This window comes from Thamnophis elegans, chromosome 11 (genome assembly GCF_009769535.1).
Source record: "Thamnophis elegans isolate rThaEle1 chromosome 11, rThaEle1.pri, whole genome shotgun sequence".
NCBI classification, from domain to species: domain Eukaryota; kingdom Metazoa; phylum Chordata; class Lepidosauria; order Squamata; family Colubridae; genus Thamnophis; species Thamnophis elegans.
This window is the reverse complement of record NC_045551.1, coordinates 34,098,855-34,159,802: the sequence shown is the minus strand read 5'-3', so window position 1 is coordinate 34,159,802 and position 60,948 is coordinate 34,098,855. Positions and strand designations below refer to the sequence as shown.

Here is a 60,948-nt window from a genome sequence, read left to right as displayed (position 1 = left end):
GATACATCTTGTTCTTAGTCTCCCGGGAAATACCCTCTATCAAAGTATCTTACTTTGTTGTTTTCTACAGCCTTCCACTGAAGGTACAGCCTTTTGTTTTGTTTTTTTTAATGCCAGTGGGGGTTATATAGGGCTCAGAAGATTATTTGATGAGATGTTTTGAAAAAAATAAAAAGTTGTTGAAGAAAGTAATGCTCAGACCAGCATTCTTTTCACACTTAGGACTTTCTCAGTTGCCTTTTCAATAAAGAGAATGTGCAACCACTCCAATAATAGATGGTGGAAGGTAGACTCAGTAAGAAAACATTAAACGAAATCCCAGTATATCATGGCCAGTACAATTATGTTGCCTTGGGTGCAGTGGAAACCATTCTCATAACTAAGTACAAAATAGGTTGTCCTTGACTTACGATCACAATTGAGCCTAAAATTTCTGTTGATAAGTGAGACATTTTATGACCTTTGTTGCCACAGTTATTAAGTGAATCACTGCCCTTGATAAATTAGTAACCCAGTTGTTAAGTGAATCTGGCTTCCCCATTGACTTTGTTTGTCAGAAGGTTGTAAAAAGTAATTACATGACCTTGGGAAACAGCAATCAATAGATTGCATCAGATTGTCAAATTGTCCATCATATGGTCAATCATATGATCGTCAAATCAAATATATCATATGGCCCTCTGCAGCCTCCTCACATTCACTGTCGAACTGCTGGTTAGGTAGGGGCTCACTTACCTAAGCGTCTTAAGTATGATTCACTGAACTGTAGAAGGGATTAGCCACAAAACGACTTAAATATTAAAATGTCAAAAATCCGGTTTTGAGTACAGATGTCTATGATGCTGTATTAAATTGTATTGTCAAACAAATAAACCTTCCCTTCTCAAAATAAAACCATGAATGGAAGATATAAGAAAGAATATCTAAAATGGAATTTCACTGGCCTGGAATGGTCAAGTGCATGCATTATAGTTCAAAGTCCCTGGTTCAAAGTTTACTTTAGCCAATAATATATATTACCTAGCTTTTGATAAGCCAAACATCACATTTTAGTATACACCATAACACAAAATTAATACCATTCTAGATTTTGATGCTGCAGTATAGCTATTTCAATAAAATAAATAAAGAGCTTTCATTATTCCATTTTATGCTCTTTTCTTCCAAATCAGTTTACCAGATTAAATCTATGCTTCCACCTTTTAGTTTAAAACTACAGTATTTTATTATTTGGATTCACCACTAGATGTCCCTAACAAACAATTCTTATTAAAACAGAATTTTCAATATCTTCTAACCAATTTGGCAGTTGTCTATTAAACTAATTATTATACAAAATTAAAGGCATACAGGATGATTTTGTAGTAGGGATGATATATGAAAAAATCTCATCCCAGAGATGTTTTGCCAGGTATCTTCATGGTCCAAAGTTGTGAATAAATGGCTGGAAATGACTGTATTTCCATTGATTAACTGTTAACGTGAAACACATAAATATATTTTTTGTCTATCTTAGAAAGTCCAGAGAATTTTTTTTATCACGTTTTGAGAACTGTACTGCGAAATGTATCTAAAGCTCAATTTTATTAGTTTCACAATGAAATTCTTTATGTGACTTGGTGAAAATGTTTTAAGTGGATAAATGATAAAATACACTGTCTATTTTTTAAAAATCTGAAGATTACTTTTCAATACAAATCAACATTCTAGATAAGAAAGTGCTTTGTATTTAAAACAAAGATGACGGAAATTGTGATTGCATCTATGCAGGAAATTTTGCCAATATTACAGAAGCAATTTGTCTTTTACCAGGATTTTTTTTCAATTTCTCACTATTTAGTCTAACTATTTAATCTTTTCTGGTGGTTCCATTACAGTAGGGTTTCCCAGACCATGGCGACTTTAAAACTTGGGGGCTTTAACTTCCAGAATTCCCATGCTGGCTGTGGAATTTTCTAAGTTGAACTTCAGGTGTCTTAAAAAGTTTCCAAGATTGGAAAACCCTGCATTACAACATTTAAGAAGTGTGCAAATGGAGAGTCAAAAAACAAACAAAACAAACCCTCTTCCAGTTTAACCTAGTTAAAATGTGTTTCTCAATGGGATCACAATTTCTGACAATTATAACAGATTCATGCAAACTATAAGCAGACTTACAATGCTCAAATTCTGTCAGTACAATGGAAGGACTCAAATTAATATGTATAATCATAAAAACATTTCCCTGAAGCTGATGAAGTTTTCTGTCTGGCATAGAGGTAAGCATGCTTAGGTCCTCTGGCTATTTTACATTACCACTTCCATTATCCCAGATTATTAACCATGCTTGCCAAATGTATCAAGTTTTGACTCTCCCAGCCTAGTCAATTCAAATTGTAAGAAAATACGTTAAAAAGTGGGGGAAAGGTTAACCTTGATAACCTTGGATCCTGATCAATGTAAATGTCATGTCTAATTTTGGAAGCTACTATTCAACACTAATGTTTATAATAAAATATAATCGTTTTGATACTGAGGGGAGAGAATAGGTTCTTGCATAAGAAAGGAATGATAGAATACCCATGTAGTCTTTGTGAATATAATGCAAGCCGTTCTCATGAAAAGGTTAAAATAAAAGGTTAGGCATAGGTTAATAAATTTGAGTAAGCTTGAATCTTGACTTTAGTGCAATTTTTAAACTCAGTGTATTTTGCATGGTATGATTTATGATTCAGCAAACCCGGCCACAGTTGTGTATTTAACACATTATGCAAGCTCTTATAAATTGTCATCTTTTGTTCATTTCCTGCTAAAAAGTAATCTAGACTAGATTAAAAGTAATCCAGCATATGTTGAATTATTCGTCGAGGATCTCATTTTCATTACGTTCAATTTTTTATGAAAACTGAATGGGTCCCGCTCCCATAAATGGATTGCAAGAACTCCGCTGTGCCTGATAACGCTGCTGAGAAAGTTGCTTTCGCTTCCCTCGGACGTTGCAAAGGAAGGCGGAACAAATTCGCCGAATACCTTTGTTTTCTCAAAAAAAAAAAAAAAGCAAGCTACGTAAAACGTGTCTATCAAAATACGCCAGATTTACACCCAATGGTTGAGAAGGAAGTTATAAAAGCGCTGGGTAACTGAGACCGCCCCGTGGAGCTCTTTCGAAATCGATGTCACCTACCCAACTCGGCGAAAGAGCACAGTGAGCGGGCGAAAGAAGAAGAAGGCCGGCCAGAAGGGAGCCATTTAATTACCTGCGCTTCCCTTCCAGGAAGCCTCCGGACGGCGGGCCGACCTCTCTCCGGCCACGCACGTGCGCTGCGGCTGGCGGAGGGCATGTGCGCCCTGCTCACCAGGCTGGAGACTGGGCGGGCTCAGTAGGGCGGTGCTGCCCTCCGTCGGGGAGGATGAGTTATACAACGGCTCGGAGTTGCATAAGCGCCCGAGCCCAGAAATAGTCGCGGTCGCCTGCTCGAGTGGCTCCAGGGAGGGAGCGCGCGCCGTCCGATTCCTCCTCCCCCTGACCCCCGTCTCCACCGCCGGGGACCGCCCGAAGCAGGGCTGGCGGCGCTCCTGAGTGGCCCAGCCCTCTAGCGCGAGGGTCCGAGGCCGGGCTGGGCCGTGGACGGAGGCGATGGAAGGCTACGCTGGGACGATTCCCCGCGCCGCCTGCCTTCGCGGAGCCTGACTTCGACCATGGAGCCATAGCAGCCGCAGCCCCCCGCTGCTGCTGCCGCCGCCGCCGCCACACCCACTTGGCTTCCTGGCAGCGACAATGGAGCTGGGGCCGGCCGCGCAACAGTATCCCCACCATCCCCAGGCCCTGTCGGGTGGAGGTCCCTGCCCGGAGATGCTGCAAGTGGCCGAGGAAGCTTTCCGAGGCGGGCAATTCGCGCTGGCGGCCGAAATCCTGAGCTCGCAGCTGGCCGATCTGCCGCAGCCTGAGCGGGGCCTGTGCCTCCGCCAAGGGGACGCGCTGGCCCGCGCGGGGCGCATGGCCGAAGCCTTGGACTCGTACAGCGTCGCCGCTAGATTGGCCCGCTTGCGTCCCGAGGAGTTACGCGAGCTAACCGAGAGTTTCGCCCTCCTCGTCCGCGACAAGGAGCTGCGGCTGCCTCCCTGGCAGGGCCCTGGGAACGGCGGGGGAGCCTCGGAGGCGGCTGACCCGCTGGGGGACCCCGCTTGCTGCCGCCCTCCGGAGCCGCTCTGCTGCCCTTCGTGCCTGCGTCTCCTCCACGAGCCGGTGACTCTGCACTGCGGGCACACCCACTGCAAGCGCTGCGCCCGGAGCGGCGGCGAGCAGTGTGTCCGCTGCGCCGTCCGGCGTCCCGTCTCCGCCTGTGCCTCTTCCGCGGCCCCCAGCGCGGCCGGACCAACCCCCGCCGACCTCCGCGTCAATGTGGTGCTGGGCAGTTTGCTGGAAAAATGGTTCCCGGCCGAGAACAGAGCTCGCCGGCTGTGTGCCGAAGGGGATGCCTTGCGGGAGAAGCAGGATCTGGCGGCCGCTTTGGAGAAGTACAACCAGGCCCTTGAACTCGGTGAGTGTCCGTTCGCCTCGCCCCCCATTTACATCGTACTTGCCTTGCTGAGTTCCCTCGGTCGCCGGTATCAAGCCAATTTTAGAAGAGACTACGTGACATTTAAACCTCAGTGCTGTAACAGTCATAAGACGACTTTTTTGACTCACAAAGAACGGAGGAGGGGGTGCTGAAAAAATAGGCCAACTTCTATTATTGCATGTTTGCTCTTAGCTAGGAAGCAGGTTAGTGGGGGAGGAAGCACTGTGTACTGTAATCAGTCTCCCAGAGTGAGGTAGTATATCTTCTTAGACAATAACCATACCTTGGATAGGTAAAAGGCAGACTTGCAAAGGGTTAACAAAGTTGTTCTGTTACTCTGCTTCAAGAGTCTGCATTTTGGTGTTGTGTTTCAGATATAACCATTTCTTACAACTATTCTATACTGTTCTGTGAACCTCTGTACACTGTTGACTATTCTGTGCTCCTCTGTGTTAATTGCTGTAATTTAAAAGAAAATCCAAAGTTAGTTTAGATCACTTTTCCTGCAACATAGGCTTGTATGATGAATTGTATTACAAAAGGGAATGCATCAGATAAATAAGGTTTCTAGTGCAATCCTGCTTAGAACTGTGACACAGATCTGAAAATGTGACATGAGAAGTTGATTCATTCCATCATATTTCACAATTCAATGACATTGGTAATGTTTTTAAAAATTTGAAGTGGGGAAGAGGTAAATGTGATCTTTTAAATTACGTTTACTGAATATCATAGGAGCCAGCATAAACTGATTTGCATTCTTCCACATACTACATCATAGAAACAGCCAAAGATTTTCCTAGTTATGCAAACAACTCTCTTTAGTCTGACGGTTGCAATTGTAGAATGGTTCCTTGTTAAATATAGTGTAAGGAATGTGCTGCTCCAAAACAGTCATGAACTTGTGTGATATTTAAGCTGAAATCTTAAATCTTGTGTGAGTTGTTACATTTCTTGGTGTAGGTGATAGTAAGCTATTCTGGGTCTGATGTGTGAATTAAATGTGAATTAGTAAAAAAAAAATTCTATTTGTATATTTGTCTGTTATATAAAACATAATTTTAGTACTGTTGTGAGAATTTTAGTGAAACAACACTGTGGAAAAGTTAGTATATTGGAAACTTGGGAATGATTTAGTAACCCAAAACAGTATGCATATTACTCTGGACAGCTTTTTACCTAACATCTTTTTCCTGCCAACTAATAATGGCCAATCTGATTTTCATTATCTGTGTTTCCGCTAGTCATAGAAGTAGCTGGAAATGAATGCCACAAGTATGGGTATCAGGGAGGGGGAGGAATTATGAAACATGCACAATGACATCAACACATAAGTGCCACAACTTACATACATGCATCAGATATTGAGTGCAAGGATGGCAAATGCTTTATGATATCATTATAGTGTGCTGTGTTAATTATTTTACTTGCTGCAAATGGTGTTTGGTCTCCTTCCTTTGGGGCAGAATTCCTAGAACAGCGTTTTGTCAACAGATATTCTCCAGATACATTATAAACAACCACTTTCATCCCTAGATGAACGATCATGCTAGTGAAGATCATGGGAATTACAATCAAAAATATATAGGGACCAGTAGGTGGGAAATACCTGCTTTAAAATATGTGTGTCGCTGTATTAAGACATAACTTCATTGCCAGTCCTATTAATTCAGACCAAAAGATCTAAGAATTTCCTCAATATTTCTTAAAATTTGGTTGCAATAATATTTGTCATTATTTTTATTATATAGAACAGATCAGTATATTTAATTACAAATTCAGTTCCAATAACTCAAGAGTTGAAACAAGAAGTACAGAATTGCAGCTGACAAAAATCAAATAATTTGCACCATCATCATTGCAACACAGTAGGAAAGAGAAGAAAAGAAGTTTAATATAGTTTAAAGTGCAAAATACAAGCATTTTGAATGTTTTGGTCTTGAATGCTGCTTATGAGTTTTGATGTATGCTACAATTATCCAGTCACTACTCCAAATTTTACATGTCAATCTACCCCTTGAAGTGCAAGTACAGAAAACATTTATAACAAAGTTAGATTTTTTCAGTTTTGTAATTTGATCAGAAATATATGGATAAAGTTGGGAGGGGGGAAACTTAGTTAAAATGCTAAAACCTATGAAATTATCTCATTCTTTTTTCCAAATACACACTGAAGGGTGCCCCTTTTTTGATGAATGATTCATATATTCATCATGAAAACCATATACTCAAGCTAGGGTGATTTTGTGACTATTAGGTCATTCTTAAAATTCTGAAAGACACAATCACTTGTTTTCAGTAGTTTTATATCTTACTTGCAAAAAATATGGATTTTGAACAATTTTAGTGATTAGATGCTTGTGATACAAGAAAGATAAAGTTGCTAAAAAGTTGTTTCCAAAATGTTAGAGCCAAGTTGCAGCTGTACTCAGCCAGCTGTGAAGCCAGACCTCATTCTTTGCTTTGTTTTTCTGATCCTACCCTGTTTTCCCCAAAATAAGACCTCCCCGGATAATAAGCACAATGGAACTTTTGAGCGCATATGCTAAAATAAGCCCTCCCCCAAAATATTTAACACAGCAGCAACCATGAGGTGACCACGCTCGTCACCTCCAACTCAAAAATAAGACCTCCCCAAAAATAAGGTCAAGTGCTTATTTCGGGGGGGGGGGGGGAATAAGATTCTATCTTATTTTGGGGGAAACACGGTAGTATTCCTAACATATATTACCAGAAATGACTAGACAGGATTATACAATTTGTACCAAACATGGCTGTCCCAGAAACGTCATAAGTTCTTCTAAATACACACATGTTTCCTGTGCCAGGAGAGTGCTGCAATTTGGTCACTGATTGTATTGAGGTAGCTGTCATCTGACTTTTTTTTTTTTTACCATATTTTGCAAACACCCCAGTCTACAATCCCACAGTACTGTAGAATTGGGTGATAGGAATTTATCTTTGTCATTGCTTTTCAGTGCAATTTATGTTTCAGATAATCTCCTTTCTTGCAATCATGTCAAGGTGGCCACTGATGCCCTCCAGTTGCTTCTTTACAAGGCCTTGCTAACATGGTTGCTGCAGCCAAGATATAAGTTGCTGTTGTTGCTTAGGATATAGCCATAGCATATTTTCTTAGTTGGGATTATAATGTGTTGGTTGGATTTGTCCCCCTTCTTATAGTTGTCCTTATGTTTAGATTTGTGGGGCTGTACTTCTGGGTAGATAACTCATGACAACTGTTCAGAATCAGATCCTTCAGTGGGAATTTTCTTTTTACTTATATATGTGGGACAGAGAAAGTTTAAAATTGGACCCCCATACTTCATTTTGAATTAAAGAAAAGCACAGATACAGCTGCCTGCTTCATAGTGAAGCAGTGACTTGTAGATTCTCCCTATCTCAATTTTAGGCTACCAGGTATCTGATATAAACTCACAATCTTCTTTGAAAAAGGCGGCTGCTTATTAGATGAACAAAAGTTGAATTATCTCAGAATTGCAAATGGAATTGATTGTCAATGGCAGGGATTTCTTTTAAAATACGAAATAAGCTAGAAATAAACATTTGCGCAGAAGAGATCGTGCAGAGCAGTTTCTCATTTGATTACTCAGGGTTGAAAGAATATAGTTTTAGTTAGATGTCGAAGTGATTTAAACTTAAGTTTAAAGAGCAAACCTAACTGTCTCATACAAAAATTTAGGCCAGTCAGTTGATAATGTATTTGACCTACCGTATTTATAGTGTTTGATGTTAAACATGCCACAGATCTGGGTTTTAAAAAAAAAACATAATGTGTCAGAGAAAGTCAATAAATCTTACCACACAACATTACCTAACTTTTATTTAAATGTGATTAGAGCTACCTTGTGTACATAAGATAGAGGATATGTGGAAATGCACATAATTTACGACAGGTTTTATCTACATTCTAGAGGAGTCTGTACTTTTAACATTGGAAGGCATTAGGTCTAGTAAATGGGATCCAATGGAAAACAAAGCCTGAATTAATCACTCTGTATCAAGTTATCAACAGTGAAATGCTTTACTGCCTTGCAGTTTATGACTCATCCTGCAGCATTTCTAGAAAAGCCTTTTCCGGTTTATGATGAAAACAGTCATATGTAAAATGTGTTGGTAATGCTGCTTTGAGACAAAATAGACAGATTCATTGCAGGACCATTACCTTTGTCCTCTGCTGGTGAAACATCCAGAGTGATTTATTTATTAATGATTTTATCCAAAGTTGTTAACCTTTGCAGGCTTATGTAACAAGTATACAGAGCAAGAGCCAGCTAAAGTCAGATAACAATTACACTTGGAATTTTTATTTATTCAGAAGGTAAAAAAAACCCTTTGTCCAGACTGTGTAAGAAGTATAGTTTCATATGCATTATGCAGAAGCAAAGCTAGAATTACTTCTGAGAATGGGGTTAGCAGGGCTTTATAGTTAAACAATATCCTAAGGTAAGTAATAATTCCTGAATGTTGGCATAGCTGTATTGTTATAGCTGTATAGGTACTATATTTATCAAGAAGAATAAGGAGGTCAGATAGCTGCAAATAAAGTTGGATGCCTTTGAAGATCAGTTTTTGCTGTTATAGGAGAAAAGCATTCATTCATTCAATTTGTATAGCCATCCATCTCAAACCAGTAACATTGGGCAAGATATAATCATAAAGACAATTTAGACAATAGAAAAGAATAATTAAATTCAATTAGCAGCCAAGAGATACTATAATCCATCAGTGTCAACATAAATCAGGAAAGGGGGCCCTTCACACTCTTGGGACCTCAGGCCTGGGTGCATGGCCAAGTCTTGAAGTACTTTCAAAAGGCCATCAGGGTTGGGACCATCCTAGTCTCTAGAGGGAGACTGTTCCAGAGTGCAAGCGCTATGACAGAAGGCATTTATCTTGTCAGCCAATATTCCCTGGCCAATAGGACCTGAGGAATGCCCATCTTGCCAGATCAAATTGGACAGATAGAAATAACTGGAGAAGAGTAACCTGGCTCAAGACATGAAAGACTTTAAAGACTGATAAAGAGCACATTGAATTGCTCCCAGAAACACATTGGCAACCAATACAGCCCCTGAAGCAGTGCTATATAGCCAACACCATTTACAACCTAGGCAGATGCATTTTGTACCAGCAGAAGCTTCCAAACGATCAAAGGCAGCCCATGTGGAGCATATTGCAATAGTCCAAATGGGAAATAACAAGTACAGTGAGCAGAGTTTGCTGGTGCTAGAATGGGCTCTTCCAGCAGGAGCCGTGAATCCAAGAGGACCCTCAGATTGTGCACCAAGCAGGACCAGAGGTGAAAAAACTTTGATACCAGAAGACCCAACATTCAAGGCCACTTTGCTGATTGACTTTCCTGTACAGCCTTGAGAAAGATTGCCCCTCTAGCCTTGAGGATGGTTGTTTTTTGCTAGCTTTCTAACTGAGCTTTGCATCAGTTGGGCACACCTGTCAGCAGGGAAAGGCAAATGGTCTTGGCAAGATGAGGCAAAAAGAAGGCCAGGCCTCTTGGTAATATGGGAAGGGAGAGAAGGGAGGGAGAAGGTCTGTATGTTACTGGGCCTAGTCAACTGAGGTCTCCCATCTGCAGTGGGGAGGAGAAGGGTTTTGGAAATGGAAGTGGGAAGCCCACATGCTGTTGGGCCTAGCCAAGCGACGCTTTCTGACCCACATTACCATATACCAGTAAAACTTGTCAGCAAAGTCCTCTTGGCCGGACTGGGGATTGCAACACTCCTGTGGTTTGTAAGGGTGGGCACATTGCCAATCACCCAAACTTGATCACATGACCGCAGGGGTGTTGCAATGATTAAAACTTTAGGGAGGGGTTGTAAGTCCCTACAGCACGGTTGTAATTTCAAATAGTTGTTTAATGAATGGTTGTAAGTTATCTGTACAATACGAGAAGCCCAGTTCCACTAGGATATTCCTGCTATTGTAACTGGCATGCCTTTCAGAAATTGTGTGAATGGACGGGATTGTCTGATAGTACTAAAGAACTTGCTGAGTACTTTTTAAGGATGTTTTTCTACCCATATTGCTATAAATAGGACCCCTGCTAGCTATTGAATTCCTAGACAGCTTTGTGTAATTTGGACCTTGATTGTGTCTCCCAGCAGGCATTCCTGTTGCAAATACCAGTAACACTCTTCTCACAGGTTTTCTGCTCTTCAACCAGTTTGCTTCAAGAAACTCAATGTCTGAGCTACTTAGGAATTGATACAGCTTTCCTTTATGTTACTTGCATTGAACTAAAAACAATACTAGAGTATCAAAATGGTTAAGGGCAATGAAAATTGCATTCTTTTCTTCTTGAATTCTTTCAGGGAAGGTATTTGAATGAGTTTTTCTTTCTTTATTGTCTGACTATCTCTGCTGATCATTAAAATTAAGATTAATTTTCAGTATTAATTTCAATTCAGTCCCCTCCGCCCCCCGCCGCCATTTCGAAAACTGAACTAAATCTTGCTTGGTTTTGTCTGCTGTTGTGCATATAGATATTCTTCCATTTTGGATGCCATTTTATTGGTTGCTATGTGAGAAATCCATACTCAATAAATCAAATGTAGTTCCCATATGAGAACTGCTACATTTAAACATTTAAAAATAGGTTCATACATAGGCCAAGTAGTCAAATAATTTAAAAACTATAGTTAGCAAAACTAGCTTCTCTTTTTTTTCTGAATAAGAATTCATGTTTTTGAGATTGTTTGCAAGAGTTGTGTGTGACAGTTGGTTTGTGACAAAATAGTGATTAAGCATGTAAAATTGAAATTGCTTTTGGTACGTCATACATTTGTTAAGTGAATTTTGCCCCATTTTACAACCTTTCTTGCCACAGTTATTAAGTGAAGCACTGCACTTGATAAGTTGATAAGTGAATCTGGCTTCATTGATTTTGCTTGTCAAAAGGAGATCACATGACTTTGGGACACAGAAACAGTCATAAGTATGAACCAGTTTGCCAAGCATCTGAATTTTGATCAAATGATCATGGGGATCTACAAAGGTCATAAGTGTGAAAAATGGTCATGAGTCACTTTATTCAGTGCCGTTTTAACTTTGGTCACTAAATGAACTTTGTAAGTCGACTATCTGTAATGGTAAACAACAATAAAAGTCAATTAACAATATACACTTTAGTAGACAATACCATGCATAAAATGGCTTTCTAACTCAGTTCTAACAGGACAATAGGCTTTGTTCTGTTAGCATACTAATGCCATAAAGAAGCCTCAATTCTGAATCCATCCAATATCTTTGCTCCTAGATTTCTACTTTTTATTTTTTGATAGAGAAATGACTCGCCACTGTCTTCTTCCAGGAAATTTTTGACTACTTTAGGGCTTAGCATTTTCTGATATAAACCAAGTCTTTATCCCATGTTGTCCCAATAGTATCAGTACCATTTCCTTCTGAAGCTAACCTGTTTCCTTCTGCTCTCCTGAATCCAGAGAGGCTTTACCATTTCAGTGGCTTCCATGGCTCCAAGGAGACAGTTTCCTTTGGTGTTGCCCTTTTTATTTTTTCCAATCTGCTGAAATCAGCTGAGTCAGACCTGTCTAGACTTACTGGACATAAAAGCTGCTAAATGGGGCACTTTTGAGAAGGCTACATTACTTTAGCTTTTTCTTCTCTCCAAAGCACATAGATTTAGTAGTGGGATATCTCTGCCTATTCCTGTTATTTAATTAAATTAGCTTAAGTATAAATCACCTTGCTTTATCCTTTTCTCTCAAGATAAGTCTCTGAAGAAACTTTTAGTAGGTGTCCAATTTTTTTGTGGTAAATACTTTGTTGTGTATATGATGGCTTATAAATCTGAAAAGAGCATTAATGCTGAAATTTATAACCAACCCTTTTCCAGTCAGTATAATGAAATAATTATGCAAATAGTATTCCTGCTAGAGTTGAAACACACCAAAGTAGAGAAAAGAGAAGATACATACTTCCCTGAGAGTATTTCTCATGGTATTTATTAGAAATATTTTTGAGGGAGCATGTCTAGGATTGCCCAGTAAATAGAATATAAGCTTTCACTGTGATTTGTGATACTCTCAATAACCTATAAACTTCTTGAATGTTCCCTGCTAGTTGCCTGTTGCTGTACACCATGTGCTGTTAAAATATTATATATATCTATTATTACACAGGTTCAGAACAAGCTTGATGTGAGTCCATTTGGAAGAGAATGTTTCAGTCTATTAAGTAATAATCTTTTGAATGAGATCTGTTGTCAAATATGAAATAATTATCTGTGTCCATTACATTTATTGATGAGATTATGACAAGGATTTTTTCCTTCATCTCTGTCATCTTCTATGAACTTGTAGTGATGGTATGGAAATTATTATTTTGATGTTTTAATAGGTCTTGTATTGCAATTATTTGTTGTGACATTGTAGACTTAATTGTAGACTTGAGATGTGAATGGGATGCAATGTTTGATTGGATTTGATTAATATAGATGTCACCAATAATAGTACTCCAGGCATTTATTTAATATCAGAAAAGATACCAGACATCTAGACCTGTTATGTAATATAGAGAATTTTTTTCTTTAGTTGTAGAAAAGGAGACAGATAACCTAGTCCTAGACTTTTGTTGACCAAGTAAGTGGACAAATATTAATCACTCTGTAAATACTTACTCCCCCCACTCCCGATTAACCAGCATTGATCCATTGGTTGTGACAGGAATTGACTGACCGGCTTGTCAACCAAGCCTGACATTGCTGTGAACATTGTGCTTGTTTGTAAATATCATAATGTTCTGTTGTTTACCTTGGAACCTGCTTCTCCTTGCTCTTTATCTGTTGCTTCTTGCGATTATGCTTTGCTACAACTTGAGGACATTATCCTCAAATACTTTGGCTACCTAATGAGAAGGAAGGACTCACTGGGAGAAGAGCCTAATGCTGGGAAAAATTGAGTGCAAAAGAAGAAGGGGATGACAGAGAATGAGGTGGCTGGATGGAGTCACTGAAGCAGTCGGTGTGAGCCTAAATGGACTCCGGGGATAGTAGAAGACAAGAAGGCCTGGGGGAACGTTGTCTGAAACTGAAAAAGCTGAAAAAGTATCCATGAGAAAGGGAATAGCTTTTGCTCCTTTTCATGGAGGTGGTTGTGTGTGTGTGTTTATCTCACTCTACTGTCTATTCTTACAAATCAGGACCCAATTTCTGCCTCACAGTCATGAGCAAAGTAGGAGGGCAGTTGATTTGCAATGCAATCCCTCTTTCCCTGTGGAATGGTTTGAACAGTGGTTTTTGTTGGGAGAGGGACAAAAAGATCATGACAGAGAGTGAGTTGTTTGAATTCCATAATTGTGACCAAGCCAGCTCCATCTTCTTTTTTGCTTCTTTTTTATCTAAAGACTTGATTAAAATATAACCTGGAAGTTTATACTTAAATAATTTTGTTTTTCTTTCTTTGTTTGCTTTTATAGACTATATATAAACAGTAAGGCATTGACAAGGTGCCCCACAAAGGACTTTTGCATTCTTTGACCTAGTAATATGTCTTACCTTACTGCAGGTCACATCCGTTGGCCTAGTAAATATGTCTTACCTTACTTTAGGTTTAGGTTTAATAAGCTGTTTCAGCCTTTCTGTTCCTACTACCTTCTATGCAAATTCAGTGCACAGTCTTAGCCAACATCCTCAAGTCCTAACACATCTGGATGTTGCTAATTTGTGGAAGACTGTGTTGTTTGTCCACCCAATACAAATAATTTACTTTGAGTAAATCTTACCCATTTGATAGAAAGTAGGTTTTATTAACTACAGCAGCCAGTTTAGAATGTATTGGTTCTTCTTTTCAAACAGAGTTTAAAAATTAAACTAGCTGGGTTCCACCACAAAACCGCGAAGCCCTTATCCGCGCCGACATAAGTGCGGAGGCAAATCCGCGGCGTCCGAACCGCTAAGAAAAAAGCGACCCTACCGCCGTGACAACAGCGCGGCGACAGAAGGGCGTTCTTTGCCTCCTCCTCCAGCTGACAGCGGCAGCGGACACGGGGCAAAGCCCTCCTGCAAAAGCCCCATGGGCATTGCTCACCTGGGAGCCAGAATCAGGCTGGGTCAGAGCTGGGTCGCAGCCGCCCCAGCCAAAGCAGCCCCACGCTTCCCACGGCTCATAGCGGTGGTGCCGCTGGAATATGGTCCGGGCGCCGGGCGCTCCTGCCGCCCCCGCAGCGCTCTCGCCCGGCCTCCGCAAGGACTTGGCCTCTGGGTGGATCCTCGCTTTCTGCCCGGACAGTCCCCGGTTGCGCCCGCCGGCCCACCTGGGCGGGATCGCCGCTGCCGGGAGGGAAGAGGTGCCGCCGAGACTGGGCTGCCTCCGCGGAACTTGGTGGCTGAACTTGCACAACTTGCAACTTTGGAGTCTCCGCTTGGCGCGAGCAACAACTCCCCAACCAACTGAAGCCTGTTGGGCGCTCACCGGCCGCCCCACCCGCTCAGGCCCTCGGAAAGAGCGGGGGAGGGCTGAAGGCCGGTGCCTGCAAGAGAAGGGCCGGGCCGCCTGCCCAGAGCCAGCTGCGGAAAGGACTTGCAAGGCCAGCCTCAGCCAAGGAGATGCCACTGGCTTCTTTGGCCTTGAGGGCGGGGTGGGCTGGCTGGCTGGTTGGCCCAAGCAATGGAGCCCTTCATCACCGCCTTTCTGTCGCCGCGCTGTTGTCGTGGCGGTGATGACTTAGCGGCTTTAGCGACGCGGTTTAATCACCGCTATGTTGACGAGCGCGGATTTGTCATGCCACGACTAGCTGACCATTATCAGGGGCATAAGAAATATATTTGAAATGAAATGGCACATCATTTAGAAAGGAAGCAATTATCCTTTTCCTTTCCAAAAGCATCACATTTGTTTCTCTGAAATTGATTTTTATAGTTAGAAGACATGTAGAAGAAAGTATCATGCAGTGGGTGTCTAGTTACCTAGAGACTGTCAGTAGCTCACATTTTTATGAAGCAATTTAATTTTTTGTTATGATGACTCTTTTTCCAATCATTTTAATATAAACTTAGTAACTAATTGGGGTCTTACATTGTGAGTTATTGCTACAGGTATGTGCTGAATATTGGGGGGTAGGCTATATTTCTATTCCCCTTCCCTACTTGTCTCCCCCAATTCTATATGTCCAAGGATGCAGTATTCTGACAAAAGAGCCACCAACTCTTTATCCACCTTTTTAGTACATTGTAATTAGAATATTTACCATTGACATTACTGGAAAGAAGGAACCAGTGGGAAGGAAGGCAGCAATATTACAAGGATTCTACTTCCATTACCACCACTACCATAATTCTCTCAGATTACAATTTCATGATTCCATAAACTAAAAAAGGAGGTACAAAGAGTCTATGTAAGGATTTCAGAGAAAGATAGATGGCTCAAAGTGACAGTAGATTCTGTGGTACCTCTGAATAGAACCTTGTAAGATTGCCTTCTTAAATTGTTAAGTGCTGTCCAGCATTTGTATTCCCAGTAACCAGGTACAACAAGTAATTATTTTACAAGACTCAAGGCTGGGAGAACATCCAAGTGAAGAGGAGAACTAAACCCAACCATCTGAATCTCAAGTTAGGTCAATAGAATATGCTAGTGAGCAAACTATCTATTGGACTTCAGTTGTATCAGACAAATTACTGTCTGGACATCCACCCTCCAAAAAAGTGAACATCATCTTTAGAGCCAAAGTAATCTAGATTTAAAAGCAGAAATCTTACAATCTATTTAATAATCCCACTAAGATGTACCTTATTTGTGTCAATTTCTGTTATTTGCAAGATATTGTTTTATGAATGACCTGAAGGCAACTTTTGTGTAAATTTTCATTTTTGTGGGGAAAAAGTGTCTAAATTTTCATCATCACTACATGAATTACATAACATCATTGCATGAATTACATAAACATCATTACAGTACATGAATTACATAAACATCATTACATGAATTACATAAGTCACTGGGGATTGTATACTGTAATTTATTTAATAGACATTCAGGAAGAATGTACACCCCTTTCACCAAAAAACAAGCTTCACTTTGTTTTACTAACACTGTTTCATTTTCTCAGTACAATTCAGTCCTTTTCTTCATACAGACTAAAAAAAAAGTAAGCATAGGAACTGTGCTTTCACAGTTGTTTTATCTCACAGTTCCTTCTTTCTTGATGGTTTCTTTACTGAACCAAACTTATGATCTCTTAACTCTGACTTGAAAATGTTTCTGAGATATATAGAGTTCAGACAATTAACTAACAGTATGCAGCTCATATTTTTAATATTTAGCAAGAATGGATGATGGCTTTGCTTCTAGGTCACTTAGACTTTAAAAAAGGTTTTTATGAGTCATTATCATCATTAACGGAAATCCGGGATATAAATATTTCTAACCATATTGCTTGAGCTGAGGTTGCATTATTGACACACTTTAATACTAATGCTCATTGCACATATTTTATTTTATTGCTTTCCATAGCATTAACTGTATGTATTATTAAACAGACTTTTTAGGCATAGACTTTAAATCAACTTTCCCCAATTTGATGCTGTTCAATTACCATCATCTTCAATCTGGCCAACCACAGGCTAGCAAGTTGAGGAAGACTAATTTAAATTGACCTCAACTATTAAAGTCTGAAAGTAAAGATAACGTGATCTTTATGTCATCCCCAGCTCCTAGTCAGTTCAGGCACAAGCCTAGTAGTTTTCTTGGTGGTATTGTTTGCAGTTGCTTTCATCCACAATAATTTCTATATTGTTATTATTCTTTGTATGTCCAGATATAACTCTGGGGTTCCTGGTGCTTTCCTATTCTAGGTTAGTTTAATATGATTTGGCCAGATGATATATTGGGAAGTAGTCACATCTTGGGAAATGTCCATATTAGGGTATTAGGTGGGACAAAATATTATAATTGCAGGGAGTCCTTGATTTATAACCATTTGTTTAGTGACTATTCAAAGTTTCAACAACACTGAAAAAGTGACTTATAATTGTTTCTCTCACAACTTCACAACATCCCCATGATCAAAATTTGGGTTCCTGGCATTCAAGATGTATTTATAATGGTTGCAGCCTCCTGGAGTCATGTGATCACGATTTGCAATCTTCCCAGCTAACTTCCAACAAGCAAAGTCAGTGGGGGAAACCATAATAAATTAACAACCACATGATTCACTTAACTGCAGTGATACACTTAACAGCCACGACAAATAGGTTGTAAAATTGGGTGTGACTCATCATCTTGCTTAGCAACCTATACCCACGATGGGTGAAGAGGCGTCAAGTACAAGTACAAGTTAGCAACCCAAACTCTAGTCTCAATTGTGGTTGTATCTCAAGGACTGCCTGTATGTGACAGTTTGTTTTTCTCTATGCTGCTGATTATGTTGCATAATTTAGATTGTAACCACTCTGCCAGAGCATGATTTCATCATATTTGTTTCAATATCAAGCATTTAAGTTAATGTTGAAAATGAAAAAAAATTATATTAGCCATTTATCTTTTATCTCTGTACAGAATTAACACAATGCACACAGGAATGGGCTAGGATGAATACACTTTGAAAGAAGCATAACTTAACTGTTGGTTGGTAGATCAGCTTTCTCTAGTTACAAAGTGTGTGTATGTGTGTGTCCCCAGTCTGATTAATAAATTCCCAATGTAGCTTAACCATAAGAACATATTACCGGTGAAGGATTTCCAGACTGATTGTGTGTATGTGTATGTGTGGTATATATATTGTAGTGATTAGAGCATTGCCTTTGACATGGAAAACCAAGGATTGAAATTCTGGCTGGTAACTATCTAACTAATAAAAGTCCTTGGATAAAATTCCCCTAATGTTTCATTTGCATATGTCGAATATAAGAGTGACATGAACTAGCAGAGTTGTGACAGCTTGGACATCACTTAAATTAACAGGTTCATGTCAGATTTTGGGGAAGCAAGCCAATCTGACAACATTTGGGCTCCTGGAACAGATCATATATGGCGACAAGAGAACCTAGAATTGATGAAATGCTATTACAACAAGAGACCTAATGAGTAAGGATATATGAATAAGTGTTGATACATGATACATGAATAGGCATGAGTTTGCTTGATGCACAACCAGGCAGAAATGGTATCACCTGTTAAGATTGAGAAGTATTATTCATACAGTGCATAGATCCATTTATTTGCCTTTTGATAAAAGATAGCAACATTTAAATTAAAAAATCTAGAATCTCCTTGTTACACAAGAACCTGACTCATTGTCTTATGAAATAAGTCATACTCTGGACTTAACTTTCTGTACTAAATGAAATGGAAGTGATTTATAATTGGGGAAGGCTATTATCACTTCTATCATGGATGTATTACTAACAGCTTAAGATGTTCTGATTCATTTAGATTTCTAAGTGGCTTGTGATGTCATTGATCATAATATGTAGGCCACATTTGCATTGTTGTTTTGTAGGTTAGGTAAGATCCCAGTGGGTCCTTCCTAAATGAGGGCATTACTGAATTGGAAGATGGTAAAACATAGTTGAAATGGAGAGGCTGAAAGCAATGAAATATGATACAAAACCTTTTTCTAGATGTATATTCCTTTTGTTTCAAGAACAACATACTAATATTCCTGGATAGGGCCTTATTTCAGCATTTCCAGTAATAGCATCCATGACTTAAAAATTGTTTTCCAACTTTCATTGATCATTATTTTTTAAACATTTTAGATCAGTTGTGTATTAAATGTTCACATTAAAGCCTGAAAAAAGGAAAGGCTGCTTCCTGCAAGTCTTGAAGCACCTCTTGTGACTAATGTTGGAAACCGCTGTATGCCTGAATGTGTTGGGAAGTTTATAAGTAATAAAGAATGAACTGACTCGTTTGAATGAACTAGTTTTTTTTTTAAATGCAGTATGCTATAAGACAAGAAACTGCTTTATATTTGAAAGCAAAATAAAAGCTATTTGGTGCTACAAGGATTTGAATCTGGCATTTGTGTGCAATTTATAAAATAGCCACATCCTTTCCCAGATTATGTGGCTATTTCCTATAGTCGTCATGGCACCCTGACAAAAAAGTTGTTTGGTTTAAGAAATTGCAGGTCAGTATGTATTCATGTTCTATGCTTCAACATTCCTTCTTTGGCCTTAAACCAAAAGCACCATATGACCAGATTGTATTGCATTGGTTATATTTATATTTATTTATATTATCATACACATGGTATGGATTTTAATTTTGCAGGCTGTTTTTACTCAAACAAGTACAGTTTTAGTAACATACACATTTGTTCATATTACTTCATTTGTCGGCATTTTTGTTACAAAAGAATGAGTAGCTAATATTTAGTTAATTACAGTTTCAGAAAGTCATCCTTTGTCATTTACACACTTTCTTCTTGTGTTCCAGCTTCTTGTAAATGTTGGTTAATAGCACAACGGGCAGAACTTTGTATAGCTATGAAGAATTATCAAAAAGCCCTTCATGATGCAGAAATACTGTGTCAGAATAAACACCATTGGCCTAAGGTACAGTATCTGTTTGCAAGTTGGCAGTTAAGAAAAAAAACAAAATATCTCTTTGCATATAAGAAACAGGAATTATTTATCATGTATAATTTAAATCTCTTCAGTGAAGGTTTCTACCTTGGTGCCTTAACCATTACACAAAACTGGCTTTTCACTAGCTGCCCTCAATTCTTTGGGTATACATACTGTTTTTAAAAATATGTAAGAGGCATTAAATGATATTCAAAATAATTGCAGCATTACTTTTTATTCCCTTCTGTAATTTTTCAAAGTGTGCACGGCCTAGTTGTTTGACTTAGATGCATTTCCTACACTTAAATTTATCATGTGGGATTAAAATTTGCATCCATCAATGTTTCCCTTTGCACCTTTGTTTTTTACCTTTGTTTTCTGTTCTGTTTTGAAATACCGTCATGCCCGTAAGAGGTAAACATACTTTCGCTGATATTTCTTGAAATCACAAAGCTTTAACTCCTTATCTCCTTCCTTCCTTCCTTCTCTTTCTTTCTTTCTTTCTTTCTTTCTTTCTTTCTTTCTTTCTTTCTTTCTTTCTTTCTTTCTTTCTTTCTTTCTCTGCATGCAGGGTCATTATGTCAAAGCACAAGCTCTTTCTGGATTAGGAAGGATTGAAGAAGCATTGAAGGAATTTCTTTATTGTGTTGCCTTAAACCCTGAGTGGAACTCAATGAAGATGGAAGCCCAAAAGGTAGATTATTATACTTTTCATCCATAATCAAAACATGACACTTGTATGTACTTAGTTTTTAGCCTCTATAGCTATGTAATCTGACTCATGTAAAGTAGAAGTTGTAAGCATTAATTGTTTAATTATTCATTTTTTTAATTCTGCTTTTTGCTCACTGAAAGCCAGTGATTTGCTAAACGAAAATCAAAGCTATTGGGTAAACTAAATATTAGGGTGATTTTTTAAAATATCAAAACAAATGTTAATATTTAACATAGTAACATGAAAATTCTAATTAATATAATTTAGTCTAACTGGTGACTGGGTGACTTTGAGTCAATCACTTTTTCTCAACTCACCTCAGTTGGGGTGAGTTGTTGGGAAAATAGGAGGAAGGAAAAAGTATGCTCACCATCTTGAGTTATTCATAAAAATAATAAATGCTTATTAAAAAAAATAAGTAAATAAAGTAGCCAGTGAATTAGATATTCACATAATTATTAATCTGCATTTGTCAGCCTTCAAGCATCATTCAACCATGAATAAACTTCCAACTAGGAAGTATCATGACATTTGAAATGATTCTACATTTATTGGTCTTGTTTTCATTTTTCTTAGTTGGATAGTGGAGAGGACAACAGTTTGGCAAATGATTGCATATGAATGTGAAATCCTTTATGTATGAGCTGAATTTTATGATATTTCTATTTTTTTTTATCTAGATAATGTGTGAGATGTTTTTTCCAGCATTTGAAAATGTTCCTGATAGTTTAACAACACCTTTTTGTAATCGGCCCTTTTACACAAGATTGAAACCTGCATTTCTAAGTAGCATAAATACACAGTCTTCTAGTGAAGATGGGCCAACAGCAGAGAGCTCAAAGGTACTTAACACGCAGGTCTGATCTTTATTTCAGGGCATTATATATGGCATTTTATATAGTCAGCATTATATTCAGAAGTGTACTATTATCTAATTTAATTTTAGCTTTAGTTTTAATTTAGTTTGGGAAGGACATACTGTATTTTTCAGCGTATAAGACAGCCCAGAGTATAAGACGCACCAAGGATTTGAAGAGGCAAATAAAAGTAGGTAGGTAGATAGAGGGAGAGAGAGGGAGAGAAAGAGAGAGAAATACAGTAGGTAGTGAGAAAGAGAGAGTGGTTAGGTAGGTAGAAGGTAGATAAACGGATATATATATAGAGAGAGAAATAGAGAGAAAGGTAGGTAGGGAGAGAGAGGGGGTGGGTAGGTAGGTAGGTAGGTAGGTAGGTAGGTAGAGGGATAGAGAAATGGAGATATATATAGAGAGAAATACAGTAGATAGGTAGGGAGAAAGTAGGTAGGTTGGTAGGTAGAGGGATACAGAGAGAAATAGAGAGAGAGAGTAGGTTGGTAGATGGGGGAGAGAGAGAGAGAGAGATAAAGAAATACAGTAGGTAGGTAGGGGGGAGAGAGAGAGTAGGTAGGTAGGTAGGTAGGTAGATGTTTCCAGGTATATTTATCCATGTGCTGAAGAAGGAAATTGCTGACCATCTGTAGCACCTAAGACTTTGTTTCTACTGGCACAGCACTAGATCAATGTAATTCTCATTAATCAGTTAAACAGCTTTCCAAAAGGAAAAAAAGTTTTTGCACTTTGCAAACCTCCATAAAAAAAACCGCCTGTTTTTTGTGAAAACGGGCCCGTTTTTTTTAAAGGCATAAATAGCCTTGGGGGGACTTGCAGAGTGCTCCGGGGGGGGGGGCAAAAAACCAGCCCATTTATCATGAAAATGGGCCCGTTTTCAGTCAAAGAAATTGCATGCATAGCCTTATGGAGGCTTATAGAGTGCTGCTGGGGGCTGGGGGGGAGGGAAACGGCCCATTTTTTTCTCATTTCTGCCCTCCCCAGCCCCCAGGAGCTCTCTGAAAGCCTCCATAAGGGTCATTTTGGTTAAAGGGCGGGGCTTCGTGAGGCAAAAAATGCTGTATTCAATGTATAAGATGCACCCAGATTTTCAGCCTCTTTTTTGAGGGAAAAAGGGTGCGTCTTATACTCTGAAAAGTATGGTAGCTTTCCAAAGAAAACTGATTTGGAATGGAATGGAATGGAATGGAATGGAAACTAAAAGTAGTGACTAGTTAGTAAAATGATCAACATTGATGTATTATATAAAAATGATTATGATTTAATATAAGTTAAAATTTTCATATGTGGAGAGCTGTTTTTAAAATCAGACATTAGCTGTGAGCACTAGGTTCCCATTGCAACCGTGGAAGCTATCCTATCTCCCTATATTATACATTTTTGAAATCTCATGGATGTTTGACAAAATTTAAGGAAATGAGAACCTCAGCCATCGTTAAGTCCTAATTTAAGTACATACTTGGTAATTATGCTTTATGTTGAAACCATAATTCTAAAAAAACTGTATTAAAATATAGTCCATCCTTTGTGTTCAGGTAAAGTATGTAGAGAAAGCTTTACAAGAGCAGCTGATTCACTTAGTTTCTGAAATACCCATATAGGCTATCCATATTATTTATTATTATTTACATGATATAAAAATAATAGAGTTGATAAAAGCAGTCCCAGCAGAAGTCATGTAACAGGTTGCCAAACTGTTAGTTTTCAGTCATGGCTATGATAAACAAAGACATATTTTTGTCTTTATTTATTTATATATAACCAAATGTTTTTATTGTAGGAGGCCATGTTGAGGTTAACAAGAAATCCTTCCCAAGAGAATGATGTCTATCACTGTATTGATTCTTCAATTTCCCATCATGACTTCTACTTTGAAGAGAATACGAAAACATTAGGAAAAGTCCTCTCCAGCCTACCCAGTGCAAACTTGAAAAGAAAATTTTCTGCTGATGGGAGAGACTTTCAGAATCTGGATGTTCCTAGCAAAATTCATAGAAAAGGTCTGTTGCAGCCGCTTACATGCTCTCAATTTTGCTTTTTGTTATTGCTTGTTGTTTTTATTTTAGAGGAAAAAAACTACAATTTTGAATCTTTTTGCTAGTTATGGAATATTTTGCCAAAGTCAATCTAGCAATTCCTATTTTAAACTGAATAAGTTAAATTGCTCAGTATTTTGTGTAAGGAAAAACATAAATCATTTCAACAATCAGTAATAACAATATGTTATAACTTTAAATGAAACAAATGTGACATTTGTTGTTCTTGCAGTTGTAAAGAATAAAACAAGTTATAATGATTAGGATAGACTAGAACAGGGGTGTCAAACTGGCGGCCCGCAGGCCAGATGCGTCACACGTAGGCCATGATCACCCCACCTAGGTGAAGGGGGAAAACGTTGCAAAACATCACTTTGTTTTCTTTGCTCTAAATAGCAGATTTCTTATAGAAGGGAATAGTTGTGGTATTTTGTCAGCATAGACTAAGATGAAACTTTCCAGTTGAATGTCTGGAATCTTTCTTTAATTTTTCAGAACAAAAGTTGAATTGAATAGTTGTACTCATTTTAATTCTTCAGAAATGCACAGTGTTTAGTCCTGTGTCCCTGTCTGATAATTTTAGAACTCACTGGAAATTATTAGTTTTTGAAAGACCTGGTACAGCCTCTTCCTCCTCCTTTTTTGATATTTTGAATTATCTATTGAGATTGTTCAGAAAAGGAGTCATTTATTTCAAATGTTCTTTTTTTATTTTAAGATGGAGATGCTGCTTGTGGAAACTCAGCTTCCCTTCCCATAAAAGAGATTCCTACAAATCTTATGGATCCATCTGACTTTGAGTGTTCCCTTTGTATGAGGTATTAACAAGCTGCACAAAATGTCTTATTCTATAGGATTTAAATTTCAGCAGCAGTTGCGTTATCTTATTTCTCTGGACGTAGAAAATAAGTAGACTGAAGCCGGATTTATCACCACATAAATTCCATGATTTATCATCATTTCATTCATTTATCATTTATTGGATTTGTATGCCAGTTGAGTATTGTCCGCGTATTGGTGGTATTTGATCCCGTGCCGGCGTATGATCTCACCCAGCGGCTTCATGTAGATATTAAATAGGAGGGGGGACAGGACCGAATCCTGCGGCACCCCATAATTGAGGGGCCTAGGGGTCAATCTCTGCCCTCGAACCAACACCGTCTGCGACCTGTCCGAGAGGTAGGAGGAGAACCACCGTAGAACGGTGCTTCCCACTCCCACCTCTCGCAACCGTCGCAGAAGGATACCATGGTCGATGGTATCGAAGGCCGCTGAGAGGTCAAGAAGCACAAGGATAGAGGAGTGACCTCTATCCCTGGCTCGCCAGAGATCATCGATCAGCGCGACCAAAGCAGTTTCCGTGCTGTAACCAGGCCTGAAACCCGACTGAAAGGAATCCAGATAATCAGTTTCATCCAAGGACTGTCGGAGTTGAAAGGCCACCACCTTCTCAACAGCCTTCCCTACAAAGGGGAGGTTGGAGACTGGACGATAGTGTTCAAAATGGCTGGGTCCAGAGAAGATTTCTTCAGGAAGGGTCTCACCACCGCATCCTTTAGTAGGTGCGGGAAGGATCCCTCCCGGAGAGAGGTGTTAACTATCGTCTGGAGCCAGCCACGTGTCACCTCCCTACTGGTCGAGACCAGCCAGGAGGGGCACGGGTCCAGTATATAGGTGGAGGCACTCACCGCTCCCATGGCCTTGTCCACTTCTTCAGGAGCGACAAGTTGAAACTCGCTCCATAAAATCTGCTCAAGACCTTCCCCCGGTACCTCGGCTGGTACCGTGCAATTGGAGTCCAGGTCCATCCGAATCCGAGCAACTTTATCTGTCAGAAACTGAACAAATTCCTCAGCTCTACCTTGTAAAGGGTCGTCCACATCCCTTCCTTTCAAAAGGGAGCGGGCTATTCTAAACAAGGCGGCTGGGCGCGATTCGGTGGATGCAATAAGAGCGGAAAAATGCGCACATTTTGCCACCGGTATTGCCATGAGATAGGTCCTGATATAGGCTCTCATTTATGTTCTTGTGTCAGACATCATGACATAAGTATGTAAGTCATAGTATCCATGCGATGACACATTACAGTCATACAATTTTAATATTGTAATTTTCTTATAGGCACTGTTTGCTTAGGTTAATAGATGAAAAAACCCCAAACAATTCCACTCCCAAAAAAACCAAATGTCCATTCTCTGTTGCTAGGAAATTGTGTGTGTGTGTGTGTGTCTGTCTGTCTGTCTGTCTGTCTGTCTACATGAAATTACAGCAAAATAATCTTCTATGCTGTTCATATTTTATGTTGCTTTTGATATTGTTATTTGATTTTGTTGATTATTTCTTGATGCATTATGGTAGAATTTTTTGCTTGATGAACATTTTATAATTTGTTATGTTGTAATGAAAGCTGCTGTGAGCTCTGAAGAGATAAACAGTATGCTAATTTATTAAATAATTTTATAGTAAGAATTCATCATTTTTCTTACATAATTGTGCTCAGAAACAGTTTTTGAAAATGAATGAAAGAGTTCTATGTCATAACTTCATAAATAAGCTTTTCTTTAGTAAGAATGGGCTAATTGTGTGATGGGTATATGATAATACCTTATACTGTACATTTCAAGAGCAGATTACATACATGATATGTGGTATTATGCAACTTCTGTGGTGTTATGCAAAATGCTTTTAAATCGTTGATTTTAGAGTTCCAAATTCCAAAAACTGTTACAAATGCTTTTATGTTGCAAGGTAGAAGAAGCATTATTATTATTTTTGAAATAATCATAAAAAGCAATGCATTTAGAATTCAAGACAGTTTCAATGTAAAATATTTTGTACACTCATTCAAGATATACAGATGAATGGATATATGAAATTGTTATTTTCATGTCTTTTTCAGGTTATTCTACGAGCCTGTCACTACTCCTTGTGGGCATACGTTCTGCCTCAAATGCCTTGAACGTTGTCTGGATCATAATCCTCACTGTCCGCTTTGTAAAGAAAAGCTCTCAGATGTAAGTCTTCCTCATCCCATTTCCAGAAGCTGCTTAAATAAAAGGCTTGTGTTTCTTGAACCTTTAAGGGCCCATTTACACCCTTAAACCACCTCCAAAAAAAGGGGAGAATTGATCTGAATTTTGGAGAGGGCTTCAGAATGTTTTTTTTAAAGGGTGCAATACAAAAGTTCAGTAAGCCAATTTAATGCTTGAAAATCAAAATTCCATGTGAAAATTAGAATCCTGCTGATTCTAGTGTCCTGAAATGAAGAGTGAAGGAACATATGTGACTCGCCCTAATACAGATAGGTAGTATTTAAATGTATGTGATGTTTGACTTCACATATATTTAAATTCTTGCCAAACAGGAATAAAAAGGGTATCACCTCAATACAGTATTTTGCAACCTTGGGCACTTGATGTGTGAACTTCAATTCCCAGAATTCCCTAGATGGATAAAGAATTCCAAGAGTTGAAGTCTACATATCTTCAAGTGCCCAAGGATGGGAAACACTGCTATATATTTCAGAGATATTTTCTGAAGAAGCAGTGTAGAATAATTAAATGGCCACTCTTATGTGCTTATTATAGCCACTTAAAACCATAACAGTGAACTGCTAAATACAGTAGCGATTTAGTAGTTTTGGTTTTAAGTGCTTGACTGTAGTATTCTGTGCAAATTCCTGATTCCATTTTAAGGTGTTAAAACATAAAAACATTTACTTTACCCATTCTATTCTCGAGGCCAGTTTAATTACTGATTAGTAGAATAGCTAGAACTGAATAACGTGGATTCTTAAATTCCCTTTATAGTTTTTAGCAAGTCGAACTTACAAAAAGACCATCCTTACTGAAGAATTAATAGTTCGCTACTTTCCAGAAGAATTATCTGAAAGGAAAAAGGTTTATGAAGAAGAAATGAAGGAATTATCAAAGTAAGTGATGTTACTTTATAAAGAGAATATTAGTAAAATTAAGTGCATTGATTAAATAATGTGTATATTTTCATAATATTTATAATTCTTCTGTGATCGTGGAGACAGCAGCCAGACTGGGTTCACTCCGTCCAGTAAACAATTGGATTGAGTCTACACTTATGATGTCATCAGGTCCTTGTGGCTCCTCCCCAATTCAGACTCAGCCCAACCAGACTAGCAGTGAGAATTAATCTCTCCATTAATTAAAATTGCCATTAAATGGCAATTTTTTTTACAAAGTTTTTTCCTTTAAATTGGCTTTTTAAATCATTTTTTTCTTCTGACCAAATTGGAGGTAAATTCAAAACTGCTTCCAGACTGCCTCTCTTCAGCCATTCTGACTGCCTGCGGCCACAAGTTCACTCAGGAAGCCTGCCTTGCAGTTGGATCGGCCAGCTCATGAGCTACGGCTCTGTAGCTGTTTCTCCAAGGCACTCCTGGACTCTGGGCACTCAAAGAGACGCGTGACCAGCCCTTTCGCATGCAGCAGTTCCATTCTGTGGAGCGCCCGGCCACTTTGAGTGTCGGTGGCCATTTTGTGGGTCGGAAAAGCCTGCGAAGATAGTGGCAACCATTTTGAGGCTTGGAAAAGCCTCGGAAGAAAAAAAAAGTCGGCCATTTTGGACACTTTAAAAAAGGCGCGAACTCTGCCGCAACCGTTACAAGTGCCCAGCAACCCAGGATCATTCCAGGTAGACTGGATCAGGAGCGCCTGGCCATCAAACAGGTGAGACTGTTGCCTAGATTTATTGTGGCTTGATTTATGTCGGGGGAGATGACTGACCAAGCTATGTCTGCAGATAGAGGATTAGAGGAGGCCGGGCCATCGGGGGCGAAGTAGGAAGAGGCAAGCCAAAGAGGCTCCATCCTCAGAGATAAATCCCAAGGTCTCTAAAGCCACTACCAGGGCAGAAGAGCGAAGGCAGAAGGCTCTTGAGAAAGAATTTCAGAGGGCCCAAAAACAACAAGTTCTAACTGCTCAGCCCTCCCGAGGGTCTCCAGGTTGTCTCCTCAGATCCACCTGTCTTGTCTCCCATGAGACCTTGCCCTGCACTGGCAGATTCAGATGGGGAATTGTCATCTTCTGAGTCCTCTTCTTCTGTAGAACCTGACAACAGATGCAATTTCTTTAATGTCCCTCTCAATAGGGAACGCACCTTTGAGCAGTCTTCCCTCCCTATGGCGCATGGTTCAGGGATTCCCCAAGCCATGTACATCTCTCCTGCAGATGTGGCAACCATCATTGCTGAAACCATCAAACAGGTGATGGCTGCTGGCCTACAATAGCGCCCCCAACCTGCTCCATCACATAGCCACAAGCATAAATCTTCTGCAGCTGCTCAACAACCTGGTCCCTCTTCTTCTACTTCTCAGGCCTCGGTGGTGAACAAGATAATCTGTGGGATTCAGATCTGTCTGACGACGAAGTGGTCACCCCGGATGCCCCAGCCTTTGCCGGATTATTTAAAACTGAGCGTTTTAAGTCCCTACTGCTTAAGGCCACCTTCTGCTTCAGCTTCTACTTCACAGGAAAAACCAGCAGAACTGGCTACAACTGAGGGTCCCAGTATCCCATTCACCGAACCTCCTGTGGGAAAGGAGGTGATCCTTGTTCCCAAGATCTTCCTGAACGTGATCCAGAAGCAGTGGGAATCCCCGGGCATGGGTCCATAGCCAACCAACCTCGACAAACATCTTTATAATATTGCACCAGAACTCATCAAATTCCTCGAGTCCCGTCCCCCCATGGACGCACCGGTTGCAGCACTTTTATCCCCTGCTGTGATCTCTGGAGCCCCTGAAGAGGTCCTCAAGCCTGAGGAGAAAAGGTTAGACCAAACCTTAGTCAAAAACTATTATGCAGGGGTCTGTGCTGTTAGGGCCTCCATTGCCACTTCCTTTTTCTCTAGAGCGGCCCTAATCTGGATTGAACAGCTTCAGGAGCACATTTCTCCTACTGACACTAGATCGCATAGGGACCTCAACGAGATTAGGGCAGCCATTGAATATGCGGCTGATTCTTCTCTTAATGCTGCCAGATTCCCTTCCAAAGCTATGGCCTCTTCAGTCACGGCCAGGTGTCTACTTTGGTTCAAGACATGGCAGGTGGATGTCCGTACCAAGTGGCCCTGGCAGCCTCTTCCTTCCGTGGCACCCAATTATTTGGTACCCCTTTGGATCCGTACCTCATGGGATCTAAAGACAAGCACAAGGTCCTTTCAGCCATCTATGAAAAACAGGACAGTCGTCCCGCTCCTTACTACAGGAGTTTGCCCTTTTGGCCGGCGGACAGGGAGCGTCATTCTCCCATCCGCAACGTCAGTCCTACACTCCCAGACAGGGATCTCACCAGGACAGATCTAACAGAAACGCACAGCGTTTCCCCCCCCACCCCAAGAAGTCTTACTATGGAGGAAGCAACTGCCAATTTTCATGAAGAAAATGACTATCTGGACTCTCTTCTGATCGGAGGCTGCCTGGCGTTCTTTGCCCACTGCTGGGAAGAGACCACAACAGACAATTGGATACTCAAAACTGACAAATTTGGCCTCATGCTGGAATTCCTCTCCATCCCCCAGGAACACTTCAATGGAACAGGCCATTCAGCACCTTTTGGAGATCCAGGCCATCCAACCGGTTCCTCCCCATCAAGAAGGGCAGGGTTTTTATTCCCACCTGTTTGTGGTACCGAAAAATTCCGGGAGATGGAGAGCAATTTTGGATCTAAAATCGTTGAACCGCCATATTGTCTACCGGCAGTTCAAAATGCATTCTCTGCACACCATCCTGCAGGGAGTCAGGAAAGGCGACTTCCTCACATCAGTAGACTTGACCGAAGCTTACCTTCATATTCCCATCTTCATAGACCACCAAAAATATCTCCGTTTCTCTTATTGGGGGGGAGGTACTTCCACTACCGAGCTCTTCCGGTTCAGTCTGTCCTCGGCCCCAGGGTATTCACAAAGGTGCTGGCTGCCCTAGCCGCCCACATCAGGTCATCTCCAGTTGGATTCTCTGTTACCTGGACTACACCCACTTGTCGTCCAGGTCTCCGACTCAAGCAGAAAGGGATCTCGCTCTCACCATTCACACCCTGTGGAATCACGGGTTCGGGGTGAATCTCAAGAAGAGTCATCTCGTTCCCAGCACTCGCATTCTTCACTTCGGGGTCTTGATAGACACCGTGGTGGGGAGGGGTGTTTCTGTCCAACGACCGCTTTCTCAGTCTGAAGGAAATTGTCAGGAAGGTGCTGCGCCTACACAAGGCGTCCCTTCTTCTTCTCTCCCAAGTCTTGGGCAAGATGGTGTCTTGTTTCGGGGTTGTCCCATGGGCCAGGTTCCACAGCAGGACCCTTCAATGGTTCATGCTTCCCCTTCAAAAGGCCGACAGGAGCTGCGCTCCTCTCTGGGTTCCTCTTCCCAGTCAAGTCTTACAGTCCCTCAAATGATGGCAATCCCTGGCAATTACCACTAATACGTTACACCGACAGGTGGCTGCTTTGGCTTCTGTCCTAGACGGCCTTGCCTCCGACCATCTACCTTCTCATCCCTTGATCTGGAGATTTCTCCGTGGAGCATCCAACCTGCGTCCCCCTGCCATCCATAGGTATCTGTCTGCCGGGCAGCCACATGGGCGTCTCCCACGGTCTTCATACGTCATTACAAGTTAAACAAGTATGCATCGGTTGACGCAGCTTTTGGGCCCAAGGTGCTGGCAACAAGTGCTTGTGCCTTAACAGACTTTCTTTAGTATCCCCACCCTACTGGACATCTCAGTCTTTGGTACGTCCCAGTCTGGCTGCTGTTTCCACAATCACAGGAGAATGGGCGTTGGTTCTTACCTGATACGCTCATTCCCTGTTGAAGTGGAGATAGCAGCCAGCCCCACCCTGGGGTGCGTCACGCAATTCAGAACCTTTTTGTATGGAGGAGAGAGAGAGAGATACAGAGGATAGGGACTTGACATATGTACGTTTTTGCTCACAATTCTCACTTGAGTCTACAGTTTTCCTTCATCTGAACTGGGGAGGAGCCACAAGGGCCCGATGACATCATAAGTGTAGATTCAGTCCAATTAGTTATTGGACAGAGTAAACCCAGTCTGGCTGCTGTCTCCACTTCAACAGAGAATGAGTGTATCAGGTAAGAACCAACACCCATTCTCTGATCTTCAGACAAAAAACATTTTATTTTAGCATGCTGGTATGGTATATGTCCAGGATTGTGAATCTATGGCATGCGTGCCACAGGTGGCACGCGGAGCCATTTGTCAAGGTACGTGAGCCGTTGCCCTGTCAGGTGGCCAGCGCGTATGTGTGCACTGGCCAGCTGAGTTCAGCCTTTTTAAAACCATTTTTCGTCCTCCCCAGGCTCCAGAGGCTTTATAGGAGCCTGGGGAGGGCAGAAACAGCCCCCCCACCCCAGAGGCCCTCCGGAGCCTTCAGGAGCTTACCTGAAGCCTCTGGAGCGCAAAAAACTGACCTTATGGGCAAACCTGAAGTTTGGGAACAGACTTCTGGGTTGCTCGTAGGGCTGGTTTAAGCCCTCCAAAGCCTTCAGGGGCCTTCCAGAGGCTTGCCTGAAGGCTCCAGAGGACAAAAAATGACTTCCGGAGGGGCAGGGGAGGCTGTTTTTGCCCTCCCGAGGCTCCTATAAAGCCTCTGGAACCTAGGGAGGGTGAAAAAAGCATGCAAAAAAATGAGGGGGTCGCATATTGCATTATGGGTGTGGCACGCCTGTGCACAACCCCCCTGCACTCCCCCTGCTTATGGTATGCGAACCAAAAAAGGTTCGCGATCGCTGTCATTTGACATTAATCTGTCAATTCTTCCTTTCTCTTGATTTTTCATAGAAAGTTTGATTAGAGAACCTGCACTTTATTAACATTTGGAAACCAAGTTGTTGCTTTGCACAAACTTTACTCTGCCTTTATGAAAATAAATAAATAGAGAGTGGGCGGCATACAAACCCCATAAATAAAATAAAATAAAAAAAATAAAATAAATAAGTGGGAAACATCACTGGAAGCAGTCCCAATCTCCTTTATACAATCAATATGCATGTGTAGGTCAGGGATATGCATGCCCTGAAAATGACTTGGAACACTAATGAAGTTGAAACAAAAGCCTCTGAATGAGACTTTTACAGAAATGCCATAAGTATATTCTGACATTTGTTCCAAAAACTATGTGGAGGGTCACGTAGTAAGTTTCTATAACAGATAAAGTTATTGTTTGGAGAAGCAGTCTCCAACCTTTCCACCTTGGTGGCGCTGGTGGAGGGTTTAAGTGGCAGGCCCATGTGCCAGAGATGAGTTGCTACTGGTTCACACCAGTTCAGGCAAACTGGTAGTGGAAATTGCAACTGGGTCACAAACGGTAGGGACAGTAGGCTCAATATGCCCCCGAACCAGTTCCTGGTCGCCGCGGCTTTTGGGGGGGCCTTTTTAAAATGTTCCGCACATTCACAGACCTATTTACATGCAACTGCGCACACTCATGGAACACCGAACTGGCAGTAATGCTGGCAGCAACCCACCCATGCCATGTGCGCATGTACAGCTCTGGTGCCAGCGGTAGGCATGCCCGCCCTCTGTTCGCGCAACTGGAGCTTTGCATGTGAGCAGAGAATGCTTGTGTGAGCAGTGGGTACTTGAGTGGAGAGCTTTTGTGCTTGCATGCGAAACTCCACTTGTACCAGCGGAGAGTGCTCGTACATGAATTTTCATTTGCACAAATGGAGCTTTGCACATATGTGGCCATCCCTCACATGAGTAGAGCTTCTTGTGCAAGCACAAATGACCTCCACTCAAGTGCCCTTGTGCGAATAGAGCTTCGCATGCGCACTTGCCCATCATTGGCACAGCATGGTTTTGAACCGGGGATTGTGGACTCCTGATTTGGTGAATAAATAAGCAAGATTATATATGAAACTGCTGGTTACCTTGTACAGAGAAAGCTTTTGTAAAAGAATAAAATTAGAACAGAGTTGTTATAGGACCAAACTGTTGTTCATTTTATTCTAAATCCCATATTGTCTCTGTATGTATGCAATCAGATGTGTTTCTTGCTACATCTGATTTTAGTTGTGTAGTTGTTTGAAATAATAATTATGTACCAAGCAGGCATACTGCAGAATGAAACATAAATTTTCCCACAGCCAATGATACCAGTTCTATGAGAACTGTAGCATGTTCCAAATTTCCAATTTGTCCACTAGCCACAAATTTTTGCCAACTTCTCTCATATATATATATATCAGCCTTTAGCCTTTTAGCATGTACTGTACAGCTTGAAATATTTCAGCTGAGCATGGTCTTTGCTAGGTTTAGATAGTCTTCTCTTGTATTAGTAACAGAAGAGAGATTCAGGGAAGCTGAGTGAAAACACGTATACAATGTATTAAGTAGTTTTAAAAATGGATTTCAGTTATGTGTTTTAACAGATATTGACCTGCATAAGCATAAAATAAATCTTCCTTCTCTTGCAGTCTAAATAAAGATGTTCCCATTTTTGTATGTACCATGGCTTTCCCTACCATTCCTTGTCCTCTTCATGTCTTTGAGCCCCGTTATCGATTAATGATAAGAAGATGCATGGAAACAGGCACTAAACAATTCGGCATGTGTTTAACTGATGAACTGAAAGGGTAAGCTTTCAGAACTCCTTTATAAAATACTACATTTCTGGGTGCAAAAATGGAAGAAGGGCTTATGTCTATCAGATATGGGAAAGTGATCTCATCACGAAAATGGGGGTTGTTGTTTCTTCTCCAATGTTGGGGAATACACCAAGATCTAGCAGTTGGCTGATCAGTAACAATCTTAGGGTAAACTTTCCATTTAGGAGAAATGCAGTGTTTAGGGAAAAATCTGACCGTCTAGACAGGATTCCCAATTTATGTAGATCTTTGCTTCCCATATTCTTCTGGTGGGAATTTAATGGGACCTGAAATCCAGCTCATTTGAGGGTTATTAGATTTGGACAGCAGCATCAAAAGAACTCAAGTAGTAATTTCATAGCTTTTTACAGAACTGGAACAAGCAATATTTCTGCAAGCCTTTGTACCTCCTCTTACCACATTAGGCCTAATAATTCCTTTTACAACTTAATTCCAAATATATTTAGGCAGGCTATGGGAAATCTATAAGGCTGCTTCCTAAAATATATTTAGAATCACACCTTAACATGACTTTGTCCCTTCAGATTTGCAGATTACGGCTGCATGTTGGAAGTCAGGGATGTGAAGTTTTTCCCTGATGGGCGTTCAGTCGTTGATACAGTTGGTATTCGACGTTTTAGGGTCTTAAGCCATGGTCAGCGAGATGGATATAATACTGCAAACATTGAATATTTGGAAGACAAAAAGGTAACTTTTTAGTGTAGTAGTTTTTTTGATACCTCATCTATTGAAAAAAAAAGTTTTGTGAGCCTTCCTTTGTCTTCTAAATTACAGGACAGCCGTAATCTAACTTTTGTGGGGGGGGGGGGGGTTCTTTAGCTGTTGCACGAATTAATTTTTAAACCCAAAGCTGAAGTTACTTCTCCCCTTTTGTTTCCATTCTTACTAAAATGATCAGCACCAAATTCCTTTTATAAAACATCTTTTTAAAATCAAAATGTCATATTCTGAAGTTTTAAACACTCCGTTCAATACTAAATCCTACCATATTAAAATATATATTCCTGAGGAGATTTACAGCATTACTATGCAGTTGTTCAGTCACTCTTTTTTCCAGGGTAGTGTTTTAAATAAGAAAATGGCATTAAGAAGCATGCTCTAAAGGAAAATAGGAATTTGAAAAACAGATATTCCATCCAAGTGTGTGTGGGGTGTGTGTGTGTGTGTGTGTTGTTTGTTTTTACACAGATGGGGGATTTTGAGCAGAAAATGTTAGGAATGCCACTTTCTAATCTGCTTGCAATTATATCAGATCTTCGAATGTGTAGCTCCAATTCTCTTCTTTAAACTGATGCAAAGGTATTAGCAAGCTCTATCAGATCACATGTTCCTTAAGCATGCTTTGGTCAGTGGCTTTTAATCCTATTAATTTATATGATTGGTTTCTCTAAGAGTGTAATGTAAAGCAGCTCTAAAGAGAAATAGACAAAGAATAGGCTCTCCTCAGTTAAAATTAAATGGATTGGTATTCTAGAAGAATAATGGTGTAATCCAGAGTTAGCATTTTACTGTCATTTCACAAATGTAATTCAAATATTCAAATAATTCTTATGTATCTGCAAACAGTTTTTATATCTGTACTGAAAAATGTTAGTTCCCACGTTCTGTACTTTTCCACATCAGTCTTCATCATTGATTGCGAATAGAAAACAATCCACTAAGTCAGGAGTGTCAAACTGGATTTCTTCGAGGGCTGGATCATCATTGCAGTTCTCCTCCTCCGGGTGGAGAGACTGGATGGACGCCTCCTGCAGCAGCCCGCCAGTCAAAACTGGATTTTCAGCCTGGATGGCATGCAGCATTTTGCCAGCCAAAACAGGGTATAGGGCCCGCACGTGCCCCCCTGTGCCCCATTTTGGCTTCCAGAAGCACTATGGGCCAGTCCTTTGCTATTTCCAGGCCAGCCCTGTGGGCCAAATTTAAGCACCCCGAGGCTCACCGGCCTTGAGTTTGACACCTCTGAGTGATAAATTAGCAAACAGCCCTAGTAATCAGCTAGTAACTCAATTTTCACTATTATCCTATTGAATACTCAACACCTACCTGTGCTGCTTTCTTGGAATTTTGGGCTGATTAAAAAGGGAGATGATTAAAAAAAAGTTCCCTGTTTAGGATATTTAAAAGTAACTAAACTCTTTTTAGAATGGTATTTGCTTTTGTTACGCTGTACATAACATGCATTTATTTAAATCTATTTTCATAACTCAAATTAGGTTGAAGGGGCAGAGTATGAAGAGCTGGTCCGCATTCACGATTCCGTTTATGATCAAGCTGTGTCCTGGTTTACTTCTCTTAAAGACAATATGAAAGCACAAATTTTAAACCATTTTGGACCAATGCCAGGGAAAGAACGTGAGCCGCAGGTAAATATGCAATGTTATATCAATGCTAAAAATGAACAGGGTACAACAGCAAATAACTACAATGATTAATATATGCAACAATTCACATAAAGTAAGTGCTTAATTTAAAATCTGTGAAGCTAAAATGTTCATAAATTGTGTGAAAATACAGAGGATATGAATTTGAAAAATGTAATTCTTTCATTTATATATATATATATATGGTATATATCCACTTATGGCTAGTTTTTAAACCAAATGACATTGGCAGTGGCAAATGAGAGGAGAAAAGGAAGAGTTCAGTACCCCCGTTCCCTCAATAGTTCCTAGTGCAGAATATCTGATTTGTTCCCATCTTCCAGCTCCTTCCCTACCATTTGTCTGCTTCTGTTAATATTTCATTGTGGCATCAGCTAGATTTCACCTATATCTCCAATCTCTTCCCTGACATCCCAATACGCCTTATTCTATCATCCTGTTCATTTACCACCATTCTCCCAGTGCCTTGCCTTCTTTCCTTTCCTCTCTGCTCTCTTTTGCTCTGATTTGTTTGGGGGGGGGGCGCGTGGGGAGAAAGCATAGGTAATGTTTATAATTGTACTTATAACTCCTATAAAGGAGATCAGAAGCCACTTCTTCGTACCTATTTTCTTTCTCTTCTATTTTTCATTTATTTTTTTCTTACACTTTTAGCTGTGATTTCTTTCTTTTTTCTTCTTCTGTAGTCTGTATTAATTTAACCTTTGTTTTTCAAATTGTTAATAAAATTATATAAGCAATTATACACAGTCACTGGCAATCAGTTTGCTGTGTTACCTGAAGAGGGCTCCATGAGTAAATCTCAAAAGTTTAACCCCTTTACAGGTCAAAATCCAATAATGAGAGGTATCTTTCACAGTATGATAATTTAAAAAGTGATTATTGTAAAACTCTGCTGGTAGGAATCCATAATTTGGTTTTCAAACACATGCAACTCCTGAAAATTGGTGGCTATTTAAAATGTGCCCTGTTTGCATTTATTTTTAAATTTAAAAAGATCAATCCCAGTTGAATTAATCCAATTATATTTTTGTTTTTGAGATTGTATTTTGGGCTACAGTAAGATGCACTGTATTCCCTACTGGAACCATAGTTCCATTTCATTTTGTTCAAATAGACTAATATTTGTTTTTTACAGCAGCATTTGGACAAATTGTGTATTAACATTTTAGACAGAGTTTTGTTTCCTTGGTTGCATTTACCTTTTCTTAGACTATGAGTCATACATTTATGTTACAGTGCATAATGAAATTACTCCCTTAAAACCAATAAGGCAGTTCTGCGAAAATAGTAATATAGAACGTACTTCAATGTTGTGTTTCTTCCTTATTTGTTTCTGTAAATTTGTTGCATTTCTATGGCCTTTACAATCCCTTTTGAAATGAAGTCATGCCCAAAATCATGGGTAAGAATTTGCTTTTGAGGTAGGGGCTACTTATTTTTGTTGGCCAAGTGTTCAAAGAGGAGAAAAATTATGTGCTTTCAGATAAACAGGGTGATTGTGTTTCAGGATTTTTAATTCCATGGGGGATTTAATCACTTCAAGAACGTTTAATGTTTCTGAAGCCTCAAGTTTTCATACTGTAAATCTGCAGGAAATTACATTCATAATGCTTGATGGTTTGCTATTGAATTTTGGCACCTTACCCACTGGACTATGGGAGCCAGAAAAAACAGTTTAGAGTTTGATTGTCATCTGTCTTTGTTCTATTGTTTTAGGTATTTTTCTATAATTGCAAAATATCAAGATAATGACAATAATGTTGGGGGACAGTCTTACTACATAAAATAGGCAGGACTGTGACTCTCTAGATCTTGCTGGACTGTAATTTTCTGCATTCTGTAGGTTCACTATAGAAATACTTTATGGGTGACCAAAAACTACTTTCAGTTTCTGCATTCTGTGAACAGCACAGAATGTTGTCTTCTTAGATTTTCTTACAGCAATAGATGGTGTTCTATCTGCTTGAATAATGTTACTAAAAACAGTTAATTTATTAATATTTTCTTTACAGAGTAATCCCAGTGGCCCAGCTTGGTACTGGTGGCTTTTGGCAGTATTACCACTAGAGAACAGAGCCCAATTGGCCATTCTTGCCATGACTTCACTTAAAGATCGTCTCATTGCCATTCGCCGCGTATTAATATTTGTGACCCGCAAAAGACCTAGATGACACAGTCTTATTTGTGAAGATACACTGAAAACAACTGGTTTCTAATGCTAATAAGAAAACAATTGGCAACTGAACAGTTTTTCCCTCTGCTCATTTACGCATTCATTCTTCTTTGCACTCACTGGACTCAATAGTTAATCATGTATACTGTGCCTCTTGTCCTGGAATAATCTGAGCCTTTTGGAAGTTATGCCACAACAGAGCATACAGTAGTTGCAGGCATCAACTGAGTACATAATCGCCATCTACTCATAGACAACTGAGTCAGAAGTACTAAAATATCTACAAATCCCCAGTTGACATTTTTATTTCTTTGTAGAAACAGACTTGGAGTAGTGGATTAGAAACTGAGGATATGCATTGTCAGAATTATCCTTGTGGTAGTCAGTTGAAAAGAAATTCTTAAATGTTCTTCTGGAAGAAAGCACCAAGGGCAACTTTGTATCTGCAACATGTGGACAGAAATATCAGAAGTAAATGGGATTGCCAGGATAAAATGTTCCACTTCCAAATAACACTGTCCAAAAGAGTATCTGATGAACAGCTTTGTGGTTGGTTATAAACCAATTCCTTGTGTTTGTAATTTGCATGCTGTATGTATTGAGAAAACTGTTTCATAATATATCTAAGAAGATTGAGTCATTCTTCCTTCCCAAGCCCCCCTCCCTTCAGAATGACATCAGGAACCTACAGCAAGGAGTTACCTGTGGAGAGTCCTGTAGTTGGGACATGGAACTAAGAGCCTCTCATAGTGGACATAATTGTGTCTTAGGGAAAGCTTCTCTCTGCCATTAAATACTTGAGATTGCGAAGCTCCGTGGCTGGATCATGGCCAGCGTATTTAGTGTATATCTACACTGTTAATTTCAAGCTCTTCAGCGATTATCTTACTAAAGGCTGTTGAAAAATCGAATCACCATTTCAATTTTATCCTTCTAGTTTTGTCTGGAAGTAACACTTAAATAAAAACCATCTTTACTCACAACTGCCATAACCAGCCTAATAGGTTCTTCTACGAAAACTTAGTTAGATATACTTTTGAAAACCAAAACCTTAATATTACTTGTTATGTACCGAATACTGTTCGTGCTTGAAATTCTTGCTGACATAAAAGGAGACACAAATGGAATCCTGTACTGCAAATTTCAATGCAAGTTTAAATTAGATGTAAATATATCTGTATTATTATGTCTTCGTATATGTGGTTAACTTTTAAAAAATGGTCAAATTATTGGAAATAGTTTAGTAGTTTAGTTGTAAACATGAAACAGCAAATCAGTATTGCTAATTCAAACTGCTGGGATCTCTGAATTTCCGGAAACAAACGAACAGAACAGGAAACTAATAATAGTTTTGGTTTTAGAACATAGTACAAAGACATAGCAAGGTAAAAGATATCGGTTGTAAAAAAAAATAATCTGGCAAGAAACTAATGACAATACCAAATTATTTCAAAAGTGCCTCCTTTATGAATTAGAAACAGCATGTGCTCTTTGGACAAAGGCATAGAAATTTCATATTCAGGAAGTCTAATCATCAAAAAGACTGCTTTTAGTAAGTGCTATAATTGGTGTGGTATTGGAAGATTGTCTAAAAAATCTTGACCAGATAGCAGTTTCCTAAGACTGATCAACACAGCCTGAATGTACTGTAATTGCTTCTTCTTGGAATTCATCTTTTGTAGTTAAGTATTGACCTGTGACTGCTCTTTCAATTGTTAACTGTGCAACTTGCAAATGAAGCTCTAATAATTTCTGCCATAGCCTTCCTGCAAGTTCTTTACTAGAGTTTGTAGATTCTCTTTCAAGTATTTTTTAAAAGTTTGCACCTGGTCCTGGCTGACCTCGGTTGATCTTGAATACTAAACAAAGTCAGTTCTCATTACTATTTGGATGGGAAATCATCTGGCATCTCTAAAGCTGTATGTGAGACCAGGAAATTGAATTTTTTTTAAAAAAAACATGCCAGAAGGAGGCCATGGCAAACCACTTCAGTATCATGCCAGGAACATCACATGAATTTCTCCAGGTAGTTACCAGAAGTCAAGCATGATATTACCTCTTTCAACATTGAAGCCAGAGAGAAGGAGGTTCTCACTCTGTTCTCCTTTCTATCCATTACCTGGGTGCTATCACACTTTCCTTCAACACAGCTGTCTTCCTGTTCATTCACTGGACTCTAAAAGCTTCCAAGTTTTATCAAGAAAGAGGTATTTCAAAATGAACCCTAGTGGGTTTTTTTGCAGGGAACTTGGACCATCTTCATTATTTTTCACAGTTTTAGCTGTGATTGCTTGGACTGTCTCTGGCAAGATTTGGGCTCACCTCTTGGTTTTCTCTTTCTCTTTTCTATTTTTTGTTCTAAGTTACTGTTTTGGCACTTCCCGTTTTGAGGCAGAATTCTATATACTATCCCTGGGATTCCCCTCTAATCTTTTGGATGAGGAATTTTATGAGAGGCTTCAGTATGGTACTTTTGTGCTTTAAAATCAAAAGCCAGGCTGATGAGCTTTTCAGCCATCAGAATTGGTCACATCAGCAGGAATATTAACATAAGTATATGATGAAAGCCAAAAAAATTATGTTCTTTCACTTAGGCTGATCAATCTGGCAATTTAGAGAACTTTATGCTTTGCAGAAATAATATTCAGAACATACTTTTATTGAGTATAATAGGTCTGCAAAGGCATCCCAGCTACTCCTGTAAAAAGCAAACACAAAAACCTGAAATTCGTAATAGGTTTGCATCCAAATAATAGGTGAAGCTTAGACCATTTTAAATTTCACCACTCATGAAATATTTGCTACAGTGGCCTTTATCTACTGTTTTCAAATATCCCTTTTTCTTTCAGTTGCTAAGGGTGCTTTGGGATTTTGATAAGCTGATAATCAGCAGATTTCTGCGCTCTGATTCATGCTGCAGTTCATTTTCAATGAAAAGGAATAAGATTTGTTCAGAAAACTGTATGCATTAGTCATACAGTGCCTTGCATAACTGAAGGTCTGGTGTTGGGTAGCGCCTTAATTTTGCAGCACTAGAATGATTGTATCAACAAAGCACCATAAAAACAAAATCTGGCACTCATGACCAGTTTTTTAAAAATATTTAATGTAGATAAAACTTGAAACAAATATACTCATGTTTTGAAACTAATTAACATGTGTATGTGGATAAGTGTAGATCATTGTACATATGTGTAAATATAAATTATTCCTTACTTTTTATACTTAGTAAAACAAAAGTCAGGTATGTGTTACAGCTATGTTTGGCACTTCGTTGCATAAAACCAAACTTTTTTTAAAAAAATTGCTGCAATGTTCTTTTTGTGTATATTTGGAATATTCATGGGAAAATGTATTTAAGTGACATTTCAAATAAATAATTTCGGTTTGCCATTGTCGTATTTAACTTTTCTAACTATAAAACATGAGCAGTTTTATCAAAAGTCAAATGTTGTATACATCTCTTTTGAAAGAAACTCTAATCTTACTTTTTCAAGACATTGAAATTTAGTTACATCCAATATTAGTCTGTTATTTTCTTCATTGGTTGGATGCTGTTTACACATGCATATTAATGTGCAAGGCATTATCTGAGATTAAGAACAACAGGAATAGAGCTTCTTACGTATTTGATTTCCAGGCATTTTCTCTTCAGAATTGCACTACCTCTTCCCAACTGTTTTCTTGCCTTACAGGAGGAGGAGAAAATGTTAACAAGCTCTTCTCTTCACTACTTTTTCCTGTTTCACATTTTTAAAAAAGTAGAAGTATTTTCAGCTTAAAATATTTCCTGCTGTCTAATCTCTAAAGAATTTACTTGCTACTAGTTACACACATTTTAAAGGCCTGTCACATTTTATCTCCATAATAGTCTAATGAAAACTACAGGTGGTCCTTGATTTGTGACTGTAATTGAGCCTGATAATTACAATCATAAGTTGTGGCAGTCATAAAAATGGGTCATCACACAGGACTGACAATTTTATGACCTTTATTTGCAGCTTTTGTTAAGTAAACAATATGGTATTAGTGAACACATTGCTCACAAGGGAGCACTTTTGTCAGAACCTGGAAGTAAATGCCAGTTTTCAGCAAACACATTGTTAACCATAGTCTCATAATCTCAGAATGCTGTGAATGGCCATAAATGTCAGCCATCTATCAAATGTCCATTGGAACTACAGAACTGGGTTGAAAGTAACTTTTGGGAAGGTCCGTCATAACTTCTGGTCATAAGACAAGGACTATCTGTAATTTTAACATCGTTGGAGTAATTTTTCAGGCAGCATTTCACAGCACAGTCTATTGATATGATTTTTCTTAACGAACTTAATTTTTAAGCTACGTATATAGTTAATAAATTTTTATGTAAAGCTTTGCAGGTTTAAAGCATGTTAATTTTCATTAGTGGAATTATTTTTTATCATATTATACTTTCATACAATATATCACAGAATGCTGAATCATCATCCAAACTGAATTTAAATGCTGATGGTCATTTAGGAGTTTTAGATGTTGGTAATGGGTTTGGAACAAATTATGCAATCAGAATGTAATTTCCAGTGATTCCCACTGTCTGGTGGTCATCCTGACCTAGTTCCAGGATAATTATATCACCATCCGCTGGGTGTTGAAATATTTATCACTACAAACAAAGAATGTTCCTGAAATAATAATTCCAATATGTTATTTTTTAAGTTAAAGGTTTTTTAAAGTAACATTCCAATTTGTACATACTCGTATTTTCATTGCAGTAAAGATTATAGAATATATATGAGATGTACTGTAATTAATTGAGTGAGCAGATACAGGTAGTTCTCAACATATGACCAAAACCGACCCCAAATTTTCTGTTGATAAGCAAGACAGTTGTTAAGTGAATTTTGACCCATTTTACAAGCTTTCTTGCCACAATTGTTAAGTGATATTAACACTGCAGATGTTAATAACACAGTTATGTGAATCTATCTTCCCCATTAACTGCTTGTCAGAAGGTCTCAAAAGATAATCACATGACTATGGTATACTGCAATCATAAATATAATTCATTTGCCAAACATCTGAATTGAAATGGAGATGCTACAACAGTTGTGTGAAAAACGGTCATAAGCTATTTTTCTCAGTTCTTTTATAACTTCGAACAGTCCATAAACAAACTGTTGTAAACTACCTGTAATTTACCAAACTGCTGAACTATAGCAACGTTGGTATAGAGCATTCATAATCTTCATTGTCAATGATAGATCATTGACCTGTCAAATAATTATTTGTTAAATTGTATCAAATTCCAGTGGGGTTTAATTGTCTGATAAGACAGGACAGCTTTCAATATTAAAGAGATAAAAGGACATATTGTGACGTTCCACAAGATATTTTGATAGGATTTTAATAAGTCATTTGTAATAATCCTGGAGATATACAATCTTGATTATTGCAATTCTCCATGGATCCAGCAGGACGGCTCAGACGTGGGTTATTCTCATGTCCTGATTGGTCCAGAGACTGAGTCAATAATTCTGAAGCCACGCCTCTGACTCTTCTCTTCCTTAGCCCCAGTTTAACTCAGTCTGGTCAAGAGAGGATTAATTTTCCCTTGGCTCCACTTCTGAATTATTGATCAGTCCTTGGATTCAACTTGAACTAATTTGGTGGATAGTTGGATAATCTAAAACTTTAAATTGGGAGATTTATACAGGAACAGTGTATTGCAGCCTCCTGATCCGCAGGGGTCTCCCTTGCCTTAAGGGAGATTCCCTTGCCTCCCATTGCTTTTAGGAACCAAGGAATCCTCTGGAGTAGCAGAGGTTATGAGGCTTCCTTAAAAAAACATTCTTTGGGCTTCAGGGAGAGAAACGGAGCTTCAGAAGCATGCAGATCATCATGGCAGCCTCTCCTCAGTGCAGCAGCAATTTTAAGCTGCCGACACATGGTGCACTTTGTGATCAGTTTGGAGATAAGCCAATCACTTTGAAATAGCCACGAAAGATGATTGCGAGCAGAGAGAGAGGTGAGCAGCTGCCACACTCCAGGATTAACTTCATATCTTTGCAGCAGCGCAAAGGGCAGTGAGTGGGGACATTAAGACCAATGCATGGCTAACAACAGCCCTGCAAGGGAGGCCGGCCCCTCTAGCAACCAGGGTCATGGCAGTCCTACAAAATCCAAAGCAAGTGAGGCAGGGCGCCTGTGATCCAGCGCCTAGTTGAGAGGGATAAGCAATTCAGGCAGAAGGCTCTAGAGAAGCGGATTGCCAGGGCTGAGAGACAATTAGCTGCTCACGGGATCAGTCCTCCTCCTTCTAGATCAAGATCTCCTAATAGGGGGCTTAGGGATCTCTCATCTTCTCTTTCCCTATCACATTCCAAGAGAGGCAGGGATATTTCATTATCTCCTCCCCTATTTGGCAGGGATGTAGGTGAAATACAAGGGGATCCTTTCTCTTGTTCCACAACTGCCTTGGCTGACTTGGTCCCACATGCCCCCTTGGCTCCCCAGTGGCCCATGATACCTAGGGATGTTTCCCCTCCTGGAGATTTTATGCAGGACATCCCTGAATGCATGCAGCGTATCATTGCGCAGGCCATATCACATGGCATTGCTTCAGCCCTACGCCAGAAAGACAAGGCCCCACCTAAGCAATCTGGGGACAAGGGGCACAGATCCAGTCATAGCAGGGAGGCCCAAGGTTCCCTGCCTGCTAGGCCTGTTTCTCCCTTGGTGGCTAGTGAAATTTCCTTTCTGGGGGAGGAGCCACAGAGGGATTTGGATTTATCAGAAGATGAGGAGTCCTCTAAATTGGACCCTCCTGCCTTTTCGGGGTGTTTCCCTCCCTCCCTCTTTAAATCTCTCCTTCGTAAAGCTAGAGTGACGGCTGACCTGGAATCATCTGCCCAGGCTGCACTCAACCAGATCCCAGTGGCCCACCTTCCAAACCATCTAGGGCCCCACTTCTTTTCCCAGCCCCACTGGACAAGGAGGAGATTCCAGTTCCACAATTATTCTGTGATGTAGTGAGGCCAGTGGGCCCGTCCAGGGATGTTTCCCAATCTGGGGGGCAATGACCGCAGATTCTATAATATGGATCAGACCTTTTCCCAGATTCTGCAGGTTCCAACAGTTGATGCACCAGTGGCAGCGCTGGCGACATCCTTCTCCCTCGTGGCAGGAGCCATAGCTGACAATCTTAAGCTAGAGGATAAAAAGGCGGAGCTGACCCTTCGGAAGAATTTCCAATCGGCTGCCTGGGCCATTAAGGCTGCCTCTGCTGCTTCATTCTTTAATAGAACCTCTCTATTGTGGCTCCAACAGATACAGGAAAGGATTCCCCCCCCCTTCCAGGATGCCTGCCTCCAGCAAGATTTCAATAAGCTGCTGTCCGCAACCCAATTTTCAGCGGACACCACCCTTACAGCGGTGAAGTTTTCGTCCCTCCTCTGTTGTCACCAAACGACTGTGGCTAAGCAACTGGCAGGCAGATGCAAAATCCAAATGGAGGTTGGTGGCAGCGCCTTATTCAGGGGGATCATTATTTGGGGAATCTCTCAAACCTACATTAGTAGAGAATAAGGACAAGAAAAAGGTCCTTCCCACTTCGACCACCAAGCATTCGGAACAGCAACCGGTGTCCAACTACTGCAGACCAGCCTACCACCCACCTGATCAGGAGCAGTCCTCTCAGAGGTATTATCATCCCCGTTCGGATAGACAGGCAGATAGGGCGTTTCACAGGGATTGGCAGAGATACCACCCTTAGTAGCAACCCCAATATCAGCCCCAATCTAGGAGGCCCTTTCGAGCGGGCAGAGGCCGACCCTTCCAGAAAAGGAAGTGATTCCTTTTCTGGAAGGGTCCCTCCCATTGGCAGTCGACCCGCCATCTTTGCGGGATCTTGGGCGGCAATTACCATGGATGCTTGGGTACTTAGCACGGTGCATAAGGGACTTAGGCTCAAATTCTTCTCCATTCCCCCTAATTGCTTTAGAGCATTCCCCATGTCCAAGGTCATGGAGAAGCCTAAGCTTATGAGAACAGCCATCACTCATCTCCTTGACATTCAGGCAATAGAACCAGTTCCAGAGGCAGAAAAGGGATTCGGGTTCTACTCCAACCTTTTTGTGGTTCCCAAAACCTCAGGGGGTTGTAGAGCCATTTTAGATCTAAAATTCCTCAACCACCACCTGGCATATCGCAGATTCAAGATGTCATCATTGAGACTAATTCTATCAGGTATTAAGGAAGGAGACTACCTAGGTTCCATTGATCTTACCGAGGCATACCTGCACATCATGCTCTTTCCAGACCTTAGGAAATTTCTCAGATTTTCATATGCACGCATACATTACCAATAAAGAGTGTTCCCATTTGATTTAGCGTCAGCATCCAGGACCTTCACAAAGGTATTGGCAGTGGTAGCGGCTTACCTTTGGGCAGTTCCAGTGAGGATCCAGTGCTACCTGGACAACATCCTGATTCAAGCAACATCTGCAGCCCGGGCGAGACAAGACATGCAATTGACAGTATAAATATTGCAAGATCTGAGGTTCTCAGTGAACTTTCAAAAGAGTCATCTGCAACCCATCATAAGACTTCAGCATCTGGGACACATAATCAACACCGTGCAGAAACAGATATTCTTGTCGCCGGATCAGTGAGACAGCCTCGTCCAGCTGATACATCAGGTAAGTCAGGCATAGTCGATGTCTGTCTTCCTGTTGTCCAGCCTCCTAGGGAAGATGATCTCCTGTATCAGCATTGTGCCTTGGGCTTGCCTGCATGCCAGAACCCTGCAGTGGGCACTAATTCCGTTCTAGCGCCAGGGTACCAGTGCATCCACATCACTGCTGCGGGTCTCTCCGCAAGTTCTTATGTCTCTGCGATGGTGGCTGTCCCCAGCCCTGAATGAGGGATCTGAAATTTGGGACCTGCTGCGCCTCATGCTCACCACAGACACAAAGTTCTATGGCTGGGGAGCGGTGTTGGAGAATCAGATAGAACAGGGCCGATGGACAGAAGTCAACCTCTGCCCCAACATCAACTGGATGGAGCTCAAGGCGGCCCGCTTAGCCCTCCATCACTTCCAGAACCATCTCAGGAGACAACATATGCTGCTCCTAACGGACAACATGGCAGCAAAAGTCCATGTCAATCATCAGGAGGGTACTCACTTCAGAGCCATATGGGTCGAGGCTCTAAAACTGGGCATGTGGGCAGAAAGACAATAGTGTCAATAGTGGCAGAGCATATCTCGGGGATGGCGAATCTGCAGGCCAATTGGCTCAGCAGGGCCATGGTGGACCACAGGGAGTGGCAGTTGCAACCCGAGCTGTTCCAGAAGATTTGTCAGTGGTTTGGGATGCCAAAGATGGACCTCTTTGTGACTCCGGAAAACGCCCAGCTGCCCCGATTTGTCTCCTGGTTCCCGAAGTGGGGAGCAGAGGACACAGACACCCTCCAATGCTGCTGGCCATCAGGCCTTCTCTATGCCTTCCCTCCCTTCCCCTCCGACTCCTTCTTTCAGAATTATTGACTCAGTCTCTGCACCAATCAGGGCATGAGAATAACCCACACCTGAGCCGTCCTGATCCATGAGAAACAACGTTCTGGTAAGACAACGTATGTTCTCTGTATATAGTTTCCCTAGAAGACACTGCTGGTTCTGAATGTAGCAAGGTAATTATGACCAAGTTGTGATGTCTCATGTAACACCTCTGATTCATACTTGCACTGGTTACTCATAGGCTTTTGGGAGCAGTTGAAAATTCTGGGTATCATCTGTAAAGTCCTTCATCCATGTACGACCTGATCATTTGAAGAACTGCTGCCTCCTGTAGCTTTTGATTGTCCCATAAATTGTGACAAAGTTGTCATGCTCCAGATCCCATTGATTAAATAATGACTCCTGCAAGCAGGCCTTCACTATCATGGCACCTGCACTCTGGAACAACATTCCCCCTGAGATTTGTATGGCCTCACTGTGGCCTTATTTAAGTGATTTGTGAAGACTTGGCTGATCCTCTAGGCACTGAATTTGAAAGGATGATGGACCTTTGGTGTGGTGTTTTACTTTTTAATTGCATCTATTTTTATTGGGCACTACCTTCACAATATCTATTAACTAAATTCCTATTTTTGCAAGCTGCCCAGAATTGTGCTACATTGGGTTAACCTATAAATAAATATGAATTAGAATATAAATAAATGTTAGAATAATGTTAGTATAATCCAATTATGCAAAAGGAACAAAAATCATTATTTTTTCCAAAGATGGCTCTAAAAATATCAACCGCACTGTATTAAATACTTCTCCCATATTTTATGAAGCTGCTACTATTCCAGTTTATCTGACTTTATATAAAAATATTAATAATATTTGAGGATTTTTTAAGAGACATTTTAAAAAGCATTAGTATAAGTGATGAACAACCCAGGAGTTTTTTAAAACATCAGTGTGTGACTCATGCCATTCAATAGGATAATCATCAGAACCGGCATTTCCTGCTTTCATAGATTTAATAGTATCTATTTTTTTCCTGAAGAGATAAAGCTGAAGGCTGCTCATGTATAATCTTTCTAAGAGCTACATTATATTTTAAATGATTACTTTCTTCTCTCAATATAATTTGACTTAGTATTATAAAAATGAGTACAAGTTCTGGTTTTAAATTAGAGACATTATGGACTGTGTTCTGAGCATCCTTAGAAATAGAAATTATATTCCTTTGTCACTTCTTCAATCAAAAGACCAATGTTTTTCAGGTCTTTCCTCTTAGTCTCAGTATTTTTGTTTTTCACGATTCAATTAATTACTAGCAGATGCATAAAAGGAACTAAAACCCAATTTGGAAATATAAATAGTGTTATATAATTCACATACAATTATCCTACATAAGTATTGTTTATTAAATGGTCGACTCTTTTGAAAACAGATAGTTTCTCCATATATATTCAACATTACTTTTGACATTTATTATTTAGATGTTTTGCTACTTTTACATGAAGTATATGTAATAATACAAACATGAATACATAAATATTTCCAAACAGAAACTAGGTTTGTGCATTGTATGTTCACTCTCTCTAGTCTTGTTTTGTCCATTTATAATGCATAAAATATCATGTTGAAAAAGCAGGATGACTTTTTTTCTATAAGTGAAAGTGTTACTAGAACACAATATTTCAATGTCTTCACCAATGTAACCGTTTATCTGTCCAATCAACTAAGCATAAATTATGATTAAAAAAAGTAACTAGGGAAAAAGTCTGATGCAAAATTGAAGAAAAAGTATAGTCTTATTACAAAGGACTTTAGTTACACAAAAACTTTAATACTGTCTAAAAAAAGGACCTTATATGTATATGTATATGTACACAACAAAGATTCATGCGTAGGCATAAATAGGTTTAATATGCCTTTTTGTATTTGTTTTACTTTTGTTTCTTGTATGTTTGCTTTTTTGTTAGATGGATGGTTATATAAATTTAATTAAAAAACAAATGCATGTATACAGTATGTAACTGTAGAAGCAAGAGGGAATATGTAATGTGTTTTATGAAATATAGAGGTTAAAAGCAGTCTAGTCTTCTCCAACCTAGTATCCTAGTCCAAATCATTGATTCTACATCACACAAGGTTCCTTAACCAGCAGGATTCTGAACACAGAGAACCTGACATTATTTAACTGGTTTTAGGTTACTTCCTTTGTCAAGGATATATTTATTGGCAAAACATTAAAATAACAATTAAAATGGACAATGTATTTGGAAGGCTTCAGTGATATGGCTAACATATCAAGGTTCAAATACGAGTTTGAACATTCAGAAAAGCCTCTAATGCAGGTTTTTGATAGAGGATAGTACATGGATTGCAACACAAAATAACAACAATATAATAACTTTTTGGGGATGTATAAATATCAAGAATTTAAGTACTACTCAATCATTAAAAGTTGTTCGGTATGTGTGTATCTAATATACATACAGTCAACTATCCAATATTAATCTGAATTGCTATGAATAAGTAGTTACAGTTCAAGATCAGTTCATGTAGGTTGACAAGTGCATTTTATTCTGAAAGCAAATAGCTATGTTTGTAACTTAGGTTTTGCACATTATTATTGTCAATGCTGTTGACGTAGTACAAATGCAAATATATTTGTACAATGTTATTTGAGTTTCAGTTCTGATATGTGTTTGCATTCAATGCATAGTCTTCTTTCCCGTTGTTGATGAGCTTTAGAAGGTTCATTTAAAAATGCAGACAAGTATGATAGCTTGACTGGTTTATTTAGCTTTTGTATATGCATAATGCTTTCCTTTTTTGCAGGCAGCAGCCCTCTCTCTGAATAAAAAAAAATCATCTACAACCAAAATCAATACAGAAAAATAACCAGAATAGTTGCTTAATTTTATTGAGTAAGCAGAATGGCAGGATTTTTGAAAACATCAAGGAAACCTCATTGGCACCTTTAGAATTTAAAGATAGCTAGGATGAAGAAACCAGAACTTTGTTTATTGGGTCTTATGAGCAATGAACTAGAAAAGACTTGATTTATTTTACACATTGTAACTGCAGCATGACTATTGTATGCTCAATGAAGGACGACTCATGAAATTCCCACATTGGAGGAATAAATTGTGAAAATGTTAGAACTTGCTGAGATGGCTCACCATTTGATCAGAGGAAAAAACCCACAAAAACTTTTCTCTAAGACTAGAAACTTTATATGGACTTTTTCCTGAAAAAAGAAAAAAAATAGATAAGATGGGTCTGAAGATAAAAAATGTGGACTAAAGGATTGAAGTGATTTGTATAACATCTAAGGAGAATAGAGAATTATATATAGTAGTTGTTAGATCAGCGAGAAGCAGCAGGCGAGAGGCGCGAGTGAGTTTCAGCACTTTTTATTGCAAGAGTAAGTGACTGCGCTCTGCCCGCTGGGCTGCTGGAGCTCGCCTTTTAAGGAGCTCTGGCAGACCAGCTGGCCAATGGCAGTAGTTTAAACTTCCCAGGGTTTGGGCAACCAATCCCCGGTGAGCATGTGAAAACATGTAAATTTAACAACGTCCATCCATATGTAACACCCCATCCTCGTAGAATGAACAATGTCCAATCCCCATCCTATGTAGGTGACGTAGTCTTTCAGGTAGGCAAGGCATGCCGATCTCCTACTTGACCTGCGCAGATCACTTGTCCCTGAGAGCTCGGCCAGTGCGGTTGAGCCTGCTGTTCCTCCGGCTCCCTGGAAAGGAACCTTCTGGAGCTCCTTGGCCCGTGAGTCGAACTCTGGCCTGGTTCCTTCGGCTCCTGAGATGCCATTTCTTCGTGGGACAGCTTCGGACGCAGCTACATGTTCGCAGCTCGGATTCGACGGTCGTCCCTCGATCTCTTGGCTTGATGGGGCCAGTTCCTGCCAATCTGCTTCCCGGCTGGCGGTTGAGCATGCTTCACGGGGCGGAGACCTGGGGTTCTCCGGAGATGTTCTGAGCTGGTGGGTGCAGTCCAAACGCCCTGGTTCCTCAGTTCAGCATCCCTCAGGCAGTATTGGAGCTGGTCAATGTGCCTCCTCCAGATTCGTCCGTCCCTTAGCTCCACTCGGTACAACTTTGGCCCAGTGACGGCCACAATTCGGCCCACCAGCCAAGTGGGGTACCTGGTGTAGTTGTGGGCGAATACCTGGTTGTTTATGTTGAACTCCCAGGTTGGTCGATCAGAATCCAGGGGTTCTCTGGAAGGTAGTCCGGGTGGTACCAGTGAGTCTGGACCTCAGTCTTCTCCCCATCAACAGCTCTGCTGGGCTTTTGTTGATGGTCGCATGGGGGGATGATGTGTTGGGTGAGAAGGAATTGGTCGATCTTTTCCTGCCAGCTTCCTTGGTCCCATTCGGGTGAGGGTTTCTTTTGTGAGCCTCACCATTTGCTCAGCCTGTCCATTGCTTGCTGGATTGAATGGGGCGATGAGAACATCCTGGATCCCTTGCTCTGCAAGGGATGCCTCCATCGTCTTGGCAGTCAGTTGTGAGCTGTCAGGTAGGCCATGGGTCGTGAAAAGTTTCCAGAGAGCTCTGGTGGTGGCTTCTGCCATGGTTGATTGCATGATAACGACCTCCAACCATTTGGAGTAAGCATTCACCACGATCAGGAATGTCTGCCCTTCCACTGGTCCTGCGAAATCAATGTGGATGCATGACCACGGTCCCTTGGCTGCTTCCCACTCTCACATGGGTGCCCGGGGTAGGGCTGGTCATGTCTCCTGGCAGGGTCTGCAAGTGACTACCCACTCAGTGACATCATTATCCATATTGGGCAACCAGATGTAGCTCCGGGCTAGTGCCTCCGCAGCCTCTGCAGTACGATGACTCTCTCCCCCCACAACAAGCAACCCTTGATATTGATAGTTCTGCTTGCTTACTCTGGTAGCTCTGGAACTTCTCACTCAGCTTCTCCTGTGGCCACCCCCTCAACACCCAATTCAGAACCTTTCGCAACCCCTTGTCCTTTTGTGTGTGCTCGGCGATGTCCCTGGCGGTGACTGGGCTGGCTAGATCCACATCAATTACCAGTACCGTGGCAGTGCGGGCGGGGTCTTCCACCAGCTCCGGTAATGGCTAAGTGCATCAGCATGGCTGATATCCTTCCCTAGGCGGTGGATCAGCTCATACGCCGTGAGAAAAATGGCCCATTTGGTCATCCTTGGGGACATCTATGGTGGGGTTTGTTGGTTCCCAGCGAGGAGCCCCAACAATTTGCATGCCTGGGCTTGCTTATCTTCAAAGCTGACTGTTTAATGGTCAGAACAAGGGTGGTGATGTTAAGTCATAGTATTATTCCAAAGAATAATTCTTTTGTTCAGTACTCTATTGAATCAGCAACCCTATTTTAAAAAATTGAAAATACTTCCCTATTAAAATTAGAAAAACCAGGAACTAACAACGTAATTTATTAAAATTATTTTCCAGATAGTGGAGTAGAGCTGCATTCTCATTGTTTCCAATCTGGATCTGTTTTAATGTTATTATGTTTTTAAAATCATTTGACCTATTTTTTTTCCAATTTAGCTGGCTAGTAGTAGCATGGATTGCCATCCAACAACTCCTTGGCTTTGGGGTGAAAACAAAGAGACCATAGTCTTGTTCCAATAGCATTGTTTCCTAAGTTGGGAACAAAATATTTTTAGTTTTGGAACACACGTATGCTTTTGAGTTTTGTTCCATTAGAATATAGCAACTCAAAATGTATCCATGATGAAAATATATCTATGCTGAATATAGTAATACAAATCAGTGATGAAAAGTGACAAAACATGAGTCATGACCTATTAATGCAAATTGTAGCCTTTAAAGTTTTATCTTGAAGTTGTGTACAAGGACATATGTAAGTCATAGGGTGTTGAACTGCAAAGCACATTTTGTCATTTGTCATTTGTAGGTGTCATTCCCAACTAATTCAGAATAGTGTTTTCAGCACCATATCATGAAGTTTGTATAATTCTTCAATCAAATTAAAATTATTTGGTTACCATTAATCTGCAAAAGATAAATTAATGTTCAAATAGCCACTGGATGATTGCACAACCACCTACTGTAATAATGTTCTGGAATTAAGTAGGTTTGGGATGACAGGGAATGGTAATCAGTCTTCTCTTCACAAGCATCAGAAAATTATGCTAATTTAAGAGAAGGATTTATGACATTGGATGTTGATCAGAAGGTTCTCCTCTTGTTCTCTGAACTGACCTAACCCCTAACCCTAACCCTAGCTCTCCTTAAAATCAAAATCCCTTTCAATTCAGTAAGAGTAGCTACATATTTATATATTTTCAGTGCAAGTAACCAAGATTAGATCAGGATAGTGGGTGGCCACACTATATTAGTTACAAAGTTCTGCCAACCTTTATATACCTGAGAACATGTTTCCCCTGCCAAAAGGTATCACTAGTTTAACATCCATATTTTGCACAGCCAAGTATCTAAAATAGCCTTTATATTTAAACATAAATTTTAAATAATTGGGTTTGTTTGTTTGAATGTTCTCATGTATTGTAAGATCAGGAGATAGAAATAGGTTTCACTTGTTATCATGAACCCAAAAGAGAATTGACAGTCTCTGCAAGTTGAAGTTCACAAAGTCTTAGGTACAAATAAATCAATTCCTTTAACAACAGCTCAATGTATTCACGTTACAGCAGACTGACACATTTTAATCCATAAACTCCAGATTGTTATCAAACAACAGATGTAGAACTAGGCACTATAAAGGAAAGGAAAGCATGCAAAACATTCTTTCTGGAATTCTTCCCATCCTCTTTATCAGCAGTGGCTATATGAGAGATCTGCATTTTTTTTCTGTGTAACAAACATGCTCCATTTCTGAAATTTATACTTTCTTCCCAGAGAAAAGGGTGTCTATGTACATGTTCATGTATTTATGTGTAATAATGATCAGGATAGTGCATAGGTGTTACCTATGTCTATGTAATAGGTTGATCAGTGCAGTTATATATGTGTGTTGCCTATCTGTGGATATTCACAGAATTTATTTCCAATATGCGTTGCAAGGAATAAAAATGATTTTTTAATGGTAGAATCTCCTAATGTCAAGACCTCCAATTGCATTAAATTGTGGAAATTTATATTCCTACATATCTCAAGGAGAGCCCATTTGGTGTGAAGGTTAAGATATCAGGCTCGAAATAGGACCTTGTGATTGCTTTAGGATCAACTGGGTAACTTTGGGCCAGTCACTCTCTCTCAGCCTTAGCAAGAGGCAATGGTAAACCACTTCCAAAAACTTGCCAAAAAACCAGCTGGATCTAGTTCTGCCAGGATTAAAAAACGGTGGTATGTACAGTAGAAATGCACACATTTCTCTAGAACACCAGAATGGGGAAGCTGATGAAAAAGAAATGTTTCGCTTATGTGGTGGTGGTTTGCTGCACATTTGCATTGTGACCATGAGGAAAAGAGGGGGCATCCCATTGTATACTGACTGAATTTTGACACAGGTTTTATCGTTCCAAGAAGGATGTGAACTTCTCCCGCTTTCCTGACTTGCAACTCCCACCGGCCTTTGTAACAAAACTTTAGCGGAGTTTACCTCACAAACCGACGCCGTGCTTCTGAACCGTTTTACCCCAGAACGTGTTTTATCCCCAGCGCAGTGTAAAATAAACCCTCCCTCCACCAAAAGAGCCACAGCCCTGAGGCCGAAAACCCCCAAAGGCGCCTTTTTCCTCTGCTTGGCAATTCAGTCCCAGGAACCATTAATTACAACTAGCAACGAGTTGTTATCTCCCGCCTCTTAACAGCAGGACCTGCGAGTGGGCTATTGTGCTGTAATCTACCCTCCCTTGTTACCGCGACAGGTGCCTCGTTGGCAGCCCGCCCGGATCATTTTTTTCAACCCAAACGTAGAGGCCAGGAAGGACGCAAGAGAGAGATTTCCACCCACCCCTGTCTTGCGTCGTCGTCGTCCTCCCGCGGCCTCCGCACTTTGTCTCCTGCCCGAGCGGCTCTGTCATTCCCGCTGGCGGGAAAGAGTTAAGGGGGCCTCGCTGACTTGGAGCATGAGTCATCTGTCCCTGCTTGCGAGGCCGCCTGCTTTCTCTCACGTAGGGAGGCTGGAGAGGTTCCTGGAACACCAGCTCTCCGCTCACGTCTGACGCGCAGTGAGCGAGGCCGCCCGCATTAAGGAGCAACAACAAAAACACCTTGGGAGCCCTCAAATTGCAGGGAGGCGCCTCGGACTTTCTTCTGGGGGTTAGCTAAGGACATCTCCTACTGTTACTTCACTCTTGCCCCGGGAAAGGAGACTTGTGTTTTGTTGTGATTTTTTAAAAATCTATTGACTTTATCCATGCTTCTCCTCAACCCTTCCTAGTATCCACTAAAGTCTCAACCTGGAATTGGGGCGCCCTCAGCATCTGGTGGTAGATCACAGAGGCAGTAGACCCAGTTGGAGACTGCAGAAGAAAAGGAGCAGGCTAATTAAAGTGGGAAGCCACTAGAAGCCACATGTGAACAGCTGTAGTTTTTGGAATGTGCTGTGAATAAAATATATCATAAGTACCTAATCTATTTAAAAATGAGTGAGAATAAAACTAAAGGAGCACTATTATTGAGGAATTAAAACGTTCAACATCTGGCAGTTCAAGAGTTCAGAAGAATTATTATATGCTGGGACAAATCGTACTTGTGAATGTCTGCTGTTGTTCAGTTTTCAAAAATAACTAGGAGGGGTTTTTGAGGTGAGAGTGCAAATAAATTACAGCGCTTTGTTTTAGTGCTGTAAAAATTGGCATGTAAATAAGCAGGATGTTTTTAAATATAAAGAAAACGATTGTTACTGTTCACTTATGAATTTATGCCAGTGTTCCCAATCTTAGCAACTTTAAGAAGTGTGCAGTCCAATTCCAGAATGCCTTGGTGGCTGGGAAATTCTGGGAGGAATTCCTCACATCTTAAAATTGCTGAGGTTGAGAAACCCTGACATATCCCAATGTGTGTTTATATGTTCAAGGTGGAACGTAGTAAAATGAATGGATCTTAAATTTTGCCTTGGAGACATGAGACGGTGACTTGATGTTTTTCATATTGGTGTACATCCTTGTTCGCACTCTGGGCTGCCAGATATAGACTGCAAAATTCTGAAGAACCTTTTTCTTTTCTTCAGTTCTATAATGTCTATTTCTCAATGACTGCCTGGATAAATCCCTGCAGTACTCTTGGCAAGGTTTTTCAGATGGGGCTTGCCATTGCCTCTTTGCTGGGTCTGAGAGAAAATGGCTAGTCCAAGGTTACCAGCTGGATTTGTACCTAAGCCAGGCCTGTAATTCATAATTTCCCATTTCTAGCCTGATGCCTTAACCACCACACCAAACTGATTCTCTCAAAGAACCATTAGATGGCAGCAGAAAATTACAGAATTTGATGTCTTACGGGATTTTGTAATTCTATCTAGTAATATTGGGCTTCAAGTATCTTCATTGGGGATATGTAATGGGGTTTGTGGTCCCCAATACATCATCAATTTGGAGAAAGGCTTATTTAGGATCTCCTTTCAAATATATTTTATTTATTTATGTTTTATAAAGCTGCCCAACTCTCTCAAATGACTCAATATTGCCACATCGACCATGGTATCCTTCTGCGACGACTGCGAGAGGTGGGGGTGGGAGGCACTGTTTTGCAGTGGTTCTCCTCTTACCTCTCGGACAGGTCGCAGTCGGTGTTAGTTGGGGGGCAGAGATCGAACCCTAGGCCCCTAACATATGGGGTGCCGCAGGGTTCGGTCCTGTCTCCCCTACTTTTCAACATCTACATGAAACCGCTGGGCGAGATCATTCGGCGGCATGGGATAAAATACCACCAGTATGCGGACGATACCCAGCTGTATCTGTCCGCCCCGTGCCAACTCAATGAAGCGGTGGACGTGATGAACCAGGGACTTGAAGCTGTTAGGGACTGGATGAGGGCTAACAAACTTGTGCTCAACCCGGATAAGACCGAGTGGCTGTTGTGTTTCCCTCCCGCCAACTTGGCAAATATTCCATCTCTCAGGCTGGGGGGTCAAACATTATACCCCTCAGACAGGGTCCGCAACTTGGGAGTCCTCCTGGACCCACAGCTGACTTTCGAACACCATTTGTCAGCTGTGACCAGGGGGGCATTTGCCCAGGTTCGCCTGGTGCACCAGTTGCGCCCCTACCTGAACCGGGAGGCTCTCACAACAGTCACTTGGGCCCTTGTGACCTCTAGGCTGGAGTACTGCAATGTGCTCTACATGGGGCTTCCCTTGAGGAGTATTCGGCGACTTCAGCTAGTCCAGAATGCAGCCGCGCGAGCGATTGTGGGTGCACCTCGCTTCACCCACGTAACACCTATCCTCCGTGAGCTGCGCTGGCTACCTGTCGATCTCCGGATACACTTCAAGGTGCTACTTGCCACCTATAAAGCCCTTCATGGTAGTGGATCTGGGTACTTGAGAGACCGCCTACTGCCGATCACCTCCACACGACCCATTAGATCTCATCGTTTAGGCCTCCTCCGAGTTCCATCCGCTGGCCAATGCCGACTGGCCACCATGCGGAGGAGAGCCTTCTCGGTGGTAGCCCCGACCCAATGGAACGATCTCCCCGTGGAGCTTCGTACCCTCACCACCCTCCAGACCTTCCGCACAGCCCTTAGAATCTGGCTATCCCGTCAGGCCTGGGGCTAAAGATTGTAACCCGCCCGAATGGTATGAATGTTGCGTTTTAATCATGTACTGTCTTATATGTAAAAGTCTGTCTCCCCCCTCCTTTTGATTGTGAGCCGCCCTGAGTCCCCCCTGGGAAAAGGGCGGCATACAAATAAACTTTAAATGAAAAAATGAAAATGAAAAATGACATCACCATCCTGCAAGGCCTTTTTACCCCCCTTTAAAAAAAATATATGCCATCCACCTTTAGTGACCACACAGATTTTCGCCATATAGATCTGTCCCTAATGTGGCCTTTCAGATCTTCCAATAGTTTTTATATATATTCTTATGCAAAAATAACAAAAAAACTCAGTAATGCTAGTGGACAAATGGCAACAAATACTTAGGATTGCAAAATCACAATAATGAAAATGGCTACACAATAAAACCTCTTTGTTTTATCTTCTCAGTTAAAGCAGCAACACAGGTTAACTATTAAAGTTAAAACTGTCTGAAACTGAAATGGACTATGTTTCTAGTACAATGTATGATAATATATTTCAAGCTAGCATAGCCAATGTTTAGGGGTATTAGGAGTTGTAGTTTACCAATACTGGTGAGCCACAGTTTTATTTCCTGTGGAATATTTTCTTGGATTAATAGCAAAATTGTAGGAAAAGTCTACTTCATAGTATACTTGGGTTACTCAATTCCTCTTTCTTTAAAGCGTGCTTGCTTGCATTATTGCACCATACCAATATCGTATTATTTTCTCTTCCCCAAATTTCTATACAAGAATCCTTTACATAACTCCAGTACTTCCTCTTTGATCTTGTTTCTTCTCTTCCATTTATTATCTTCACTTCTTCCTTTTTTATATGTTATTCTCTCAGTATTTTATTTCCTGAACCACTTTTATTTCCTTATTCCTTTCTCTAGCCTTGTTTCTGTGCTCCTATTACAAAATCTCAGATCCTAATTACATTCTCAACTATTAGTAGCCTTGTCTTGCTCTCTTTTTCCTGCCATTTTTGTGATTTATATTTATTAAATCAGAGTTAAATGTGATTTACAGTACCTGTCAGCCTTTAATGGCAATTTCTCTTCTGTTCTGTCAAGGCCTATAAAATATTTCGTAATAAATTTTGTATGTGTTTCAATAAATGTTTGTCTAATAAGGATCTTATCTAAATAATGGCACATTTGTATCTTAGGTTTGGCATACTGCATTAGAAAAGTTCACACACACTCTTTATTCATTCTTTCCCACTTAATGCACAGCATGTAATGATTTATCTTCTGAGCTACACAACCTGGATGTTACGTGTCTACCTCTTTATAAACCAGATTTCTCACTGACCTTTCACTTCGTGACCGAGAATTTTAAGCAAAACTATTGGCTGGCTAAGTCTTAGGGACACAGTACGACACTTTGTACAAAGGATAATAGCAATTAGTGGCTATCTGCAAATATTTCTTTCTTGGATAAGAAGCTTCAATAGGTGACAGTCAGATAATTCTTCTTTAATTATTGTCTAGGTGAGTCTTTTTGTTTCCTCCAAATGTGACTAGATACAATCCTGTTATTTTAATCCAGCTGTTAATGGAGCATTACAGAATTTGCAGGTGGGAAGGCACATGTCTGAAGAAGGTTGATCTAAGAACAGTGATAGTGAATTATGTTATGCATGTTAAAGGTGACATGCCACAACATTTTGGGTGACATGTTAAAGTTTATCAACATCTAATTCTCAGTAGCCTGCCCCATTTTCACATTATTTTGGAGGCTGCAGATATGTGTGAGATTGGAGTTTGCTCTCGCATCACCTCTGA

At 40.4% G+C, this 60,948-nt stretch overlaps 2 protein-coding genes across 2 annotated transcripts; both read left to right on the top strand.

Annotated features, from left to right (window-relative positions):
- Positions 1-3,260: 3,260 nt before the first annotated feature.
- On the top strand, positions 3,261-42,331 carry LONRF2 (LON peptidase N-terminal domain and ring finger 2). The gene is made up of 12 exons (XM_032226546.1): positions 3,261-4,520; positions 19,979-20,097; positions 20,681-20,803; positions 21,505-21,666; positions 23,474-23,693; positions 24,448-24,547; positions 26,629-26,743; positions 27,539-27,660; positions 34,192-34,350; positions 34,908-35,070; positions 36,597-36,746; positions 38,780-42,331. The coding sequence occupies exons 1-12, from the start codon at positions 3,758-3,760 to the stop codon at positions 38,936-38,938; spliced, it is 2,355 nt and encodes a 784-aa protein (XP_032082437.1). The 5' UTR covers positions 3,261-3,757; the 3' UTR covers positions 38,939-42,331.
- LOC116514803 lies at positions 27,671-32,080 on the top strand. Its single transcript, XM_032226550.1, has 2 exons — positions 27,671-28,965; positions 29,077-32,080. Exon 2 carries the CDS (start codon positions 29,802-29,804, stop codon positions 30,819-30,821), a length of 1,020 nt encoding a protein of 339 aa, XP_032082441.1. The 5' UTR covers positions 27,671-28,965; positions 29,077-29,801; the 3' UTR covers positions 30,822-32,080.
- Positions 42,332-60,948: the final 18,617 nt, after the last annotated feature.

Bases quoted from the DNA above. Each gene is read 5' to 3' on its own strand.
- LONRF2 (XM_032226546.1), top strand. From the start codon at position 3,758: ATGGAGCTGGGGCCGGCCGCGCAACAGTATCCCCACCATCCCCAGGCC. The intron at 24,548-26,628 runs GTATTAACAAGC...TGTCTTTTTCAG, and splicing joins GAGTGTTCCCTTTGTATGAG to GTTATTCTACGAGCCTGTCA. The intron at 36,747-38,779 runs GTAAATATGCAA...TTTTCTTTACAG, and splicing joins GGAAAGAACGTGAGCCGCAG to AGTAATCCCAGTGGCCCAGC.
- LOC116514803 (XM_032226550.1), top strand. From the start codon at position 29,802: ATGGCAGGTGGATGTCCGTACCAAGTGGCCCTGGCAGCCTCTTCCTTC.